Source organism: Coregonus lavaretus (genome assembly GCF_964263955.1).
Source record: "Coregonus lavaretus genome assembly, chromosome: 13".
In the NCBI taxonomy this organism is placed as follows: domain Eukaryota; kingdom Metazoa; phylum Chordata; class Actinopteri; order Salmoniformes; family Salmonidae; genus Coregonus; species Coregonus lavaretus.
Genome location: NC_140000.1, coordinates 26,780,148 through 26,852,236, shown reverse-complemented (window position 1 = coordinate 26,852,236; position 72,089 = coordinate 26,780,148). Strand labels below are relative to the sequence as shown.

At 45.0% G+C, this 72,089-nt stretch overlaps 2 protein-coding genes across 2 annotated transcripts; one reads left to right on the top strand and one right to left on the bottom strand.

The window, feature by feature from the left end:
* Positions 1–39,232: 39,232 nt before the first annotated feature.
* LOC311139917 (protein FAM110D-like) lies at positions 39,233–40,621 on the top strand (the record flags this gene model as incomplete). The annotated part of the gene is made up of 1 exon (XM_084174917.1): positions 39,233–40,621. One exon carries the CDS (start codon positions 39,233–39,235, stop codon positions 40,619–40,621), a length of 1,389 nt encoding a protein of 462 aa, XP_084031043.1.
* A 25,533-nt stretch (positions 40,622–66,154) lies between these two features.
* LOC311140752 (uncharacterized protein C1orf232-like) lies at positions 66,155–70,447 on the bottom strand (the record flags this gene model as incomplete). The annotated part of the gene is made up of 4 exons (XM_084175967.1): positions 66,155–66,527; positions 66,724–66,830; positions 66,953–67,030; positions 70,367–70,447. 4 exons carry the CDS (start codon positions 70,445–70,447, stop codon positions 66,155–66,157), a joined length of 639 nt encoding a protein of 212 aa, XP_084032093.1.
* Between the last annotated feature and the right edge of the window lie 1,642 nt (positions 70,448–72,089).

Sequence of the window (72,089 nt, the reverse complement as noted above, 5' to 3'; positions counted from 1 at the left end):
GACAGGCTGAGCAGGACTCGTGAAACAATACCAAGATGTGTACTCATCGGACACGTACAGTAGATTGGCCTTCACCGATAATAAACTGAACCCAGTGAGTTCTTGGTAGCTAAACCCAGACACATTCTGTTTAGCTACCAAAGGAACAATGCAAGAGGGGATTGTTTCACCACTATAAGCCTCTCCAGTGCAAAACATGCAAATCTCTGTGGTAGACTGCAATCGTCATAGAATATAGAGATAATAATGTTTGAAATAGGCTGCTTCAAGATTACTATTGAGTTCTACTATAAGAGGGACTATAGAGTGAATTATGATGAGGTTATGGTATGGTTGGATATACAGTACCAGTCAAAAGTTTGGACACACCTACTCATTCAAGGGTGTTTCTTTATTTTTACTATTTTCTACATTGTAGAATAATAGTGAAGACATCAAAACTATGAAATAACACATATGGAATAATGTAGTAACCAAAAAAGTGTTAAACAAATCAAAATATATTTGAGATTTGAGATTCTTCAAAGTAGCCACCCTTTGCCTTGATGACAGCTTTGCACACTCTTCGCATTTTCTCAACTAGCTTCACTTGGAATGCTTTTCCAACAGTCTTGAAGGAGTTCCCACATATGCTGAACACTTGTTGGCTGCTTTTCCTTCACTCTGCCGTCCGACTCATCCCAAACCATCTCAATTGGGTTGAGGTCGGGGGATTGTGGACGCCAGGTCATCTGATGCAGCACTCCATCACTCTCCTTCTTGGTAAAATAGCCCTTACACAGCGTGGAGGTGTGTTGGGTCATTGTCCTGTTGAAAAACAAATGATAGTCCCACTAAGCCCAAACCAGATGGGATGGCGTATCGCTGCAGAATGCTGTGGTAGCCATTCTGGTTAAGTGTGCTTTGAATTCTAAATAAATCACAGACAGTGTCACCAGCAAAGCATTCCCACACCATAACACCTCCTCCTCCATGCTTTACAGTGGGAACAACACATGTGGAGATCATCCGTTCACCCACACCGCGTCTCACAAAGACACAAAAAATCTCAAATTTGGACTCCAGACCAAAGTACAAATTTCCACCGGTCTAATGTCCATTGCTCGTGTTTCTTGCCCCAAGCAGGTCTCTTCTTATTATTGGTGTCCTTTAGTAGTGGTTTCTTTGCAGCAATTCGACCATGAAGGCCTGATTCACTCAGTCCCCTCTGAACAGTTGATGTGTCTGTGACTTGAACTCTGTGACGCATTTATTTGGGCTGCAATTTCTGAGGCTGGGAACTCTAATGAACTTATCCTCTGCAGCAGAGGTAACTCTCGGTCTTCCATTCCTGTGGTGGTTCTCATGAGAGCCAGTTTCATCATAGCGCTTGATGGTTTTTGCGACTGCAATTGAATAAACTTTCAAAGTTCTTGACATTTTCCATATTGACTGACCTTCATGTCTTAAAGTAATGATAGACTGTCATTTCTCTTTGCTTATTTGAGCTGTTCTTGCCATAATATGGACTTGGTCTTTTACCAAATAGGGCTATCTTCTGTATACCCCCCTACATTGTCACAACACAACTGATTGTCTCAAACGCATTAAGAAGGAAAGAAATTCCACAAATTAACTTTTAAGAAGGCTCACCTGTTAATTGAAATGCATCCAGGTGACTACCTCATGAAGCTGGTTGAGAGAATGTCAAGAGTGTGCAAAGCTGTCATCAAGGCAAAGGGTGGCTATTTTAAGAATCTCAAATATAAAATGTGTTTTGATTTGTTTAACACTTTTTTGGTTACTACATGATTCCATATGTGTTATTTCATAGTTTTGATGGCTTCACTATTATTCTACTATGTCAAAAATAGTAAAAATAAAGAAAAACCCTTGAATGAGTAGGTGTGTCCAAACTTTTGACTGGTAGTGTAGAAATGAACCCAAAGGGTAATTTAGGGTCAAGCTCCGCACCAGACTGACTCTCTGTTGGGCGTGCACACAACAAAGACCATTCCTCCTCTATGGGTGGTTGTGGACATTGGCATTTGTAACAGACATCTTCCAAGATAGTACAAAAGAATGCACTCATAAGGCCTCATCTCAATAAGCCTTTGTCTGACTCTGAACTGCACAATAACATAGCATCACTAGGAAAGATGAGCGAAACAAATAACAATTGTACTTGTTTTGGGGGATGGAAGGAAGAAGTGGGCGATTTGTGAAGTTTCTCCACGTCAGAGATCATAAGGAGAGGAGTGGGATGGGGAGAAACAAAGAGACTTGTGATGATGCTTGTTTTTAGGAGAGCGGGTTGGACCGCCTCCCCTCATATCTGAGAGAGGAGTGGGCCTGTGCATGTGTATGTGTGCAAGTGTGTGTGTGCGAAGTGTGTGTATCTGTGTGCGTTTGTGTAGCTCTAAATACACAGTATCCCTTTGAAGTGAAGGTCCAGAACAATTCCAGGTTCTAATTAATCTCAATTTGCATTATGTATCTAATTGGACATTGATATCAATCTTTAGACAACTAAAGCAATCCTAATACAGTGTGTTTCTTCTAATGATTGTATTTCCATTTCCTTTTTACCCATTGTGTTAATGTAGGAATCTGATAGTCTCAACGCAGTGGCTAGGTGCTCAGGACCTCTGTGCACCAGTTTGTCTGACGTAATCAGAAAGAGAGAGAAGGAGGACGTAGAGACAGAGAGGGAGCGAGAGCGAGAGAAAGAGTGTGTACCAGTTTGTGTAACGTAATCAGAAGAAAGAGGTAGAGAGAGAGAGAGAGAGTATTTGCACATTGTTACAACACTGTATATAAACATAATATGACATTTGAAATGTCTTTATTCTTTTGAAACTTCTGAGTAATGTTTACTGTTAATATTTATTGTTTATTTCACTTTTGTTTACTATCTACTTCACTTGCTTTGGCAATGTTAACACACGTTTCCCATGCCAATAAAGCCCTTAAATTGAAATTGAAATTGAATTGAGAGAGAGAGAGAGAGAGAGAGAGAGAGAGAGAGAGAGAGAGAGAGAGAGAGAGAGAGAGAGAGAGAGAGAGAGAGAGAGAGAGAGAGAGAGAGAGAGAGAGAGAGAGAGAGAGAGAGAGAGAGAGAGAGAGAGAGAGAGAGAGAGAGAGAGAGAGAGAGAGAGAGAGAGAGAGAGAGAGAGAGAGAGAGAGAGAGAGAGAGAGAGAGAGAGAGAGAGAGAGAGAGAGAGAGAGAGAAGGCTTAGCCAGCAGACTACATCATGGGAACGTTGCATGTTAGTTTGGAGTCAAGGCCATCCAAGATTAGAGCTCTCTTCATGATGATTTATTTAAATGTACCACATTTACGGGTCCTTTGGCAACCAGAAGTCTGTATATACTTGGACAGTAGCCTACACTACAGAGTACATTAAAAGCTGGCAAGGTTGTACAGTAGCTGAATATCACATGTACAGAACCATTCATGTACAGTATAGTATGACACATATGGTAGAACGTTTAGCTGTGCACTAGTCTGTATCTGTGTAGTATTTCACATGTCCTAGGCATAAGGCAAACATATACCGTAGATAGTTGCTATCAACTATCATGACTCATTGTATATTTGTATGTATATTGTTACTTATTAATAACCATAACTTATGAGTCATGATAGTGAGGCTAACACAGTCTACTGTGCTAAACAGTAACTTTCCTAGCCTGTTCCCAGATTTGTTTGTGCTATATAGCCAACTCCTATAGGCCCCGTGTAGCTCAGTTGGTAGAGCATGGCGCTTGCAATGCCAGGGTTGTGGGTTCGATTCCCACGGGGGGCCAGTATGAAAATGTATGCACTCACTAACTGTAAGTCGCTCTGGATAAGAGCGTCTGCTAAATGACTAAAATGTAAATGTAAATGTAAAAATGTCATTGTCATGCATTACGACCATAGGAGTTGGCAATACAACACACACAGATTTGGGACCAGGCTATAAAATGTTAGATAAAGTTCTGGGTAGTTTCCATGGTGACAGGTGTCATCAGTCCAACAGTGATGGGGACACTCACTCTGGTGGATGTACAATACAGTGAAATCAGAAACAATCTCAACCAGTCAGACAGATCAAAATGATTGATGAGCCTGTCTACATGTAGAAATGTTAAAGAACTTGTCTTAGTGCCAGCTCTGTCTCGTATTAATGACTGATGTAATTCCAACCACTTATTCGATATTAACTTAGTCCTCCACCATGGCTTTTGAAATATTCCGTGCAGTTTAATCTAGAGTGTGGGTAATACTTTTATTTTGACATTAATTAAGTATTTAAGTATTTTGGGATTAGATTCCACACGAGACTGTCGATTACTGTTGACTTGGTGTGATACTGCCACAAGTGTGAGTTGATAGCACATACTAACATACTTATGACTGCTTTAAATAATAATAATACATGTTTTTAAACTTCTATAGTGCTTTTCATAGAATCTCAAAGCGCTTCAAGAGCAAAAAACAAACAAGCAATATATCATGACGGGTCAACCAATACCATACTGTAATATACTATATCTGCCAGTTTTGACTGCATTATTTGCACTGGCAATTCAAAGATGGCCGCCAATGCCATTTCTGGTGCTCGTCCATTTAAGGTTTTACATTATGCTTAATTGTTGACAATATGACCGAGTGGCGCAAATTAGCGTTCGATTTGAGCATGGCACGACTCCCTCACCGGCTTCACCCGGTCACGTGACGTGCCATTACCCCGGTTCAACCTGGGGCAGTTTAATCAATTCGCCTCATTGGTTACAATATGTACTTATTTTGCTCACATAATATCACTTTGCCAGTCTTGCTTTCGTTGCTCTCATATTGACACATTATGTCCTTGAACTTTTAAATTGTAACTTAATTTGAGATCTAAGCTGATTGTTACACTGGCTACTACTGTAGTGTTCTTCTGAGGTGTAAGTAAGGTAAACAAACAGGAACACACACACACACACACATTTTCATGCCAGCTCAGGTCCAGCTTTAGAGAGAGGTTGTGAACTGTGTTGGTTTCATGTGCCAGACTTGCTGACTTTTTATTATTAAAGATAGACTATCTGTCCGGCTATATTTCACCTTGACTCCATGCCAAAGCTTCTAAACTAACCCTACTGGTGTGCCTGTGCCAGTCATTCACAGTGGAGGAGTTTGGGGAGTGACGCAACAGGCTTAAATGGCTGAAGGGCATCGAACTTAGGTCATGCAGGCCAAACACCTGGCCACCTTCATTAGGATAAAGCCTGGTCCCAGATCTGTTTGCACTATCTTGCCTGTTCCTATGGTCATTGTCATGTGACCAGTGTACACAGAGGCATGTAAGAGTGGAGTTTGGAAGAAATGCTAACATTAATAGTGGATGGGGAGGAATTACAATGAACTTGTCCTGAAATCGACAGCATTCTTATCTCAATAATACCTGTATATCCAGGCTTATGATATGGGGCATACACAAGCACCTCTTCTAAATACCCTGGCTTATTGTACTCATCACCATAGCTGAATGCCAGGATAAAGTCAGTGAGAGAGAGAGCACAGTAAAAGCCTATCTGAAGAGGTGAGCCCGGCTCCCTTCACTCCACAGCTCTTTGATGCCTACATGGCTCTCTTTTCCTGCTAATATCATAGGCCCTCGGGGAACTGCCAGAGCAGCACAATCCATCAGTCATCCTACTCATCAACACACACATCTATGATCATACACCAGTAGCGTAGCCGGAAATGTGTTGGTGGTTGGGCCCATAGAAATATAATTAATAGAATGTGATTGGAACCTCTAACCCTGGCAATTTGACCGGTAAAGTAATCACTCGCAATGGCTGCCTGGTGCAATAATTTCCATGGTAATGTAGAATGTTCATTCAAATGATGTTAACTGATGTGGCTCATGCAATGGAATATACACTACATGACCAAAAGTATGTGGACACCTGCTCGTCGGACATCTCATTCCAAAATCATAAGCATTAATATGGAGTTGGTCCCCCCTTTGCTGCTATAACAGCCTCCACTCTTATGGGAAGGCTTTCCAGTAGTTGTTGGAACATTGCTTCCATTCAGCCACAGGAGCATTAGTGAGGTCGGGCACTGATTTTGGGCAATTAGGCTTGTCTCGCAGTCGGCGTTCCAATTCATCCCAAAGGTGTTCGATGGGGTTGAGGTCAGGGCTCTGTGCAGGTCAGTCAATTTCTTCCACACCGATCTCGACAAACCATTTCTGTATGGACCTTGCTTTGTGCACGGAAGCATTGTCATGCTGAAACAGGAAAGGGCCTTCCCCAAACTGATGACACAAAGTTGGAAACACAGAATCATCTAGAATGTCATCGTATGCTGTAGCATTAAGATTTCCCTTCACTGGAACTAAGGGGCCTAGCTCGAACCATGAAAAACAGCCCCAGACCATTATTCCTCCTCCACCTAACTTTACAGTTGGCACTATGCATTGGGGCAGATAGCATTGTCTTGGCATCAGCCAAACCCAGATTTGTCTGTCGGACTGCCAGATGGTGAAGCGTGATTCATCACTCCAGAGAACACGTTTCCAATGCTCCAGAGTACAATGGCGGTTCTTGTGCTGACGTTGCTTCCAGAGACAGTTTGGAACTCAGTAGTGAGTGTTGCAACCGAGGACAGACGATTTTTACGCACTACGCGCTTCAGCACTCGGTGGTCCCATTCTGTGAGCTTGTGTGGCCTACCTCTTCGCGGCTGAGCCGTTGTTGCTCCTAGACGTTTCCACTTCACAATAACAGCACTTAGTTGACCAGGGCAGCTCTAACAGGGCAGAAATGTATCGAACTGACTTGTTGGAAAGGTGGCATCCTATGACGGTGCCACGTTGAAAGTCACTGAGCTCTTCAGTAAGGCCATTCTACTGCCAATGTTTGTCTATGGAGATTGCATTGCACCTGTCAGCAACGGGTGTGGTTGAAATAGCCGAATCCACTAATTTGAAGGGGTGTCCACATACTTTTGTATATATAGTGTATTATTTTGTAACGTCAGTTGAGTTGAATCAACAAATCACAGCACAAATTGATGGGTACACTTCCTGCTTGAACTTCCTGCTTTGCTCCTATGGGTACACTTGCAATGGCCTACAGTCCACCCATTATGCAATAATTTACTTGAATGGGGACGCCCGTTCTATTCTATCTATTTTTATGGGTGGGAAAAATTTGGTGGGCCAAAAAATAAATATATGTAGGAAGTATTTTTTTTGGGGGGGGGCAGCTAACTTCCTGCAATGCTACAGATTTTCCCATGGGGCAAAGAGAAAAAATTGCAGTTTTATAGCTAATCTCTTGCTATTCTACACATTTTGCCATGAGGCTGAGAGAAAAAGTTTTCTTGTTAAAGCTAAAATATGGGTGTGGACAGTGAAAAAGGCACTGGATTATGAGTTGTCTTGTTTGCTAAACAAATAAATTAAGTAGGCAGTGGCATGGTGCATATAGCCTCAATGCACAGTGACATATGCCTCAATGCGGTCATATTCATGCCTTATTGGGGGTGTGGCTTTCAGTTAATTATTTTGGGCCACCCATCCCTTGAGAGTACATTTTATTCCAGTTCATCTGAATGTCATTCCAGTAAACTGCTTTCTATGAATTCTATCTGATGGTGTTTGCATGTTTAGGTAAAAAAACAAATAATGTCCCGTTTGGAACACTGACAAGTAAAGAGCATTAAAATAATATCTCTCTATATTTAATTTTTGCTCAATCTGATTGGGTGGAACTGGCTACCCACTGGGTGGGCCCGGCCTATGCACCTGTCACACACACATGATCACACTCCTGCACCAGCCAGGTCGCTCAAGATCCACTGCAAAATTCGACATCTGTCCAGGTAAGCAGGACGTCGGGAGATGACTTCAAAACCGGCCACTAGGGGCAACGGTGATCGCTATTACCGTCTAGGGTGTTGTGGACGGGGATGGCGAATGGGTGTAAGATGCGAGCTTTGGCTCAGAGGATTGCATGTTCAATCCCATTGCTAGGCACTCGTTTTTTTTAACCCTATCCCAAACCCTAACCCTTAACTTAACCATTCGGAATTAATGGCTAAACTTAACCTTCGAAATTTGACGTTTACGCGCACACACACAGGATCACATGCAGGTACAGCCACACACACTTAAAAATGTCACAAAGACACACAAATAATCACATGCACACACACACACGTATACACACACACACACACACACACAAACACAGAAACGCAGTCTCACACATACAAACACATACTTCAAAACTGGCCTATAAAGCCCCAGGGGAGCAGGGTGTGGAGGATGGGGTAATAGGGGGAGGAAGAGAAGAGACAGTCCAACACACGACCCCCTCGTGAACCTGGCATTTCCTCTTCCCTCCATCTCTTATCTCTTTTCATCCCTCTCTCATTTTCTCCCGGATTTTTTCACCTCGCATGCTGACACAGCTGCAAGTCTGTGAGACTCGGCCCCCTCTCTGACAAAGAGAGGTGGGTTTGTGTTTCTGTGTGTATGCAAGAGATTGGTGAGGAGTGAGGAATGCAACATTCTTACAGATAGTGAACAACTGAACACCGATACTCAATGACTCAAATCCACGTCAATGAAAAGTGCTCTGTCAATATGCCAGTTCAAACAGTCAGTATCAATGGAGGCAAAACGCATCAGTGAGGTCAAATTAACTTCCCCAACACTACTGTAGGAGTTACAGTGGAACCCCATCATATCCTTCCTCAGAGAGAATGTTGTCTGGTGATTCACATGCTTTGTTCACTTGTCGGTTGTCAAATTCATTCAGTGAATTTGCCGTTATTGTTTGGCAACTCACTCTGTTGATACCAGATTCAGGGAATTGAATCAAAGTGTGATTCCAGTAACGGATAAATTGGGAATGGAAGGGAGGAAGTGAGCTCACCAAGGGGTGGGATCTGTCTGTATTAGTGTTATTTTCCTCCATTCATGAATCAATAGACTGGATTTCCACATGGTCTGTTTTCAAGGCCAGTTTTGGCATCAGAATCAGAACTGTTTTCCTATACAATTTTGAGCATTAAACAAATACAATCTTATAGAGTGTCCCACTCCCAACTCCTTACACAGTGAAGAGTGGGCAATACAGGTTAAAAAGAAAATCCTGATACTAAATAAGAATGAGAGGAAACTGTAGAAGGCCTCTTCTTCCTGTTTATAGCATCTGCCTTGTTAACACTTCGTCCCCCAAAAAACACAGAAAGCATGGAGAGATAAGGATGGAAAGGGGTTAAGGACGAATAGATAGGCAGAGATAAAACAGAATTTAGGCTTGGGTGGCATAATTAGACAAGAGGTAATCTGTTACTAGTGGTATCTGAACACTAGGCCTGTTCTGATATCTAAAGACATGGGGATACTTATAAACCAGATGTCTCTGATTGCCTATTTTAGGAGAGTTTGGGTAATTGCTTATCTGGATCTCTCAGAGTGATACAACAAAATCTTCATATAAATAAAATGGCGACCACCTGTTGCCATTGGTATACATTGGTATACATTGCCACTGGATTTCTGAGCTCTATTGGTTATATCAAAGTATTTCCAAAAAAGTATTGCAATGACAAAAAATACAAACAGTATGGGGTAAAATGTTAAGATTTGCTATTTGCAACATCGGACAATTCATCTTGTAAACATCATTGGTCATTGGGAATGTATCTGATAAGAAAACAGAGGCACTAACGGAGGAAAACAACACCTACAGGCTGCCAAACTCAATGGCTGACATGGGTGAAGCTTGACCAACTATCTCCCATCAAATGACAGCAGACACTGACCATTGCATTAGCGTGGCGGCACCTCTACCCTGGACAACAACATGTTCCTGGGAGATCTGTGGCAAAGGTCAAGACAGGGTCAAGCCTATTTGACATTGTTTTAAGGTCATAAAGAGACCAACAGTTCTTTACCAATGCTTAACTTAAACCTGTCTCTAAAAATCCATGCTCGGGGCTCACTAGATGATCAATCCAGGCTGTTCAGAAATGGAAGGGCTATGAGGAAAAGTCCACATAAAATGGTGGCATGGTCTGGTACCATTAACCCCAGTGGTCAGACTGTGGTCAGACCAAGTGGACCAGGGAGGTCTGTACATTTTAGCACTTTAAAGGGTATCTTTATGTCAACAGCCCTATTCTGGCCAACGGTGCCTGTAATGGTCACATAAAAGATGTCAGTGTTTTGGACTGCAGCATCGAAAGCAAGCAAGATGGAGGCTCCTTCTTTTAATGACCGTGTGACATTATACTTTAGAGTAGCCTGGGGTTATACAAGAGTGGAGCCAGTGAGACTGTGTGTCTGGCTGCCTACGTGTCCCCTATTTACCTCAGCCTATACCTCCCCCTCTGTGTTTCACGATGTGGGTCATTCCGCACCACGCACCCCTCAGGGAAGCTCTGGACCGGTCCACATACTGCTGATTACGGGGGATTAAAGTTTCCAATGGGAGCACAGTCAGATCAAAGAGCACTGCGGTGTATGGGCAACTCAATCTAAAAAGAGCCTGACTAATCAACATTTAATTCAGGGTAAAGCCTCCAGGTATCGCCGTGGGCGAGGAGCTACAGACAATGTGATTTTAAATTAGGTTGAGCAGTCAGGGACCAGGGAGAGTTTGTGCTCTTTGAAACTACACAAGGCTCCAAACTAAGGCCACCTCTGTGACTGACAGGCTAGCCAGGGAACAAGGTTATTTTTGAACAGCTACCCATAAGTGCAGCATTTGCTCAAGCACAGAATAGACAAGACTCATTGCCCTCTCTCCCTATCCACACATTTGGGCCTTAGGAAGTACACAGGATTTTCAGGGTGGGGACACTTCTCGCAAGCATCCGTGAATTAGTTTCCCCACAGGGACAATCTCATTAGAAACAATCAAGCACTTCTCGATTAAATTACGATCAGGTAATACAGTATATAATAATATTATATAATACAGTAAATATAGTGTTGTGAATTAAAAGGCTGCGTAGATCAAACATGGCCTAATAGAATAACATATTTGAATGAAGAAGCCAACATCTTTTCCCCTGGCATTATGGCATGTCTTTTGTGGTTTCATGGTCGTTTAAACACCGGTCAGGTTGTCACTGGTGTTTTGGCACTGATGTTGGTTACCCGATCTGGTGCTTTGAGTGCTGTTGTAAAAAAACAGGGAGTAATTTGGCACCTGGGTGTCATCTGTGATCAACATCTGGCCTAACAGTTCTGTGCTATTACTCTAATTAATAAAGGCTAAAGATAACGTTTCCCTTGCACATGTTGACCAGACGCCTGCAGACCTCCACTGAGAGATCTACATGTACAGTAAGTGTTTGCTCTGAGCCTAAGGAAATATGCCAGAGTTATAATAGTTGCATAATGTTAAAGATGAATGCTAAAGATTAAGAACTTTGGCCTCTGCACTAAATTAATCACTGCACATCTTTAAAGCATACTGCAACTCTTAAATCTGTACTATTTAACATCTCAATACGCAGTGGTTCCACAAAGCTACCCATGTTAGAATGAAAGAAAGGTTGAGTCGAGCTGCAAACACATATCTCCACATCTCCTGTTCCTACAAGCCATATCCACTTAGTCCCATGTTGTGGGACAAGGTAAGTGCTGACAAGGCCTCTGTGTAGCCACATCCGACCAGCCCACTGTCCAAGAAATAACAACAGAGCAAAACACCACAGAAAGGAAGCGTAGACCCAAGCATGTTACTGCAGGTAGGGACTGGTGGAGGGTAATGGAGAATTAGAGGCCCATGTCTCCAGGTGGAGGACTCAGACAAATGGTAGCCAGACCGCCCAGGCCGCGTTGGGACAATAGGGCCTGTCAGAGAGCCACTCACTGTCCTCAACGCCTCTGTCACGGGACAGGTGGTAAGTGACGCCCCATCGCACGTTCGCCTTCCGGCGTCTTCCTCTAGGAGATGAGGATGAGGGTGGGGCTGGGTTGGAGGGGGAACTGGTGCACCACGGACAGACAAGCAGTGTCCTCTCTTTGTCGACTTCATTGTAGGTAGAGAGTGAATTCAAACAGGAAAAGCTAGGAGTATTGATGCATGTCATTGAGACTCCTAAAGCAAGGTGGTTGTTGCCTTGTTTGGGTTGTCAGATAGTGTGGGCTGGGTATGCAAGGGATCTTACCCAAATTACTTCAATGCTTAGTTGGAGTCATTACCATAGAAATATAATGAATAGAAAGGGCATGGAACCTCTAACCCTAGCAATTTGACTGGCAAATTTATGGGTACACTTGCAATGGCTGCCTGGTATTGTGATGCAATAATTTCCATGGTAATGTAGAACGTTCATTCAAATGATGTTAACTGATGTGGCTCATGCAATGGAATATAATTTTTGTAATGTCAGTTGAGTTGAATCAACAAATCACAGCACATATTGATGGGTACACTTCCTGCTTTTACTTCCTGCTTTGCTCCTATAGGTATACTTGCAATGGCCGCCAGTCCATCCATTATGCCATTGACTTGAATGGGGACGCCCGTTTTTTTCATTCTATTTCTGTGGTCATTACATTGTATACAGAGGTCATACATCATCTGTAAACCTATTTAGGCTACATATGGAAGCTATTTTGGCTAAGCATGTTGCCAAAGGATAGATACAGTAGAAGTGGCTTGTCTGGGCCACGGAAACCTCCACCATATGGACTAATTGATAGTGAAGATTAGAAGAACCTAGGTGAAATGGGAGAATTTTATGGACTTGCGAAGGGAAAGCAGCAGACTTAATATAGGCCTAGATGAGGCTTCCCTCCCCTGTGTGAGGGAATTCGCCTGGATCTTTCTCCACATCCGTCCAGAGCCAGGTATTTGACAGATCCCTCCTGCTGTCCATGGGCAGTATTCTTGGATGCCTTCCCCTTTGTGATCAAGACACCTTTGATGTCTGCCGCTTCCCATAAGCTCCGTCCAGTTTCATCCTCCATTGTTTAGCTCCCCAGACCCTCTGTTGGCAAAGGTAGCTAAAGCAGGAAGAAAAACACGCCCACAGGCCTTCAAGATTCCCTGCACAATTCTATAAATACAGCCTGAATAAAGTGAAGATATGGAAAGTGATGTTATTTCCAAAAATAGTATATTGAACACTCTTCAGTGAATACACTGAATAAGCTATGCCAGGGTACTAAGTTGAAGTTTGGGGTTATTGTGTTCCCACTGAGGGAGAAGTCGGTCACATTGTACTGTATAATCTACAGGTACTAACCTCCAACCATAAGTCAACAACGCTTCCCTTGGCAGAGAAAGGCATCTTTCACAAAAGCTATCATAACCATGGAATATTTGCAGTAGGTAGCAGCTGGCTATGTTGGTTATGAAAAACGTGAGGGTTAAATCCACTTTCATTATGATAATGTGAACTATTGAGGGAGGGGCCGTCAACGCAAACGCACAGGGACCTAATTCTCATGCCTGTTCCAACAAACATTCCCACTTTAACGGTTCTCAATATTATTGTAGTTGGCCGTATTGACACCTAGCTTTGACTTGCTATTCAGCTATCACATTGACCTACATACGGACACTTATCCTGAAGTTTCCACTGTTTGTTTTCGCAGAACGCCTGAATGTGTTGCTTCCAGTTGTTTGTGTATTGAGCTGTAGGCCGAATGACATCTGCTGCTTGACTCCAACACACTTTTCATTACGATGGCATGTCCTCTGGCTCAGCCCAGCCATGTCTGGCATTGTTTCAAGGGGACAAAGACATTCAGTTGTTCAACCAGAGGCTACGACTCCCTGAGCCAACTGGAAATACCCAGGCCTCCAGAGAATGTTATCCTCCATCCTCCATCATGCTTTGACTCCTTTTTTCTTAACTTCTTCCAATCATATTGTTCTTTAATAAGATAAAATATTACACATGGCACATTCCTGTCTTTCTCATCGCACGCTTCGGATTCCCAGCACCTTGTGACTGTTTTCCTCAGCGAGCAATGGGGCTGAAACAGTGCGCTGTCTAGAGATGAGTCAGTTTGAGGATGGCTCTGACCCACAACACAGAGCTTAGCACCTCGCTAGGCCTCGGCCCCAAACCTCAATCAGATCTCCACTGAGCCAGGGCTTGAACCAAAACAACACCTCCCCCAGTCGATATCCAGGTGAGCCAAAACAACCTTGCCACTAGCGTCAACAATTCCCGACATCTTTAGGGCTCTGGGAACTCTCACCCTCTTCTCCCTCCTTTTTTGTCTCTTTTTCTCTCCCTCGCTCTTTGTCTTGGTGAGATTACGTGTGTTTAACAAAACAACGTGGAGGCATGGTGTTCCTCAGCAGATTTTTTTTAAATTAGGTGTTGTGACTGGGAGGAGAGGGCAGGGGACAGGAGTAAAGGTCAGAGTAGAAGTACAGAGTGGAGGTATCTGGGGCATGCTAGGGTCGCACAGAATGCCACCAAGTCTGGGCTCTGGAGCCTGGCTGCCTGGACTATGTACACATGCTGAGAGAGGAATTAATAGGCAGGTCATGCTGATGGAACCAAACGATTCAAAGTTCTGGACTGTTTTGTGGAAAATAGAGGGCTCAGAGGGAATGGTGGTGGGTTAGATGTGCTGTTATGACCATTAGGCCTAGATGTATACAGTGGGAAAAGTTCCCATACATAAAACAATGGGTCGGATACGATGTATACTCTCTGCTTAGTGTTATGGGTTTGCAGATCAGAGTTGTGTTTCAAGAGGGAGGATATACTGTACAGTAGGGTGGAGATTTTCAGTTGGAGACAGACCATGACAGATGCATATCAGGAAAGCCCAATGCCAAGCCATATATCCTTTCAGATCATATCTGTACAGCAACCTTCATTCAAGTAATTTGCATCTAACCAGCAAACCAACCACTTGGTTTGCTGGTTAGATTGATAGATTCTGGACAACAACTGGACAAGAACTGCCACAAAAGACAGATACATGGGCCATGGCGCCTCTTCTCTGTTGATTAGTGTGCAATCTCACTTCTTACGGAAGACAAACCAACTAAACATCAATGGGCCTCATGCCATTACATGATTACCTTTGTGCCTCCAAATAGCAACCATATGGCTAACAAGCAGGGGGAGATGATGGCTGTAAATGGTTGGAGTATCTGAGAGAACCCAGGCCAAGAGGCTGGCGATTTTTACATGACTTCGTCCTTTGAAGGTGTCATTCATTTTAAATGTTGATTGTGTGTTTGCGCTTGAGTTCATTGAGTTTGTAGCTGTGTGTGTGTGTGTGTGTGTTGTGAGCAGCGGTAAAGACAATTTCCGGTAGGTTTAAAATAAAAATGCTGACAACCCGACATACAGTATAAGTAATTGTTCTTTACTTCTTTCCTGTGTATCCGGTGTCTTAGTGAAATAAAACCTGTGCAAAGAGACAGGCAGAGCCATCTCTAATAGGCACTTCTTAAAGACACTATAGACTCTATACTGAATATACTGTAGGTTCCTTTTAGGAACATTCAGAATCAAGTGGCAACACTGACAGCTGAGAAAGTGCATAGACATGTAGTATTCGTTCCTCTCCCAAACTGTGTCACAGTAAAAGTTCAGGCAAACACTGTTAATTGCCATTGTGTCATATATCCTTCCTCAGGCACGGATTGGGGAAGTCACACTGGGTGAGCCCTGCGCTTAGGTTGGTAAAGGTAGGGCAGACACGTCTGAGGTGGGGCACTCACATCCTGTCTGTGTGAGCCAATCACTGTCAGACAGTGGCCTCCACAGTCCAGATCCAGGCTGGATTACTTTACATTTGGGCGTCTTTGGTGGCAACCCTGTTGTCTCCCCGGCGCCCCCGCCCCTCGATACGTGATTGTTCACAGCTTTCCAGGGATTATCGCCATACGTTAATAGGAGCTCAAACAGCTGACTGTCTCCAGGAATCGTGTTAGGATTTAGCCACCTGCTATGATGGCGTCTCACAACTGAGGTGGCGAGCATAGTGAGGAACAATGAGGGGTGATTTGCGTTTTGCAGGATGTGCACTCCCTCCCTCGTGGGGGAAAATATGGTGACAAACAAGGTTGGGGTCTTTTGCTACCTCACAAACAGTGCCCACAGCAGGAAGTGGGGCTTCCTTGAGCCGGGGTTTGGGGCCAGAGGTCAGCCAATGGGATCAGCAGATCATGTTACAGAACACAGATGTGAGAGAGCAAGAGAGGAGCAGTGGCACCGGTCCGGAGGTACCCAAAATGCAGTGTGACTGAAAGGTCAGCCTCTGATTCGAGAAAACCGGAAAGGGAATCTCTTTTACTGAATTAGATTCTTCACACACTGGAGATGAACGAGTGAAGATAAGTGTGAAATTGAGCATGTCAGTGAGTTTGTGTTTCTTTTTTCTGTATGTGTGTGAGTGCATGTGTGTATCCCCCAAAATCTAAGGGGGCACAAAGTACATGAGGATGGCTGGGGGGTGGTCCGGAGGGGGGCTAGGGCCCCCGTCCTTAAGTTGGAAAATGTTGAATTTTTAAAACACCTGAAACACCTTTTTCCTGCAATCTAGAACCATCATTATTTTTGCTTCATTCTATGTCTAAAGTATGTTTATTTTTCTGCACATCTAAGCATATCTTGAGCTGTCTGTATCCTCCTGACTGGAGGCATGTCAGCTAAAATTGTTAGACAAGCTAGCTACTCTAACTTAATTGATAGCCTGAAATGGCTTCTTGGTAGCTAGTTATGAGGTTGGGAAGTCAACTTCATAAAATTGTTAGGTGGCTAGTAGTATTACAGAGAAACAACAACAACAAAATGTAACAAATATTTTTGTACAGTGACGGAAAAAAATATTTGATCCCCTACTGATTTTGTACATTTGCCCACTGACAAAGACATGATCAGTCTATAATTTTAATGGTAGGTTTATTTGAACAGTGAGAGACAGAATAACAACAAAAAAATCCAGAAAAACGCATGTCAAAAATGTTATAAATTGATTTGCATTTTAATGAGGGAAATAAGTATTTGACCCCCTCTCAATCAGAAAGATTTCTGGCTCCCAGGTGTCTTTTATACAGGTAACGAGCTGAGATTAGGAGCACACTCTTAAAGGGAGTGCTCCTAATCTCAGCTTGTTACCTGTATTAAAGACACCTGTCCACAGAAGCAATCAATCAATCAGATTCCAAACTCTCCACCATGGCCAAGACCAAAGAGCTCTCCAAGGATGTCAGGGACAAGATTGTAGACCTACACAAGGCTGGAATGGGCTACAAGACCATCGCCAAGCAGCTTGGTGAGAAGGTGACAACAGTTGGTGCGATTATTCGCAAATGGAAGAAACACAAAAGAACTGTCAATCTCCCTTGGCCTGGGGCTCCATGCAAGAACTCACCTCGTGTAGTTGCAATGATCATGAGAACGGTGAGGAATCAGCCCAGAACTACACGGGAGGATCTTGTCAATGATCTCAAGGCAGCTGGGACCATAGTCACCAAGAAAAAAATTGGTAACACACTACGCCGTGAAGGACTGAAATCCTGCAGCGCCCGCAAGGTCCCCCTGCTCAAGAAAGCACATATACAGGGCCGTCTGAAGTTTGCCAATGAACATCTGAATGATTCAGAGGAGAACTGGGTGAAAGTGTTGTGGTCAGATGAGACCAAAATCAAGCTCTTTGGCATCAACTCAACTCGCCGTGTTTGGAGGAGGAGGAATGCTTCCTATGACCCCAAGAACACCATCCCCACTGTCAAACATGGAGGTGGAAACATTATGCTTTGGGGGTGTTTTTCTGCTAAGGGGACAGGACAACTTCACCGCATTAAAGGGACGATGGACGGGGCCATGTATCGTCAAATCTTGGGTGAGAACCTCCTTCCCTCAGCCAGGGCATTGAAAATGGGTCGTGGATGGGTATTCCAGCACGACAATGACCCAAAACACACGGCCAAGGCAACAAAGGAGTGGCTCAAGAAGAAGCACATTAAGGTCCTGGAGTGGCCTAGCCAGTCTCCAGACCTTAATCCCATATAAAATCTGTGGAGGGAGCTGAAGGTTTGAGTTGCCAAACATCAGCCTCGAAACCTTAATGACTTGGAGAAAATCTGCAAAGAGGAGTGGAACAAAATCCCTCCTGAGATGTGTGCAAACCTGGTGGCCAACTACAAGAAAAGTCTGACCTCTGTGATTGCCAACAAGGGTTTTGCCACCAAGTACTAAGTCATGTTTTGCAGAGGGGTCAAACACTTCTTTCCCTCATTAAAATGCAAATCAATTTATAACATTTTTGACATGCGTTTTTCTGGATTTTGTTGTTGTTATTCTGTCTCTCACTGTTCAAATAAACCTACCATTAAAATTATAGACTGATCATGTCTTTGTCAGTGGGCAAAAGTACAAAATCAGCAGGGGATCAAATACTTTTTTCCCTCACTGTATATATATATATATATATATATACACATACATACAGTACCAGTCAAAAGTCTGGACACATCTAATCATTCAAGGGTTTTTCTTTATTTTTACTATTTTCTACATTGTAAAATAATAGTGAAGACATCAAAACTATGAAATAACACATATGGAATCATGTAGTAACCAAAAAAGTGTTAAACAAATCAAAATATATTTTATATTTTTGCCACCCTTTGCCTTGACAGATTTGCACACTCTTAACATTCTCTCAACCAGCATCATGAGGTAGTCACCTGCAATGCATTTCAATTAACAGGTATGCCTTGTTAAAAGTTAATTTGTGGAATTTCTTTCCATCTTAATGCGTTTGAGCCAATCAGTTGTGTTGTGACAAGGTAGGGGTGGTATACAGAAGATAGCCCTATTTGGTAAAAGACCAAGTCCATATTATGGCGAGAACAGCTCAAATAAGCAAAGAGAAACGACAGTCCATCATTACTTGAAGACATGAAGGTCAGTCAATCTGGAAAATTTCAAGAAATTCATTGATAACTGCAGTCATACAATTTAGGGCGGTGGCTTCAGAAGATTATATTAAATGAACAAAATTCACTTGGCTAAGCAAACAAACAATAAAGATATCAAGGGATGTCCTGAATCTCTTGCGTCACTATTGTTAATTTTATTGAAACAGGACAAACCTTAGGGGGCACGTGCCCCTGTGGCCCCTATGGGCATGACGCCTCTGCGTGCAGAGTATTTCCAGTTACAGTGTGCTGTGCTTCCTCACTCGCCCTGTCAAGAGTGATGAGAGCACGGGAATGAGAAACAGGTGTGTGTGAAATGTGTGGATCCCTTCTTTATCTCTCTCCTTTCCTCCCCCCGTCACCCGACCTTTTGGAGTCTGGCACTTTTGGCTGTTTTTTAAGAGAGGAAGGGAGGAGGGGGGGGGGGGGGGGACAGGCACAGAAGGAGAGAAAAAATAACATTGATGATTGCAGATTGTGGAAAACTTCACCTCTTATCCCACACCCTGGATTAACTCTTAACTGTCCCCTACAGACAAATCTGACAGACAAGTCCCAGCAAGCCTTTTGTTATACAACAATTAATCACATTATAAGCTAATAAGCCAATCATCATCAGATTTAGACTAAAAACAGGAAATAGTAGCAAGTATAGGGATGAAATTGAGACAAATCATGTTTTATGAGGATTATAGATATTAGGCTATGCCCCACCAATCCCCACTCACCCCCATAATCCACCACAGGGGTCCTTTGAGGAGATTTCCATCAAACTCCAAATTAATTAACGATTGTGAGGCAAGGGATTCAGGACATCCCTTGATATGTTTATTGTTTGTTTGCTTAGTAAGTGTCCCAGTCCCAAGTTACTTTTGTTCATTTAATATAATCTTCTGAAGCCATCTAGATAGTCTGCTACTAAATTGTATGACTGCAGTTATCAATGAACACAAACCCAATGATGTGTCTTTGATCAAATAACTATTGAGTGAAACATGTAAAGTGCCAAATTGTGAATCATTTAGATTTCTGAATAATATAACACTAAATGTATAATGAGTAGCCCATCCATACATAAATCTATTTTTGCCATTTAAAAAAAGAATGTCTGATACCAAGTTCTGTTTTGTCTTCAATATTGTTCTGAAGTACATTAGGTAAGGTATACCTATCATCATCCTCCTGTCCATCATCAGTGATGATGTATTTACAGTACTGTAACTAATCATCTGGATTCTGATTAAAACTTACCTGGCCTTGGGAAAAAAACAAGGTCCATCTCCTCCCCTCCAATCATCCACCCCCACATAAAGGCTGAACAGGAATCAGTTTACACAGATGCCCTACCTGCCCACTCCCCATTGTGGCACGGAGTCGCACGGCTGCTACAACGTAAACTACCCAGTGCTCTGGCAGTCTGCGCAGGAAGCAGACGCAGCACGGCAGACAAGAAGCGTGGAGCACTAGCGGTCTGTCAGTCCGACTATCCGGCGAATAAACTAGGCTACACAAGAAGCGGAGCAGATAGGCACTAGGACAGATCCATGTCCAGTCCCAGCGGTTGAAAGACCAGAAAGAAACGAGAGGACACCTTCACATGCATGAAGCGCAACACAACACAAGGTGAGCATGAAATGTCTTTTTCAATTGATTGAGTAGCACAAAGTTATAATGCCCGTTTTATTAGCCTACTGTAGATCTTATTCCTAGGTAAATTATATACAAAATAGGCTATCGTTTTGAAGAGTGCTTTCCTTCAGTGTCGTGAATCAATCGTGAAAATAATAGCCTTCAGCATTGAGCATTGACAATAATTACTTCCATATTATTTACGCTTTAATCAACTATGATCTGCGCTGTAAATAATGCAATAAATTATGCCTGATCATATGTACATAAATGGGAGAATAGATTCGAACTGAGCTTGTTTATAACTCTGTTGTAGGCTACTATTTATGTTACTGAATATTAAGGGTAATTGCGGAGAACAGGTTTGGTGAATGGTGCTGGAGCGCACGCTGGACACGTGTGAAAGGGTTAAAAAGTCCACCACAAATAAACTCTAGGCAATGTGACAAGGTGCATTCAGTGAGTCGTGGCGGTGCGTTATTCGGATGAGAGGTTATTTTGCTAACAGGTCAGCAATGCCTCACCGAGAGGAACATTTTATTTATGCCTGTTTCATCATGTTGGAAACGGGAGTATACAAAATGATGCATGCATGCCAGGGATGTCCTCACCATAAGTAAACTCAAAGTAGGCTACTTTCAAACCGGGTGCACTGCCTGTTGGTATTCTTGGATACGCATAATTGTGCATCTATTTTAGGCAGTGTGCCAGTCCAAGTTTGTCATTCCAGACGGATAGGCTATACCCTCACATGTAACATGCCCTATATAAACTGCAAGCACCAGTAATGTATTTTTTTGCATAAAGTGGATTGTGTAGTGCTGTTGAAGTGCTACATGGCATTTTAAAGGTTAACTGTCAGCCTCGAAGGCCAGCGCTGTTGGAGAAGTTGACGTGCTATAATTCATCATATGACATGTAACCTATACACGAAGGCCGCTCGTCTGACTCACCGTGAAGTGTTCTAGTCGTTAATAGCAGAATGGGTTGATAAGACTGCCGTTTCACGACTACTTGTGACTACGTTCGAGATAAAAGGGAGCGACTTCCTGATAAGATTGAACATCCGCGCGCTGATTGGACAAGAGGCTTACTATCTGGGCCCATTAGGTTATACCGTAATTAGTCTATATTTACGTAAATATTTACATCTGAATAAAAACTTGGGCATGATAAGAAATGATGGATGAGCTTTAAACAATCTGATCTCGTTGTAACATCCTGTAATTTTCCATGAGTGAGTGCAATGTATTTTGCCTCTTCATGCAAATAATTGAATAATCTATACTGAACAAAAATATAAACGCAACATGCAACAATTTCAACGATTTAACTGAGTTACAGTTCATATGAGGAAATCAGTCATTTGAAATCAATTCATTAGGCCCTAATCTATGGATTTCACATGACTGGGAATACAGATATGCATCTGTTGGTCACAGATACCTTTAAAAAACAATGGGCCTCACAATGGGCCTCAGGAACTCCTCATGGTATTGTTGTGCATTCAAATTGCCATCGATAAAATGCAATTGTGTCCGTTATCCGTAGGGACATATAGTTTATGCCTGCCCATACCATAACCTCACTGCCACCATGGGGTAGTCTGTGCACAACTTTGACATCAGCAAACCGCTTTCCCACACAACGCCATACACGTGGTCTGCGACTGTGAGGCTGGTTGGACATGCTGACAAATTCTCTAAAATGGTAGAGAAATGAACATTCAATTATCTGGCAAAAGCTCTGGTGGACACTCCTGCAGTCAGCATGCCAATTGCAACCCCCTCAAAACTTGAGACATCTGTGGCATTGTGTTGTGTGACAAAACTGCACATTTTAGTGGCCTTTTATTGTCCCAAGCACAAGGTGGACCTGTGTAATGATCATGCTGTCTAATCAGCTTCTTGATATGCCACACCTGTCAGGTGGATGGATTATCTTGGCAAATGAGAAATGCTCACTAACAGGGATGTAAACAAATTTGTGCACAAAATTTGAGAGAAAAAAGCTTTTTGTGCATATGGAACATTTCTGGAATCTTTTATTTCAGCTCATGAAACATGACACCATTTTAAATGTTGCGTTTATATTTTTGTTCAGTGTATGTTGCCTTGAAGCCATTGTGTTGCAATCTGTTGATCTGCAATGGCAACATTTTATGTGGCCTCATGCAGGTTGGTTTAGACATTAGGCCAATGGCAATGGGCCTATAGGGAAGATATTAGACGCTGATGAGCCAAGTAAGTGCCTTAAAAAGCGATACATGGGGCGGAAGACAGCGCTACCCGAGATCTCACAATAAGGCATAGCCAGCAGGTATAGGACCTCAAACCAGTGGTTTTTCAATAAGGTTCTTATGCAATCCTACCACACGAAAGACAAGTCAAAACCTATTGTATCTCACAGTCAGTCTGCAGTTCCCTTAGACTAAGGTTGGGCCAGAGCATTGTGTGGCCTATGTTCTACTCATCCCCCACCAACTCTTCCTGATATTAGGAGATAGTAGATGCAGATTTACAGAGTGGGGATTATTAGTGTGGAGTCACTAGCATAAACCACTGAAGGCCAGTCTAAACAACCTGGAGTACTAGACCAAACGAAGGGCACTCCTTTGTCTTGCAACCACAAACAAACTTGCTGTGGTGTGTGTGTGTGTCCATAGAGCAGTCTGTTTCCCCCTCCGATTATAAAGAAGCGCAACCGTGGTATTTTTGAATCATGCACTGTGGGAACTTTGTTTGTGTTGTTCCATTTTGACAGGCTGTTGCATGTTTTAAGATGTGGACATGGACAGCTGTGCTAGCATATCATGCAATCGTGATGATGCTGATTTGCTCTTACTTCCTAGCCAATGAACCGACATGATCTCCCCCACCACAATGCAATTAGTTTGATTTTGTATGACATTATGGAGAGATAAAGCTCATTGTGATTCTTCAGCATTTGTGTGCGCAGTCATGGCAGTAGTCTCTCACATTCAGTGGCATTTTCTATTCCTCGTCGCTCTTTGGAGATGAGAAGAGGTGATGTTTGGCTATGAGGACAGGAGCCTGGCAGATTTAGGACATTCACCAGTGTTTTAACTCATATGCTGTAGATTCTTGTTGTCGTTTTGTGGAAGGTTATAACCCATAGACAACCTCGCCCCATCATACAGATAATTGTGTACTTCCTTGATGTATTTGGCCTTTAAAGTTCATCCTTATGAAACAAGCTTTGAGATCTGTCATATACAGTGAGGGGAAAAAATTATTTGATCCCCTGCTCATTTTGTACGTTTGCCCACTGACAAAGAAATGATCAGTCTATAATTTTAATGGTAGGTTTATTTGAACAGTGAGAGACAGAATAACAACAAAAAAATCCAGAAAAACGCATGTCAAAAATGTTATAAATTGATTTGCATTTTAATGAGGGATATAAGTATTTGACCCCCTCTCAATCAGAAAGATTTCTGGCTCCCAGGTGTTTTTTATACAGGTAACGAGCTGAGATTAGGCGCACACTCTTAAAGGGAGTGCTCCTAATCTCAGTTTGTTACCTGTATAAAAGACACCTGTCCACAGAAGCAATCAATCAATCAGATTCCATACTCTCCACCATGGCCAAGACCAAAGAGCTCTCCAAGGATGTCAGGGACAAGATTGTAGACCTACACAAGGCTGGAATGGGCTACAAGACCATCGCCAAGCAGCTTGGTGAGAAGGTGACAACAGTTGGTGCGATTATTCGCAAATGGAAGAAACACAAAAGAACTGTCAATCTCCCTCGGCCTGGGGCTCCATGCAAGATCTCACCTCGTGGAGTTGCAATGATCATGAGAACGGTGAGGAATCAGCCCAGAACTACACGGGAGGATCTTGTCAATGATCTCAAGGCAGCTGGGACCATAGTCACCAAGAAAAAAATTGGTAACACACTACACCGTGAAGGACTGAAATCCTGCAGCGCCCGCAAGGTCCCCCTGCTCAAGAAAGCACATATACAGGGCCGTCTGAAGTTTGCCAATGAACATCTGAATGATTCAGGGGAGAACTGGGTGAAAGTGTTGTGGTCAGATGAGACCAAAATCGAGCTCTTTGGCATCAACTCAACTCGCCGTGTTTGGAGGAGGAGGAATGCTGCCTATGACCCCAAGAACACCATCCCCACTGTCAAACATGGAGGTGGAAACATTATGCTTTGGGGTGTTTTTCTGCTAAGGGGACAGGACAACTTCACCGCATCAAAGGGACGATGGACGGGGCCATGTATCGTCAAATCTTGGGTGAGAACCTCCTTCCCTCAGCCAGGGCATTGAAAATGGGTCGTGGATGGGTATTCCAGCATGACAATGACCCAAAACACATGGCCAAGGCAACAAAGGAGTGGCTCAAGAAGAAGCACATTAAGGTCCTGGAGTGGCCTAGCCAGTCTCCAGACCTTAATCCCATAGAAAATCTGTGGAGGGAGCTGAAGGTTTGAGTTGCCAAACGTCAGCCTCGAAACCTTAATGACTTGGAGAAGATCTGCAAAGAGGAGAGGGACAAAATCCCTCCTGAGATGTGTGCAAACCTGGTGGCAAACTACAAGAAACGTCTGACCTCTGTGATTGCCAACAAGGGTTTTGCCACCAAGTACTAAGTCATGTTTTGCAGAGGGGTCAAATACTTCTTTCCCTCATTAAAATGCAAATCAATTTATAACATTTTTGACATGCGTCTTTCTGGATTTTTTGTTGTTGTTATTCTGTCTCTCACTGTTCAAATAAACCTACCATTAAAATTATAGACTGATCATGTCTTTGTCAGTGGGCAAACGTACAAAATCAGCAGGGGATCAAATACTTTTTTCCCTCACTGTATGAGAACACCATCTCTTCCTATGCTAATTGCTCCCAGTGTGCGGGAACCAGCAGTGATCTGACCTACACAACCTGCAAATTAACAGTCTGGCATCATGGAACAGTTGTAAACATCTGTAGTGTATTTTTCACATATGGCAGTGGGTTCACACACTGCTAATTTAGCTGCTGTAATAAGTCTGTTGTCTTTCTTTGAAGCTGATCCCACCAGAGCAGACAGGCAGGAAAATGTCCTCTACACAAACAGAGCAGAGAGCAGGCAAAGCCAACCTCCAACAGCAGCCTGGTCTGGAGTGATGACAGGAGCCCTGATATCATTAGAATGACTAAGATTAAATGTAACGTGGCCGGGCCTCCGCGGTTAAACGGCTCAGATCACCGGTGGTGTTGGTGGCAGTGGTGGGATCCAGGTCTCTGACTGACCAAGCGAGGACTCACAGCGGTGGTCGAGTCAGGGCCGAGAATGTCACGTTGCCCACAGTGACCTTTTCTGGAGGTTTGTGTGTGAATGCATAGCCACATGTTCATCCAGCAACACACACACATTGTATAGACATACACACATCGCATACTAGACTGACAAATAGCAGTTTAAACTTACCAGCAGTATGCCATTGACTGGTGTAGGACCGGGCTGAGCCGCTTATGGAACACATCCTCTTATTTATGCATTCTTTCAGTCTCATTCTTAATTTCTCTCTGTCATTTCTGTTTACACTCTCTTCATTGAGACTCTACATGTATAATCTCATTGGGTTGATGCACATCAATTTGAACTGCTGAAATATAGTGGAAGCCACAGGACCTTTCATGGTTTTAGTTCACAATAGGCCCCTCGTGTTTCTTATCACTTAAAGTTCAGGAAACCCACAGTTGATTTTCACTGAACTCTTATGTTTTCTCTCACAGACCAGTCTTGTAATCAGTCATTTCCCCAAAAATCATTGGTTTGTGTGTGTCACATTGTATTCTCCAAAATGAAAATCAAACATTTGTTTTGCCTAATCCCTTTCCTGTTGCATGGTTGCAACAGGAAAGTCCCCTGTAGCTCAGTTGGTAGAGCATGGCGCTTGCAACGCCAGGGTTGTGGGTTCGTTTCCCACGGGGGGCCAGTATGAAAAGAAAACACACAAAAAACAAAATGTATGCACTAAGTCGCTCTGGATAAGAGTGTCTGCTAAATGACTAAAATGTTTTTAAAAATAAATAATTTACAGCCCCCTGGTTACAGAAGGTGAAGCCCCCTAGTTATGGAGGGAAGCTCAGGTTCCTAATTAGAGGGTAAAGGGTCCTATAAGTGACATCACCTTCCCCCTGGCACTATGAGTGTGTGTGTGTGTGTGTGAGAGAGAGAGAGAGAGAGTGTGAATGAGAGGAAGCTGGTGTGAGACATTTGGTAATCACTGCTTTGTGAGACTTCAAACACCCTCAGTCTTCACACAAACTGTCAGAACCTGAGCTTATAATTTGACTTTATTGTTCCTGTTGCCTGGTTTGGCCAATTGTGACCACCGTCTGTGGGAACTTCCTCACCAGTGGTTCGGAGGATTTTTTTTTCAAAAAGAGGAACTTGTCAAGAGATGGCCTTTAAATGTTGTGCCAGTAACCGAAAGGTCGCTGGTTCTAATCCCCGAGCCAACTAGGTGAAAAATCTGTCGATGTGCCCTTGAGCAAGGCACTTAACCCTAATTGCTCCTGTAAGTCGCTCTGGATAAGAGCGTCTGCTAAATAATGTAAATGTAAATGTAAATGTGATGAGTTTGAGAAGGTGCTTTTGAGATACCTAGCCTCATCCAAAGCTAAACAGGAAATGCACCTAACAGAGAACATTGTCTACAGTCGTTGTCAAATGTTTTGAGAATGACACAAGTATTGGTCTTCACAAAGTTTGCTGCTTCAGTGTTTTTAGATATTTTTGTCAGATGTTACTATGGTATACTGAAGTATAATTACAAGCATCCCATAAGTGTCAAGGGCTTTTATTGACAATTACATTACGTTTATGCAAAGAGTCAATATTTGCAGTGTTGACCCTTCTTTTTCAAGACCTCTGCAATCCGCCCAGGCATGCTGTCAATTAACTTCTGGGCCACATCCTGACTGATGGCAGCCCATTCTTGCTTAATCAATGCTTGGAGTTTGTCAGAATTTGTGGGTTTTTGTTTGTCCACCCGCCTCTTGAGGATTGACCACAAGTTCCCAATGAGATTAAGGTCTGGGGAGTTTCCTGGCCATGGACCCAAAATGTCGATGTTTTGTTCCCCGAGCCACTTAGTTATCACTTTTGCCTTATGGCAAGGTGCTCCATCATGCTGGAAAAGGCATTGTTCATCACCAAACTGTTCTTGGATGGTTAGGAGAAGTTGCTCTCGGAGGATGTGTTGGTACCATTCTTTATTCATGGCTGTGTTCTTAGTTACAATTGTGAGTGAGCCCACTCCCTTGGCTGAGAAGCAACCCCACACATGAATGGTCTCAGGATGCTTTACTGTTGGCATGACACAGGACTGATGGTAGCGCTCACCTTGTCTTCTCCGGACAAGCTTTTTTCCGGATGCCCCAAACTATCGGAATGGGGATTCATCAGAGAAAATTACTTTACCCCAGTCCTCAGCAGTCCAATCCCTGTACCTTTTGCAGAATATCTGTCTGTCCCTGATGTTTTTCCTGGAGAGAAGTGGCTTCCTCACTTCCGTTTTTTGACACCAGGCCAGCCTCCAAAAGTCTTCGCCTCACTGTGCCTGCAGATGCACTCACACCTGCCTGCTGTCATTCCTGAGCAAGCTCTGCACTGGTGGTGCCCCGATCCCGCAGCTGAATCAACTTTAGGAGACGGTCCTGGCGCTTGCTGGGCTTTCTTGGGCGCCCTGAAGCCTTCTTCACAACAATTGAACCTCTCTCCTTGAAGTTCTTGATGATCCGATAAATGGTTGATTTAGGTGCAATCTTACTAGCAGCAATATCCTTGCCTGTGAAGCCCTTTTTGTGCAAAGCAATGATGACGGCACGTGTTTCCTTGCAGGTAACTATGGTTAACAGAGGAAGAACAATGATTTCAAGCACCACCCTCCTTTTAAAGCTTCCAGTCTGTTATTCTAACTCAATCAGCATGACAGAGTGATCTCCAGCCTTTTCCTCGTCAACACTCTCACTTGTGTTAACGAGAGAATCACTGACATGATGTCAGCTGGTCCTTTTGTGGCAGGGCTGAAATGCAGTGGAAATGTTTTTTAAGTTCATTTTCATGGCAAAGAGGGACTTTGCAATTCATTTCAATTCATCTGATCATTCTTCATTACATTCTGGAGTATATGCAAATAGCCATCATAAAAACTGAGGCAGCAGACTTTGTGAAAATTTAATATTTGTGTCATTCTCAAAACGTTTGACCACGACTGTACAAGGTTTCATCAGGGGCTTCATCTTTCCCTGAGGATACTTATTTATTGTAGTTTATTTCAGTAAGAATCAAGTAATTTTCACAACATGTACAAATCTATTATTCAAAGACCACATTGGTGTTTCGGATGTTCAGTTTGTGTGTGTGTGTGTGTGTGTGGGGGGGGGGGTCGCTACAGTTACATATTGTGATATAATTTTTATCGTATTCTGTTTCACAATATTGCAATATTATTTTTGTGCTAGTTGGCTTTACCTGCACCAAATCTCCTGTATTTTTCCTTCATAGCTTGTTCTCCATCTTCTTTTTAAAAAGTGAGCAAATTTGTTTTCAGCAATTTTATTTCCATGACTGATCAAAACTTTTTCTCATGGCTCTCTCTTGTCCCCCTACAGCAGACATATGATGAGCAATATGTTTGGATCATCGAATCGCAATAAAATCGCAGTATCAAATTGCAATACATATAGAATCTTGAGAATCGCAATATCGGCACCTAAGTATCGTGATAATATCGTATCCCTGGCAATTCCCAGCCCTACACTCTAAGAATTAAAGGTGCTATCTAGAACCTAAAATGGTTATTCGGCTGTCCCCATAGGATAACTCTTTGAAGAACCCTTTTTGGTTCCAGGTAAAACCCTTTCCACAGAGGTTTCTACCTGGAACCAAAAAGGGTTCTCCTATGGGGACAGCCGAATAACCCTTTTTTCTAAGAGTGCATTAGCTAGAAGTGCCCCTCCAGAAACTTCATCGGAGGCACAACAAATCAGATCATCATCCCTATCAATCTAGTCATTTTCACGATTCTCAACCATCCTCCCACTGTAGCATCCATAGACCCATCTCTACCAGCCCCTATCCCAATAAAGAATTCATAATTGAAAACTAAATCATGAAAGGTGGTCCGCCCCTCCATCTCCTACTGGTCCCCTGTGTTGTGGTGACAGCTGTGGGAGCTCCTCTCCCTCTCACTCTCACATCCCTGTAATTGTTAACAGCCCTGCTGGGTACCTTGGTGGCTCTGCCACATCCAATCAGAATCACCCATAGAGCCGTAATATCCACTCAGTCGCTGACGCATGACAGTCTGGACCCTTCAAGTAAGAGGACACGGCTGTGCTGGTTCCGGTAGCCTCAGAGACTGCCGTCCATTCCATCCGTCCTCTCCATCCGACTCACTATGGTGAGTCTTGGTGACTCTGACAGGGCAAGGAGGAGGAACGGGGGTCTATTTCTGTGGCATTTGGGGCCTGTTTGTGGAGATGTGGGCCGACGACTGGGTAATGAGTGAAGACAGCTGGCAGGTTCAGTGGAGGTGACACACTAAGAGTACATATGGCAGGAAGGAAAACACTGGGCCTTGTTCTGGGTCTGTGTTTGAGAGGTTTTACCATAATCTAGTTTTCCCCATGGTTGACTCCTTTAGTCGGTTCGGAAATACATTTTTTAAAAGTAGGGCAAGTTGTGAGTGGTCGGTGCTTGGTGGGCCTCTGTAAATGTGGCATGTTTTCGCAGGAAAATTTGAAAAACACATTAGCTGACATTCTCTCTTTTCCTCAGGGTAAGTTGAAAGGTAAGCTAATAGAGTCATATTGGTTTTTCTGTTCAGTTGATAACTGTGTCCGTCACATTGGTGGTGGGTTGGTGATAAGTGACTGGTAGCCTACGTTGTAGGTCGGTACATCGTATTCAGGCCATGGTTCATCCATAGCAGGACAGATAGCTAATCAATGGAAAGTGTGAGACTGTGAGTGGTGGTAGTGGGTGTCCTCTGGCACAGTGGTTGGCTAGGATGTATCAGTGTTGAGAGATGACATGATGTTTGGTCAGAGGACACTAGGGAGGCACAGCTGGAGGAACCCCATTGGGGAGGGCTTAGCCTCACCCCACCACCCACAAGTAAATGATAACCCTTTACTGCCCCTCCAGCACTTGTATGATGCTATAACAGACAAAACATCTGGTTGGAACATCCCAGCAACATTGTAAGACTTCTGTGAGAATGTTTTGTGGTCCCCATTATTTTCTATTTAGAATGCCAAGAGGTTATAAATGCAGACACCCTCATGTTTAGACAGATCTAACAGACAAGTTGCCTAGCTGTGCTAAACTTTGTTGTTTATTATATAATGTAGCATCTAAATAGTCAGCCTTTTATTAAGTAGATACATGGTTACATGAAAAACTGCAGCACTGACTAAATCTATTTTGTCTACTGACACAAAGTACAAAGCGAAAAGACATGAAACCTCTTTTCTTGTTGAACATTCCCTTACAGGTTCTGCAAATGGGCCGCATGCCTCAAACTCTCTTTAAACACTATGAAACCACTAGAAACCGGCATATGCTGCTTCAGAGAGGGCGAGTTGTTCCGACTTATTGAAATCAAACATCTGGCTCGTCTCCAGCAAGAGCTCTAGTTAGAGCTTTCACACCAGCTGAGAGCGTAATGAGGGCTCACTCTGAGAGCGTAATGAGGGCTCACTCTGAGAGCGTAATGAGGGCTCACTCTGAGAGCGTAATGAGGGCTCACTCTGAGAGCGTAATGAGGGCTCACTCTGAGAGCGTAATGAGGGCTCACTCTGAGAGCGTAATGAGGGCTCACTCTGAGAGCGTAATGAGGGCTCACTCTGAGAGCGTAATGAGGGCTCACTCCGAGAGCGTAATGAGGGCTCACTCCGAGAGCGTAATGAGGGCTCACTCCGAGAGCGTAATGAGGGCTCACTCTGAGAGCGTAATGAGGGCTCACTCTGAGAGCGTAATGAGGGCTCACTCTGAGAGCGTAATGAGGGCTCACTCTGAGAGCGTAATGAGGGCTCACTCTGAGAGCGTAATGAGGGCTCACTCTGAGAGCGTAATGAGGGCTCACTCCGGGAGAACAGGCCTTCATAATTTAACACTCCAGGGGATTTAGGGATGTGCCCAGATTTATGTGTGTGTACAGTACTGTGTATACAAACCCAGCATGGTGTATTTGGGAGGTTCGGGGGGATCTCTGGTACCCAACAGGGTTCATTCTCACACACACAGCATTCAGCAGTATATTTGACAGAGGGTTCGTTTTGTTTTGTCACCCTAAAGACATGTTGGCATTTAGAGGTGTAACAGTGGTATTCACTGCTCAGAATATGTACACAAAGCTTTCCAGACCTGGGATGGAGGCACCACATACCTGCAGAGAAGCCTACTGCCCCCCAAGAAAGCATGCACACACACACACTCCCCCCAATCCACCACCAACCTCTCCCATCTCCCTTTTGACCCCAGCTGCATTCCCCAAATTCCTGACCAGAAGGACCATAGGTCTTTATATAGGCTTTATGTAATACATTTTTGTACCATTTTCTTGATAGGTTCCCAGCATACATGATGTTCTCCTTCCAAGTGTATGAGCTATCCCTTCATTAGTTCACTCGTTGACAGTGAGACATCATAGCAGAGGCTTAACATTCCACCACTGAGCTGTAGACAGAGAGTGGATCAGGTGTCACTATATTGTGGCACAGATTACCAGGGAGTCAGGGGCTTGGGCTGGTTCCAGAGGTCCAGAGTGGAAGACAGGTTGCATTCATGGCAGTAACTTCCACTCGGGACAAGGGGGACATGTCCCCCATGACAAATCAAAGTTACGCCCCTGGTTGTATCTTATGCCAGGGCATATTACGTTTAACTTTCACCTGAATGACATCATTGAAAACATTGTCTTTAACATTGTCTTTAACAGTATAGGATAATGTAACTGTAGACTACTGTGTAACCCAACTGAGGTGAAAGAGTTCAGTTGCACCTTGACGACAGTGATTAGGTGTATTGCTCCAGTGGAAAGATATCTGAACTAATATAATACTGAAAGGCCAATGAAGAGAGCTATGTTTTTTCTGCATCTGTAGAATTGACTATGTGGGCAAAACACATGCTTCATTATATTATTCCATGCATGAGGCCTAAAATGTGTAGCACACAAACAGTCAGTATTGAGTCATTGTGTTACATACTGTAGGTCAACTGTGCTGTGGTTATCAGCTCAACCAGGAGGTTGCCTGGTCCTGCTGTCGGAAAAAAGGGAGTCGGTCTGATCTGTTGATAAAAGTTTGAATAGTCTAGGAAGTCTGGCCATCTTATCTCAACCGTTTCAATCTTTATTAGCTTTGCAGGGGTGTGAGAGCTGATAAGGGGTTGACCATGGCTGGCTGTCTTGCACCTCCAGTGCTAATCAAGGCTGATTATGTGCTTTGTTTTTTAAGTGACATTGTGTACTTCAGGTTTTTGGTGATTGTGAATGGAACATTCTACCTTTGGCCGCGGACTTGTAGGACTTTTCCAACCTTGAATGAGCTTGGACTAGGCTAATATAAATATTTGACTTATATACTGTAAAGGGGTAATGATACAGAGCAGAACAGATTACTTTCATCTCCACGTCTGTACAGGCTGTCTCTTTGGCACTTATAGGCTCCGACGCTCCACTCACTGTCTTCCAGTGATTAGCTTTGAATGACAAAAGAGCCACATTCAGTGAGATAAGTGGCCATCTCGTCTAGTTTATGGTTGGGAGGAGGTCTTTTGAGCTGGCGGTCCCTTAAGTTGTCCCCCTTGTGACCTGATGCCCCCCTGCATGACAGTGGGGGGGACTGAGGTACCCCCTGACCCCACCCCACCCCCCAGCTTCCCCCACCTCCTGCCCCCCAACCATACATCAAGTAGCTAATGGCCTGATGGCACTCGGTGTGTCCCTGGCTTTGTCTGTTGGGCCAGTGGAGGGGTGTTTGTGTCCCTGGCTCCGTCTTTGTTATTATTTTATTGTCATGTTGTTGTTTTTTGTCCTCCTTCAGCTAATGAGATGGAGTGGTCCAGGTCTTTCTCCTCTTATCTAGCAGACCCAGAGAAGGCCATTGTTTAGAGCCAATAATAATGCTATGTCTGTGGCCCTAGAGGGGCCAATTCTCTGTCCATCCTCAGAAACACTAGAGATGTTTCTGTAGTGCTGGTTAATGACCGAACAGGATTGAACCATTAATTTGGATCGTTAATGTTCATAGTCTTTATGTTCACACATGGCACTGTCGACCTGGGCGTGTTGTGCATCTATATAATCTACAGATGCTGCAAGAGAATCCTGAGTAGGTCCTGGTTAAAATGTTACCATTTTATAAAGTTGGAGTCCAATGGTGATGGTCTTCAAGCTTCTGCCTGTTTTATCCTATAGAGAGGAGCCAGATGTTTCAAACATCAGAAAGAAGAAGGGAAGACAGGAGAAAGAGAAAGGAGAAAAGAAAGGGGTGAAAATTGAGAGATAGTTCACAGCAGATGCCCCTCATCAGTGGAGGATTTATTTGACAGGTAAAAAGAGGGTCAACACATTTTAAAGCGCTTCAAAGGTGGTCCCCGAGAATTGATGTACCTCTTATCTTGTGTTTATCACTCTGAATACATATTTCAAAGTGGAACGTGTTTTAACCTTCTAAGCTGAGGACAGCCGGTTTCCTTTGGATATGCTATGTTAGCTCTGGACTCTAGCCATTTCATTGGTTGGTAGATGATGAAGTCCTCTTGAACTAAACAAACACTTCCTGGGTTTGAGCCCTCTCTTCCTCACCAGAGTAATCAACAGAAATCTACTGGCACTCTTTAACCCTTCCTAGTCAAATGTCTTTGCTTACTCATATAGCCTACCTCTAGACCCCTTTTTTATTTTAAACAGTAGCTAAATTAACAATAAATTGAATTAGTTGTTTTTGAATTAGGCCTGTCCTCTGAGCTCTGGAGTGGGAAACATATAGGCGTGACCTTTGCTTTTGGGTTTTCAAACCTGGGTCATACTCATTAACCAAGTAGCCCAAATAATACCATTTGATTAAAAGCTAAATTGACTGAGCCGAATCCATTTGTTGTGCACACAACCTCAATGCGACCCTGGTGATCACGCAACATCGGACCCTTTTCACGCTCGCTACTCTCTCTATCGAGGGCCCCAGTTGTCTGTCCGGCCCAGAGGTCCTGATGAAGCATGACACAAACCATCTGGTTCCTCTTATGGGCTGCATGGGGCGCCTGGTTAAGCCTTCCCTGCAGGCGGGCTAGCAGTTTCACAGAGAGAGAGGGATAGAGAGAGAGGGGACAGGCAGAGGGGGGAAATGACAGGGTGGGAGGGAAAAACAGAGAGAAAGAAAGTGAGAGAGGGAGAGGGGGGGGAAGAGAGACAGACAAATACAGCGAGAGCGCGAGTGGGGTAGGAAAAGATGGGAGATGGACAGAGACGTATGAGAGCCAGGGAGATGAGAGGGGAACAGAAAAGGTTAATAACTACCCACTGTGAGAGAAGGGGGTAGTCAGGGCAGGAGCAGGGGTGACCCAGTGTAATAGGAGACATGTTCTGCTGCAGCCGTCACATGGTTTTCAAAAGAGAGAGGATCACAGTAAAAAGTGCTGGGTACTAATTATTCTCATTAGAGCCAATGGAGTTAATGGAGGCTATTGTCTGTGTGTAAATACAGGTTGGGCCACCCCTCAATCTGGTCTACTGACCTCACCCTGTGTTTTCAGATCCAACCTGTTTTTATACATTGTGGCTTAAAACCTGTCTATTTTAGTTATCAATCACCATGTGTGTCGAGAAGAAATATGAGCAAACATACATTTGGGCCACTGTCTGGTTTCCTGCTCGATGTAAGATATAAATAGTGTCCCAAACAACCAACGGCTAGCATTGTGATTCACATTGATCTATGCATTGTTCTAAGTGATAGTGCTTAGAGCAAGAGATAACCTCTAAACAGAGACTGGCTGGCTCTCTTCAAACGGCTGATGTCACATCCAATGAACACAATGCCTTCAGAGGACATTTACATTTCAAACAACAAAAGGCATTCTTATGAACACAGTCAATCTCAGAGGGGAACATGGTTTTTGAACTTGGTCTTAGTGAAAAGGCAGTGGATTTCAAAAGATGTATGGTCTATGGAGTTATACTTTCATATTCTAAACAGTCTCCCTTGTTTTGTCATATAACATGTTTCTATGAATATTTGCTTAACTCTTGACTCCAACATCCTGTGGTCACCCGTTTTGTCTTCCATTGGTCATTACTAAAACCAGGATCTACTCCATGCCACAAACTCTATAGATTTTACATTGTAGTCATTTAGCAGACGCTCTTATCCAGAGTTATCACAGTTAGTGCATACATTATTATTTTTATTTTTTTCATACTAGCCCCCCGTGGGAATCGAACCCACAACCCTGGCGTTGCAAGCGCCATGCTCTACCAACTGAGCTACACGGGCCCTATAGAACTCCTATTCAGATTGGATTGAAAAACTCACACTTCCATGGAGGGGTAGAGGCTGCCTGTCATCAGTACCCCAGATTTGAGTTCATATTTGGGTTAGGCCAGGCACTAATCCTGCTTTACACTCCAGTGGCATAATCCTGCCACTTGAAACGGCAATCCTACTGTCTGATGGAGCACATATGCTCCGGAAGAACGTTGTGAAGTAAATGTGATGCCCCACCACCTCCACCACCGCTACCCTTAGTTCCGCTACATTTTTCTTTCCCTCTTTCTTTCTGTAGTCACACTTTATTGGATAGTCTGGATAGTCCATCTGTAGATACAGATGGTCATACTATCAACAAACTATCTGTTGACAAGCAACAGCTTGTTAGGGTTAGGATTAGGTTTAGAATAATGGTTATGGATAGGGCTAGGGTTAGGTTTAGTAGATACAGTAGTTGGTTGAAATGTTACTGATAGTCTGTAGAGCATCTACAGATGGACCATCCAAATAAAGTGTTACCCTTTCTGTTTTTATCCTGTTTTTATCCCTGTCTAGGCTCTTTCCTCTGGCACCTGTTGAGTTTTTTCCCAGAACTTATTCCAAACAATGGGTGCCTTTCCCGGCATTGCCTGCTTGACATCTGGAAAGTGTAGCAGTCCCCCATCCTCTCTAGACTGAATTTATAGTAGTAGGCCTTCCAGGCCTTTTGACAGCAGGGCAGAGGGGGGTTGACGTGAGAGAGGTGTGGAGGTTGAACGGTAGAGAGACAACTTAAACAACGGAGGTAGGGAAGTAAGTCCCCTTTTTATGTCATGCTGCCAGTAATTAACTTTCTCACAAATTCATAGGACTTTGTGTAAGTCTTGGGGGTTTTGTTTGTTACAGAGTGATCATTAGGGCTAGGATCCTTGTGGAAAGTACTTGCTATTTGCAAAGTGCCTCTGTTTCTTTGCTATTGAACCGTACCAACATACTAACCTTATACTATTATGTAATGTGTACATAAAACCCTTTAAAACACCACAGATACAGATCCTTTTCCTGCCAGAAGGAGGTCACTCATTGTTTTGCCTCATAAAAACAAAGAGCCAAAATAGACTTATTTGTATCACACCTCAGGCCACTTTGGGAACAATACCGCTCTGACTCTCCAGCTGTCACACAGCAGAAGGAGCACGTTTGTTTTTTTTGGCCAGTTTCTTAAAACTTTTTGAAGGAAATGAAATGAAAAGCAGCCACCACCTGTGCCCCCAGGTTTTTGTAGCAGTTTTGGGGTTTACAGACGAGGTCTGTAAACCCCATTTCTGCTATACTACACATGGCAGCCTATGTTCACCTTCTGTTTTTACACATGAAAAAGAAGAGAATGTGGGCTCTCCAAAAGGCCTGATAATCTGCAAACCAACTCTGCTGACAAACAATTTAATTTACTGGGCAGGGCCTTATTGCCACGTGCTGACACATTCACACATGCATGCAAGTGCACACATGCGCACACACACACACAATAATCATGTTGGGATGCTCTCCAGCTATAAATACTTTCCCTGCACCTCCTTGGTTTAGGCTCCCTATCCCATTATAGACACACAACCTCACCCCCTCCCTTCCTTACTCCCACGTCGTTGCGATGCATGCCCTAAAAATAACGGTCTTCTCTTTCTATGCAACATGTAATTGAGATATGTACCATTTAAAAACAATCTCCAGTTACTTTGGGATTAAAGTTTAATTTATCTTTCATTGGGGCTTGTTAATTTGGAGAACAAGCTGTCTCGCTGCAACTGTGAGAGTTATTGCGTTGGAAGTGTATTGGTTTACTTAGCAGTTTTATATTGCAGGGTGTTTAAATATTGATGGTCTCGTGTTAGTGAAATATTCAGTGCAGCTGTTTAGGAATGGAAATGTGGTGTGCAGAAACTTTGTTCAACTCATCACAGCTGATTATGCAATTTATATTAGGAACGATGCCTCTTTTCTGTCAACCTTGCATGTTGAGGAGAAATCGTTTAGGGAGATGTGTTGAGCTCCTTCCCCTTGTGCACGTAGACACACAGACACATTCTCTCACAGCTACAGGGTGTTATGAATATCAATGCAGAAGTAAAATTCCTATAATTAATGTAGCCTCCAAGATATTGAATTCCTGGTAAAACTTGGATTGGCATGTTTTGTGTATTCCCAATAGCGGTCAGCTCAGTGCATGCGTGGGAGCTTGGCCCAGCTCTTTCCTGCCAGACACAGGACTCATTCCAGCTCTAAAGAGTGTGACATGAGCTCAGTGTGAGCTTTAGGGACCACTGTCACTCTCTGCCATATGGTCTCTCTCTGTCTCTGCTGCCCTGGAGAAAAGCAGCCCATGCTAACACCTCTCTTTTTTTTATTATCTTTTTCTCCCAGGGACTGTGAGTGCAGGTGAAGACAAGGACAAGTCCTTCGTCCGTTCATCCGTCCGTCAACATCCGAAGTGTCCCGGTGCCGCCCACCCTCAGGTCACCTCAACCGCGACGGCGGCCGAACAAATAGGAGTCTCTCGCCCCAGCATCCATCAGACTGCCTCCCTTCACAAAGCAAATATTTGAGGCCATTATATCTCATTTCCCAGGGCTAACCTTCAGTGAAAAGATCAACGGAAAAGGAGTGATCGCTCAGAGAGAGACAGACAGAGACAGAAGGAAAAGGGGAGGGTGAAAAATAGTAACCCTTTCAAAGTGAACTCTGCCTGCTATTTCTGCTGCGCTGTGGGCAGGAGAACGTCTCATTTGGGAGTGCTCTTGGCCGGCGGCAAAAGGATTTCCTTGCACCCTGCCCATTTATCCAAATGCCTGTGTAAATACTGGATAGAGATATCAATTTGTCTGGGCTCCAACAGTGCCCAAAAAGAGACTATAAGCTATCTATACCAAGCTCCACAACAAACTTGGCCTCTGTGGTCACAGAATTGCTACCTAGTTATTTCCTCAGTAGAGAGATTCAGGAACTGTGAGTGAGAATGGGAGCTGCTATGCTATAGTTCTGAAGCAGAAAGCTTACTGAAGAGCTCACACCAGACTAGATCTTGAAAGGGACAACAATAGATCCAGGGAGAACACCTTTCGCCACTAGCTGCAGGAGAAGGCAGCCATTTTGAGGCTGCTGTTTTGATGTCTTTACCCAGAAGGGTGGAGCACCATGAAGCCGCTAACACCAATAGGATCCCCCTCACCTCTGAGGCTCCTCAACAAGGGCCCGGACTACCTGCGTAGGCAGATGGATGGTGGGGGCCAGGGCCGTTCCATCAGTGCTGTAGAGAGACTAGAGGCAGACAAGGCCAAATACGTTAAGAGCCAGCAGGTCATCAACACCAAACAGGAGCCCGTCCTGGTGCCCTGCACACCACCTCCTCCACACCGTCGTCCACTCACCGTGCCTGGGAGTCTCACCCCACGACTGCCACCCCGCCGATCCTCTGCCCCTTTCACCACCCTGACCGGCCCCCTCACCGTACGAGACGAGAATGAGAATGATGACTCGAGGAAGGAGAATCGGAGGACGTCGGTGGATGTGGAAGCACGGAACAGGAGTAATGCCAACGAGGTGACCCCACCCAGCCCCAGGACCCCACCCTCCGTACTCCTGGTAGCCCCTCACAGTGCCCCCATCCTGAGGCGGAGCACCGGTAAGCGCATGCTGCGGCCTGACTCCCTGGTCATCTACCGGCAGAAGAAAGAGTGCAAAAGCCTGGCTAGTGGTGGCGTCATATTGGGGAACTCCAACATGGAGATAAAGGGTTACAACTTTGTCCGCCGCCTCTTCCAGGGCTCCATGCGGGAGAAGAGTGGCGGGGGTGAAGGGGGCACCCAGAAGATGGTGATCAGCGAGGAGAAAGCTCCGTCTCGGGATGGTGACTCACGCATGTCCTGGACCAATGACAAGGACACCGTGGATGGGGGACAGGGAGGGCCGGGTAGCCGGAGATCCAGTAAGACGGACCACGAGCGCTCACCGCTGCCCAGCCCTGGCCTCAGCCCTGGCTTCAGCTATACACTGGAGCGGACTAAGAATGGTGTTAGCTGTGTTAGCAATGGCACCACCAATGGTACCAGAAACAGCAATGGCATCACCAAGGGCAACGACATGAGTGACCACACTGACAACGAGGCAGACATCTGGAAGCGGGTGCCGCCACCACCACCACCGCGGCGGCGTTCAGGACTACAACGCTCCAAGTCAGACCTGCTTCTGCGATGCTCGGTGGCGTTGTCTGACCAGGAGCATTTCTTTGACTACTGTGGGCTGGACCTGGACATGGTGGACCGGCTGGGGCCCGAGAACTTCCTGGGTGGGGCCAGCGACGTAGACACGCTCTCACTGGTGCTGAGGAGCATAGGGGGAGGGGGCGGTGGCTCGGAGCCCAGCGAGTTCTCCCGCCACTCGGGAGAGGCGGGTCTTTTCCAGGAGGAGGTGGCCGAGAAGCTGACCACGGGGGTGTCAATCATCGAGAGGAACGCCCGTGTCATCAAGTGGCTCTACAGCTGCAAGAACGCAGCGCAGGAGGGGCCCAAAGAGTCCACAGTTTAGACACCACTTATGCTCTAAAAAAAAATACATGTTCCCCTATGACTGAAGGACAGAGACTTTGTTATTGTACTGTAATCCTTAGTCTTCTCACAGGTTGATATGCTGTATTTATATGTCCTATGGAAAGTGTGAGGGGTGTGGATGGCCTACACCATATTTTCGAGTGGAATCATTTACCCCTGCAGATGTTAGTTTCAGTGAGTGTGTGGTTGTGTTGGATATGGCTGTCCCGCCCACTCCCTATCCTAACCAATAGGTATTGTCAGATCTATAGTGATTGACAGCCTCACCTAAGCCCCGCTCTGACTACAACCAACAATAAGGCACATAAATTAGAAAATAACAGGCACAGATGAGGCTGTATTTAGTGTTGTGGACGCACAACAACACAACCCTACACTCTTCTCTCGAACAAATGAATAATTTAGAATGGAAAACCACAACGTTTTTTTCTAAACTGGAGTGAACCGTGAGTACCTCATTCCGAACTGTCCCAGTTTAGTTTGTGTGTTTTCTTCTTAAACGCAGGCGTTGGAACAAACATGCAAGGGACCCCTGTGGGGTTGTTAATGCACTGAACTGGACGAAAAGTGAGAGAGAGTAAACGAGAGAGAGAGAGAGAAACAGCTTTGACTTTTTACAGAGTATTATTATTATTATTATTATTATTAAACACTGAGCATAATACTCTAGAGACAGTACTACCCGGACAGTAGTATTAGACAAGGAGGCACGCAGGGTTGGTTATTTTGATCCTACATCACCTCTGATTCTTACCCCAAAGAGAGCTAACTCTTGCACAGCAACTACTGACCACTGATACGTTAGTTGTGACACATTTGTTATTGATTTTGACATCTACAGCTATGTAACTGGCTGGCAGCGAACTCTGCATTGCCTTTTATATCTGTTGCTACTTTGTAAGCTACCTTGTTGCCATTGCAGGATATAAATTAAAGTGTGATATGTTGTTTTACTGGATAACTGGTCAATTCCTTGTGGAAAAAAGTGACTTTTTACTCCGCTACCACAAAATATTCACTTAAAGGGCATTTTAAATTCCTCACCAAACAAATACTATTTTGTTGCTGTTTTCATGTAACAGATTTCACCATAGTAAGTGTTCAAAGTGCAAGGGACCATGAGCTATTAGGTTGCCAAATATTTAAGGGTGTCACCTTCACAGAGCTGATGTTTACAGAGTCCCCCAGATTCCCTCAGGGGTGGGGGTTGGGGTTCCTCTCCCTCCTGCGGCCAATGGTCATCCCTAGGCCTGAGGGAGGATGGTAAGAGGGTGAGAACTCCCTCTCTCCCCCTCTACCTCTAATAGCTATAGATCCTACCTCACTTCATCAATCAGTCAGTGATGCCCCTTTTATGTAAAGGAAAACATCACCTTGATCAGAGGTCTCCCAGGGGTACCTCTGAAAAATTTACTGAAGGTCCACGGGTGGTATGAACAGGTTAGAATGTGACCCAGAGAGGCATTGGGTGGAGTAATATTGGACCTGAGGAAGGTCACATGATAGGCCATGTAATAAATCAACAACAGATCCCTGTTTGGAGACGTGGTATTTTCTCTCTGTCCGTAGCACTGCGCCCAAACCAACTGGACCACCCCTTTAAACTTGATTTGTGTTGGAAACTCCTGAGAAAACTGTTGTCTTGCATGTTTACAAAATGGCTCTGTACATTTTTCTATCCATGTTTTTATTTTCCATATATGAGAGGTTTTGTTTTTATTCCAAAGAGAAATGTGTATGATGATGAACACAGAAAATTAAAAGAATAAAGTCATATTTGTGTGAAAGAAAATGTTACTTTTTTGTTGTTTTTGGCTCCAGCTACAATAGACATAAACAAGTATACAAAAACCATTAAGCAGCACACATTTCTGTATACCACATCAACACCATAGTGAAGCATGACAAAGTCTGTCTGACAGAAACAGTATATGATGACATCATCCACTCTTTAACATTACAATCATAATTGCAGTTTTAAGTCTTACAAACTTAGCTAACCATTTCATGGATACAGGCAACCTGTTGTTTACAGTAGGCTAATAACTACTTTTGAGAAGAAAGAAACTCCTCTGTAAATGGCATAAGTTGTTTTAGGACAGTCTGATGGAAAAGAGTGAATGAGTCACTGTTTTGATGTTGTCTGGCCCTTGAGTCTTTGTTGTCTCTTTCCACCACCTCACATCTAATTTTTCACATTAGCTCAAGAGGCTGCCTGTGGTAATCCCTTTAGCATTCTGAGCATACAGAACCCCTGAGTGAGTTGCAACAGGTCCTGTTTACAGACAACACAAATGAGACAATGGCCTGATGCTATGACTGGGTGGTCAGGTTGAGACGTCCATGGACGATCGCTTCATTTTCTCAATTTCTCTCTCTCTCTCTCTGCCTGTATACCTATCTCTTTCGCTCTCTCCCTAAATTTTTCTCTCTCTCTACCTTTCTTCCCCCTCTCTCGGTCTTTCTCTCTGTCTTTCTGTCTTAGTTTGGAGGAGAGAGCCAGACAGTCTCTTTCTTCCAAACCCTTCTCCCATCCAACACACACACACACTCTCTCGCGCTCTCTCTCTCTCTCTCTCTCTCTCTCTCTCTCTCTCTGAGGAGAACAATAGGTCTCCTGTCTGTCTGTGGGTGTCAGTCAGGGCTGACTACAGAGCCTGCTGTTACATCCTGTTATTGGTTCGTAGTACCAGGTTTTTAACACATGTTCACGTTTTTTCGGTTGCTCCTCTCCTTTCCGGAATAAACAGACCAAACACCCCCTAGTTGCAGCAGCCCGTTTGAATTTGATGATATCAAGTTACATTGATGGAAAGACATTGTCACCAAATGTTGCTTTCCAAACGTACAATACTAAAAATTAAAAGGTTTCTACCTGTTAGACATCAAAGGGTTTCTAAATAATGTGGCTTGCCTTTGGAAATTAGGCGATAACCTGGCAGGGATCTACCATCCACGGCTTTGATGCTGATGTGGGTTTTTCCTAACATTAAACTTCAGGGGGCCTTGCAGAGAGCCAGACCAGACCTCCAACACCATGTGTTTACCCAGCACCACCATATCCTTAAGAGTCCCCAAATTCTGTTCGCTGCCCTGATTTTTATATGAGGACTGGTTCAGAGGTAGCCTGGTCCTAGATCTGTTTGTGCTGTCTTGCCAACTTCTTTGGTCATTGTCACGCCAATGACCATAGGAATTGGGAAGATGGCACAAGCAGATCTGGAACTAGGCTAGATCTGAGATCACTGAGAATAACAAACACTGAACTCTTGAACCCGCCAAAAACCTTATGAATGTGAAAGCCTTATGCACATTAGCAATTTTATGAATATTAGAGTTGTCTTAAGGCAGTCAGTGGCAGACAAGCATAATTGACCTGTTTATAGAACGGGACAGAAAACATCTTAGGGAATTAGCAGACGGAAACCAGACTTCCTTTTGCCTCGAGATGGGAGACCTCTAAAAATCTAGTCTCCAGCACCCGTCTCTATCTATCTGCAGAAGGCCTGCTGAGACTGAGGCTGTCCTAATATGGACACCGTACTATAAGGCATTGTCACATGTTGCTCGGACAGGTTTACATCATACAGTATTTCCCCCTCAAAAAGACATACTGTATGTTACTGCTGGCGATATTATTAGTGTGCGTTCTTGCCCTGTTGGATAGTGATTCGTGCTCTGTGTTTTCCCTCCCTGGGCTCTGAATAGCAATGTGTGTCAGGGTTAGCAGGGGTTGTGAAGTGTGTCAAATCTGGCCTAGTTCTTCTGGGCCAGCAGCTCCAGCATGCTGCAACCGTCCACGCTTGAGAGAAGCCCGATTCATGACTCATAGAGAGATATAGAGAGAGAGGGATGAATACACACCGGAGCACACACACTTGCACCACACACACACTTACACCAGAGCATGCAAACACAAACACACCGCAGCACAGGATCCCCATGACAGAGCTAGCACATGGCACAGAGATGAGAGGCATTCCTGAGGCACGTTTTCATAAGGGATGTCTTAGTCAGTAACAACAACAAACTAATGGGGGAAGTTAGTCAGAGATCTCAAATGGTTGTGTGTGTGTGTGGGGGGGGGGGGGGGGGGGGGGGTTGGGCGTGTGTGTGTGTGTGTGTCCTTGTGGTCAGAGAGCTTGGGAACAGAGGGGTCGACACATGACCACACAGTCTGGTATAGCTCAGGCCCAAGTACCCAGTGACACAAACCTGAGACAAACCTCCGACTGACTGAAAACTACAACTCCATAACAGGGGGGAGAAACGACTCAAACAGATGATGACTTCATGCAATGATTTATGCTGGCATGTGAACAGACAGGGGTCTACCTGTACCCCAGCACCTGCCCCTTTGCCCTCCCACTCACTAAGTGCCCTTTTGGGTGGTGGTATAGGAAAGAAAAAATGTGTATACAGTTTTTGTCGTTGTTGTTCTGAACCCACCGCCCCCAAGTCGTTGTGACGTCGTCAAGTTCACCACCCCCTACCCCTACCCTGTCTGTTTGTCTGCAATGTACGGAGCTCACGTGTGCCCGGTTGTGCCTTTTTTCCCAGTCTGCCCTGTATGGAGATTTTGCATGCCCGGTATCCAAACATGCATGGCTTGTGATGCCTATAATTTAGCCACGGAGGATCAATATTTTCTTTTTTTAAATTGCCAAGTTGTGGATTGTGTGTAGCTCAATAATAAGGCATAGCCTACAGTCGGGAACGCACGACAAAACAGGCTTTTCGCAATATTTTAAAAAAAATTGCGGAAAAACACAGGTTGGAAAGTAAATGGATCCTGCTGAAAAGGAAGGACTGTAATCTGTCTGCTGTAAAAAAATATATAGATATTTTATAAACTTCTAAATAGGCCTATTGAGCGAACATTGTTTACAAGAGAGTGATAGCCTACTGGGCACACACTGGTTGAATCAACGTTGTTTCCATGAAATGACGTTAAACCAACGTGGAATAGACGTTGAATTGACGTCTGTGCCCAGTGGGAGGCTTTTGGCACAAGCGCATCGGCCAAGCCAGCAAATGAGCTGTGCATCATTGGGTGAGTCAGCTTTTTTAATTTTGAGCACCTGCCCCCTGAAAGGTCTGTGCACGGCCCTGGATTTATATCATTTATGACTCATGCTGTGATGTAGGCTACAGTATATTTCAAGGGTTATGTATTGGAGTTATGTAATGTAGTTCCCAAAACCTGATCAGTGTCACGCCCTGGCTCTGGGGACTCTTATATGTTGAGCCAGGGTGTGTAGGGTCTATGTTTTGTGTTCTATGTTCAGTTTCTAGTTCATGTGTTTTCTAGGTTGGCCGGTGTGTTTCTCAATCAGAGGCAACGAGAATCAGCTGTTGCTTGTTGTCTCTGATTGGGAACCATACTTAGGCAGCCTTTTGTGCACTTGTCATTTGTGGGATCTTGTTCCGTGTTGGTTTGTGTTCATGACCGAGGACTTCACGTTTCATTTAGTTGTTTTGTATTTTGTATCGTGTTGCTAGTACACTATTAAAGAGATGTACGCATATCACGCTGCGCCTTGGTCCGCTCATTATGACGATCTCTGTTCACCCATGACTGCATGGCCAGGCACGACTCCAACACCATCATTAAGTTTGCCGACGACACAACAGTGGTAGGCCTGATCACCAACAACAGTGAAACAGCCTATAGGGAGGAGGTCAGAGACCTGGCCGTGTGGTGCCAGGACAACAACCTCTCCCTCAACGTGACCAAGACAAAGGAGATGATTGTGGACTACAGGAAAAAAAAGAGGACTGAGCACGCCCCCATTCTCATCGACGGGGATGTAGTGGAACAGGTTGAGAGCTTCAAGTTCTGTCAGAAGGAACCGATGTGGATGTGGTGGAGGAGTCAGGCGCAGGACACAGAGGTTTAGTCCAACAAACTTTACTAGTCCAAAGTGAAAAAATACAAGACACGACCTCGAAAAAACAGAGGCGAGGGAAATACGCAAACATGCGTAAATACTAAACAAAACAAACAGAGCGCAAAACACGCAGCTCCTAAACACGCAGACAACAACACACAATCTAACTAACACAAAACAAGGAACTTATAGGACACGTAATCAGGACACAAACAGACACAGGTGTACAAGACAGAACAAAGCAATCAACACACGAAACATACAACGGTGGCAGCTAGTATTCCGGGGACGGCGAACGCCGAAGCCTGCCCGAACCAGGAGGAGGAGCAGTCTCGGCCGAAACCATGACAGTACCCCCCCCTTGACGCGCGGCTCCAGCCGTGCGCCGACCCCGGCCTCGGGGACGGCCAGGAGGACGCGGACCCGGGCGCGTGGGATGCCCACGGTGGAACTCTGTCAGGAGGGATGGATCGAGGATGTCCCTCCTAGGCACCCAGCACCGTTCCTCCGGACCGTACCCCTCCCACTCCACGAGATACTGGAGACCACTCCTCCGGCGCCTCGAGTCCAAGATGGTCCGGACCCTGTACGCCGGTGCCCCCTCGATGTCCAAAGGGGGTGGTGGGGTCTCTCCTATCTCATCCTCTTGGAGTGGACCAGCTACCACCGGCCTGAGAAGAGACACATGGAACGAGGGGTTAATATTTTTGTACTCAATAGGCAATTGTAACCTGTAACACACCTCGTTCAATCTTCTCAGGACTTTGAAGGGCCCCACAAACCGCCGACCCAGCTTCCGGCAGGGCAGGCAGAGGGGCAGGTTTCGAGTCGAGAGCCAGACTCGATCTCCCGGTGCGTACACCGGTCCCTCACTGCGGTGGCGATCGGCGCTCGCCTTTTGTTGACGGATGGCCCGCTGCAGATGGACATGGGCAGCGTCCCACGTCTCCTCCGAGCGCCGGATCCACTCGTCCACCGCAGGAGCCTCGATCTGGCTCTCGTGCCACGGTGCCAGGACCGGCTGATACCCTAAAATACACTGGAAAGGTGTTAAACCGGTGGAGGAGTGGCGGAGAGAGTTCTGGGCCATCTCTGCCCAGGGGATATACCTCGACCACTCCTCCGGCCGGTCCCGGCAATAGGACCTCAAAAACCTACCCACATCCTGGTTGACACGTTCAACCTGCCCATTGCTCTCTGGGTGGTACCCCGAGGTAAGGCTCACCGAGACCCCCAGGCATTCCATGAATGCCCCCCAGACTCTGGAGGTGAACTGGGGACCTCGGTCGGACACAATATCCTCGGGGACCCCATAGTGCCGGAACACGTGGGTAAATAGGGCCTCAGCGGTCTGTAGGGCAGTAGGGAGACCCGGCAGTGGGAGGAGACGACAGGCCTTGGAAAACCGATCCACAACGACCAAAATGGTGGTATTCCCCTGGGAAGGGGGTAGGTCGGTCACAAAATCCACCGAGAGGTGGGACCATGGTCGTTGTGGAACGGGCAGGGGATGTAACTTACCCCTGGGCAAATGTCTAGGCGCCTTACACTGGGCGCACACCGAGCAGGAGGAGACATAAACCCTCACATCCTTAGCTAACGTTGGCCACCAGTATTTCACGCTAAGGCAGTGCACTGTCCGGCCAATACCTGGATGTCCAGAGGAGGGTGATGTATGAGCCCAATAAATAAGCCGATCACGAACCTCGAGCGGAACGTACGTCCGCCCCACAGGACACTCGGGGGGAGTAGGGTCGGTACGCAGTGCCCGCTCGATTTCCGCATTGACTTCCCATACCACCGGAGCCACCAGACAAGACTCCGGCAGTATGGAAGTAGGCTCAATGGACCTCTCCTCTGTGTCATACCGCCGGGACAGGGCGTCTGCCTTACCGTTCTGGGACCCTGGGATGTATGTGATCTTAAAAACAAACCGGGTCAGGAACATGTTCCACCTAGCCTGACGAGGGTTCAATCTCCTAGCTGCCCGGATGTACTCCAGGTTACGGTGATCAGTCAGAATGAGGAAAGGGTGTTGAGCCCCCTCAAGCCAATGCCTCCACACCTTTAGGGCCTGGACTACAGCTAACAGCTCCCTGTCCCCAACGTCATAATTGCGCTCCGCCGAGCTGAGCTTCTTGGAGTAGAACGCACAGGGGCGGAGCTTAGGTGGCGTGCCGGACCGTTGTGACAGGACTGCCCCAATACCGGTCTCGGACGCGTCTACCTCTACTTGGAATGGCAAAGAGGGATCCGGATGCGCCAGCACCGGGGCCGAGGTGAACAGGTTATTTAGCTTGACAAATGCCCTGTCCGCCTCAGCTGACCACTGCAAGCGAACCGGACCCCCCTTTAGCAGGGACGTAATGGGAGCTGCAACCTGTCCAAAGCCCCGGATAAACCTCCGGTAGTAATTAGCAAAACCCAAGAACTGCTGCACCTCTTTTACAGTGGTTGGAGTTTGCCAATTACGCACGGCCGACACACGGTCTACCTCTATCTCCACACCAGACGCGGACAACCGATAACCCAAAAAGGAGACGGACTCCTGGAAGAACAGGCATTTCTCTGCCTTGACATACAAGTCATGCTCCAACAGTCTTCTCAACACTCGGCGCACCAGGGCTACATGCTCGGCTCGTGTAGAAGAGTACACTAGGATGTCGTCGATGTACACTACCACACCCTGCCGATGCATGTCCCGGAAAATCTCGTCCACAAAGGATTGGAAGACTGAAGGAGCATTCATTAGCCCGTATGGCATGACGAGATACTCGTAATGACCCGAGGTGGTGCTAAACGCTGTTTTCCATTCATCCCCCTCCCTAATGCGCACCAGATTATACGCGCTCCTGAGATCCAACTTTGTGAAGAACCGCGCTCCGCGTAATGATTCCGTCATAGTCGCAATCAGTGGAAGAGGGTAACTGTACTTAACCGTGATCTGATTGAGACTACGGTAATCAATACACGGGCGCAAACCCCCGTCCTTCTTCTTCACAAAGAAGAAACTCAAGGAAACCGGGGAAGTGGAGGACCGTATGTATCCCTGTGCCAAGGACTCGGCTATGTAAGACTCCATAGCCGCTGTCTCCTCTTGAGACAGGGGATACACACGGCTCCGCGGAAGAGCCGCTCCTGTTTGGAGATTTATCGCACAGTCCCCCTGTCTATGAGGTGGTAGCCGTGCTGCCCTCGTTTTGCTGAACACAAGTGCTAAGTCCTCATACTCAGGGGGAATGCGCATTGCGGGTACTTGGTTCGGACTCTCTACCGAGGTCGCCCCTAAGGAAACACCTAGACATCTCCCTACACACTGGGCAGACCACTCCATAAGAGCCCTCTGTTGCCACGCAATGGTAGGATCATGGGCGCTTAACCAGGGAAGCCCCAGCACCACAGGGTACGCAGGAGAGTCAATCAGATAAAACTGAATGATCTCCTCATGACCCCCCTGCGTCGTCATCTTAAGTGGCGCTGTGACTTCTCTGATCAGCCCCGACCCCAACGGCCGGCTGTCTAAGGCGTGGACAGGAAAAGGGGCTTCTACCGGCCGAAGGGGAATTCCTAACCTATAACAAAATGCCCGATCAATAAAATTCCCAGCTGCGCCTGAATCTACTAGCGCCTTATGCTGGGAATGAGGTGCCACCTGTGGAAATCTCACAGGAATACTCATGTGACCAACAGAGAGCTCTGGGTAAGTGGGGCGCCTACTCACCTGAAATGACTCCCCAGTGCGTGACCTGTTGTCCCCTCTCCCAGGAGACCCTCCCCAGCACCTGGCCGCGGTGTGTCCTCCACGGCCACAGTTGGTGCAGGGGGTGGCCCCCCTCGGGTTCTCTCTCCTCCTCTCTCTAGCGCCAGCACCCCCGAGCTCCATGGGAATCGGCTCGGAGGTGCTGGCGGGTGGAATGGACGACCCCCACTCGGGACGTCCGTGGGTGGCCAGCAGGGTGTCGAGCCGGATGGAGATGTCCACCAACTGGTCGAAGAATAGGTTGGTGTCCCTGCAGGCCAGCTCATGACGAACGTCCTCTCGTAGGCTACACCGGTACTGGTCGATGAGGGCCCTCTCATTCCACCCCGCATCCGCGGCTAACGTCCGGAACTCCAGTGCGAACTCCTGTGCGCTCCTCTTCCCCTATCGGAGGTGGAACAGATGCTCCCCCGCCGCCTTCCCTTCAGGTGGGTGATCGAAGACAGCCCTGAAGCGGCGGGAGAACTCCGCGTAGGTGATGGTAGCGGCGTCTATTCCCCTCCATTCGGCGTTGGCCCACTCCAACGCCTTGCCGGATAGACAGGAGATGAGGGCGGAGACGCTCTCGTATCCCGAGGGCGCTGGGTGTATGGTAGCCAGGTATAGTTCTACCTGCAGGAGGAACCCCTGACACCCGGCTGCAGAACCGTCATATGCCCTCGGGAGCGAGAGCCGAATGCCACTGGGTTCCGGCGCTGAGAGAGGAGGACTGGCCGGTGGTGATGGGATGGTGTAAGAGGGCGTGGGCACCTCTCCAGTAGCCAACCGGCGCAGAGTGTTGGACACCTCGCCCAGGGCGGCCTCAAGTTGCCGGATCATGGTGTCCTGATTGCTGACCCGTTCTTCCAGCAACCTGGGTGCCGCCGCTGATCCTGCTGACTCCATAGATGGTGTGTTGTTCTGTCAGAAGGAACCGATGTGGATGTGGTGGAGGAGTCAGGCGCAGGACACAGAGGTTTAGTCCAACAAACTTTACTAGTCCAAAGTGAAAAAATACAAGACACGACCTCGAAAAAACAGAGGCGAGGGAAATACGCAAACATGCGTAAATACTAAACAAAACAAACAGAGCGCAAAACACGCAGCTCCTAAACACGCAGACAACAACACACAATCTAACTAACACAAAACAAGGAACTTATAGGACACGTAATCAGGACACAAACAGACACAGGTGTACAAGACAGACCAAAGCAATCAACACACGAAACATACAACGGTGGCAGCTAGTATTCCGGGGACGGCGAACGCCGAAGCCTGCCCGAACCAGGAGGAGGAGCAGTCTCGGCCGAAACCGTGACAAGTTCCTTGGTGTCCATATCACCAACGAACTATCATGGTCCAAACACACCAAGACAGTCGTGAAGAGGGCACGACAAAGCCTATTCCCCCTCAGGAGACTGAAAAGATTTGGCATGGGTCCTCAGATCCTCAAAAAATTCTACAGCTGCACCATCGAGAGCATCCTGACTGGTTGCATCACCGCCTGGTATGGCAACTGCTTGGCCTCCGACCGCAAGGCACTACAGAGGGTAGTGCGTACGGCCCAGTACATCACTGGGGCCAAGCTTCCTGCCATCCAGGACCTCTATACCAGGCGGTGTCAGAGGAAGGCCCTCAAAATTGTCAAAGACTCCAGCCACCCTAGTCATAGACTGTTCTCTCTGCTACCGCACGGCAAGCGGTACCGGAGTGCCAAGTCTAGGTCCAGAAGACTTCTCAACAGCTTCTACCCCCAAGCCATAAGACTCCTGAACAGCTAATCATGGCTACCCGGACTATTTGCACTGCCCCCCCACCCCATCCTTTTTACGCTGCTGCTACTCTGTTAATTATTTATGCATAGTCACTTTAACTCTACCCACATGTACATATTACCTCAACTACCTCAACTAGCCGGTGCCCCCGCACATTGACTCTGCAACGGTACCCCCCTGTTTATATAGCCTCCCTACTGTCACTTTATTTTACTTCTGCTCTTTTTTTTCTCAACACTTTTTTTGTTGTTGTTTTATTTTTACTTTTTTTGTTAAAAATAAATGCACTGTTGGTTAAGGGCTGTAAGTAAGCATTTCACTGTAATGTCTGCACCTGTTGTATTCGGCGCATGTGACCAATAAAATTTGATTTGATTTTATTTGATTCCAACACCCAAAACTACTTACACTATATACCTACAGAGAAAGTAAGGAACGCACCTACCTCTTTCACCCATCCACCCACCCACCCACCCACCCAGTCCCCATACCCAACCCTGTCCCTGTGAAGGTTTGAAACCTTAGACCCTCAACCTGTAGATGGGTTGGGGGGTGGTTCAGCTTCAGTGTGCCCCCTCTCCTAACAAAAACCATGGGATGCAGGGGGATCCAATGGCTCCACTGGGCCATAAATCAGAAGACAGCCCTTTTCACTCCCCTCTCTCATGCGACCTTCGCTCCCTGGGGTCAGGGAGAGGAGGTATAGTGCGCCCCTGTGGGAAACCTGACCAGGAGACACCAGCACACACAGCTAGCTCCTCTTCACAAGAAGGTTTGACGTCAGCAAAGACAACAACGAAGGGGGATGGAGGGGGGTTGGGTTGGCTCGGGTGGAAACTTACAGGAAGAGCAGACAAGAGTTTTATGTGTTTTATTTTCTGTATGTGGTGGCGAGGTCAATGGAGCCCATTGTGGGGCAAGGGTTGACTAGTTCTTGTTGAACCGAAACCTAAACCAACGTTTATTGAGATGCTGGTGGCTTGGGTGTTTTGGAATGCTATAGACTTCCTTAGTCAAAATGTCTCACTCAGACACAGTAACACCCCCTCACACTCTCGACTTTGCGTCAGCTGTGAAAATGTGATAATGTCATTAGCGACAGCAGCAAAGCCTCAAGAGTCTAAGTGGCAAATTACAACACAAACAGTTTACTTAGTCATCCAACACATGTCATATAAAAGCGGACTGATATTGACTAATTTAATCTAATTACATGTTGTTTCAGTGATGTTTTTACTGTGACTGAGAAGACCAAGGATCATGGTAGATTAAAGCATTGGTGGTGACCAGCTAATGCCTTAGTACTGTGTCATACCCTTAGCCACATCATAATACACTAGCTAGCTACCACAATACGCTAATTGAATTACCAGATACCGGAGGATAGATTGCCAGAGGAGAGAGGTGAGAAAGTAATGAACAGCACTGTGCCAGTTAATCCTTGTGTTTTGGCTGGGTGGTGCAGAGAGGACAGAGAGACTCTGTGGTCAGGAGTTGAGTGGTTCAGGCTGCGTTGATGACAGGGCAGGGAGAGGGTCAGGGGAAACACAATGCTGGAACCAAACATGGAACTAACCTGGGGTAGCCTGGGTGTGTTGGGTTTATCGGCTCTGTGAATGTACAGTGAACTCAAAATGGATCTGTTAAGACGTGAACCCTATATGACACCTCTTATGAAACATGAACAATTGCATTTTCTGAAGAAAAAAAAAATATATATATATGTAAATGTGCCAATTCTTGCTATGTTTAGCTTATATCACTCATAAATTGTCAGTAATAATATTAATGTTCTTTATGAGACATAAAAAACAATTAATATTCATTGCAACTTGGGTTTACTATACAGTATATTGCTAAAATGTACAGCAGCGTTCTTAAATCGAATAGTTGGTAAAAGAGGATCTGTGGTGAGGAGAGTTGGCTAATCATATGTTCCGATCTATTCCTAGTCATGTGGGAACTAACGTGGAGCAAACATCAGGCAGACAGCTGCTCCATGTTCAGTAGACGTGTTAGTAAAAACCTTCAACTAGACCTTTCATGCTTTGACATTCGACTCCCAGGGAGTTTAAAGTTCATACTAAAACCCGCACAATGTAATCTTACTTATTGCCCCTTTTATTGTATCCCCGCTGTTTTCGTTTACTCGATTTCACTTTCAGTTCTTGATGTTTTTTCAGAGCCGGGTAAAACTGTCTCATATCCCCACATGTTCACAATATGGGCCAGCTTTAACTAGTGAGTGACTTGCTCCTTTCCTTGGTTTGAGCTTTGATGTGTTACCCAAGCCGTTAAATTTGTTTGTGCAATGTACAAAGATATAACAGGTCTGATTGAGAAACTGAAATATGTCTCCTTATAAAAAAAGGGGGAAAACAACCATATTTCTGCTCATAAGAGGAGAATCCGTCACAGCTTTAAGGGATACTTTGGGATTTTGGCAAATTAACTTGTGGATACCATTTTTATGACTCCAGTATGAAGGAAGTTAGAAGTAGTTTCACGAGCCAATGCATGCTAGCAGATACCATAGAATTCCAGTCATTCCGCTAACGCTAGTTAGCAATTGCACTAGCGCTAGTTAGCAACTTCCTTCAAACTGCAGGCAGAGACATAAAAATGGTATCCACAAGTTAATCTGACTCTGGGGAAGTAGATAAAGGGACTCATTGCCAAAATCCCAAAGTATCCCTTTAAGACTGTGACCTTGGGGCAGTGTGAGAGAGAAAGGAGGCCAACCACTCTGAAACCTCCTGATTAGAAAGCAGCCAGACTCAGGGGACTGGCCGGCAGGGAGGATTTGGTAGTAATTTACCATCTACTGTCTCTCTCCCTCTAATTGCTGGCTGTTTATCTGCACGGGACGAGTTGACACATATTCCCACGGAGCAGGAAGCTAAACCAAGTTAGGTCCCAGGATATGGGGTAGAGAGTGGGACTAAAAACACACAACTCCCAGGCTTTTTACAGGGAAGTAGGTCTGTTGTTCACTGTCCAATTTAAATGAATTACTCCGTTTCTGGAGCAAACGAACGTTATTAAGCCTCGAAATCTAGGCTATGTGTTAAAGGGATACTAGCGCGCCAATGCTAACTAGTGTTAGCACAATGACAGGAAGTCTATGTGTATCTGCTAGCATGGCTCACGAAACTACCTCTAACTTCCTTCATTACTGGACATAGACATAAAAATGTATCCATGAGTTCATCCGACTCATGGGAAGTAGATAAAGGGCCTCATTGCCAAAATCCCGAAGTATCTCTTTAATAAGATTTCTAAGCTAAACTTAGAAACAGGTAGTGTAAGTGGGTCTGTGTGAAAGTATAGACGGAGAGCAGAGTGTAGTGTCACTCCTCCCTATGGGGTTTCTCCTTAGGCTCCTGTGGGATTGCCTGCTGTGCTCCATCCCCGACTGACCAACATCAAAGCAGACCAGAGTGTGTGTGTGTGTGACCTCGCCCACAGTCGCCCACTGCTCTGGGGTTTCGCCGTTCCTTATTTAACCCCCGCCTGGTTGGCATGGAGAGGAATGGCCCTCCACCACGGCGCCATGCTGCTCAGGACCTCCCCTGAGATAGCAGCCAAATATGGCCGCCATAATATTAGAGGATATCTGCTCACCACATTGTCCACTGTCGAAACTAGCTAGAGTTACTATATGGCATCCATATCAGGAAGTCATCAGTTCTCAGTCAAAACTCTGACTGTCCATCATAAGTCATTGATGACCAAGAGATATGTGTAAATGAGTGATATATAGGGATGCACAGAATCTGAACATCTGCAGGCACTAACAGGGAGGAGTAGGACCCTGATATAGAGCAGAGTCAAATCTTCTCTCTAATTACTGTATATCTGTGATTATACGTTAAAAAATATATACTTTTTAATTTCCTGGTGTCATATAGAGGGGTGGCTCTATATGTTTCACGTTTTTCAGGGTAACCACATAAGATTATTTGTATTTCTACATTTAGGCACAGTACTTATGCAATGATCATCAGGAGTACATGTACTGTAGGCTAACTGTATATATACTGAATCTCCAGTTAATGAAAGGAAACCAGCTCAGAGAGAGGATGAGAAGAAGAGATGCATAATGTTTTACAGGGAAGTCTATTTATATGTAACCCTCTGAGCAATTTAGTTTGCTTGGCTGAGAAATATCCTTAATTAACGTGGAAATCACAACAAACATTCCTCTTGCAGGAGAATCGCTAATTTGAATTGGAGAGTGAATGTTTATTCAATCAAAAGTAATGTATTGCCTGTGATATTCATGCATTAATGCAAACCCAAATGAGCAAACAACAACTGTGCAAAGTGGCACGAAGATAACTATTTCCTCGAAAATGAATAGAGGACATTTAATTCTTCAAATTACAGACAGCAGATGGCTTTGTCTATGTCTTAATATAGGCCTTCCTGCAAATGACCCTCAGGCACAGTACGGATGGGCTGGGCTCTGTGTGGTCCTGTGGGGTCTTCAAATGACATGGAGGGCCAGAAACCGCCCTGAGGGGCCAGAGCTTAACCCAGGTGTCTAATTGGTTAATTCACCTGTCACTCAGACAGGTGTAAAGTTCTTGAGTGACTCAATTAGGCCTTCCTCAAAGCAAATCACCTGCATGATGTCACCTAAGGATGTTGACTGAAGGGTTTTGCGCAGCACTAATCCAGGCCTTTTAACTCTGAGAGCAGTCACTCTATCCAATGTTTGGCCCAGTCAAACCAATATACACTGAGAATACCAAACATTAGGAACACCTTCCTAATATTGAGTTGCACCCCCTATTTGCCTTCAGAACAGCCTCAATTCGTCGGGGCATGGACTCTACAAGGTGTTGAAATCGTTCCACAGGGAACTTGACAGTTGTGTCAAGTTGGCTGGATGTCCTTTGGGTAGTGGACCATTCTTGATACACACTGGAAACTGTTGAGCGTGAAAAGCCCAGCAGCGTTGCAGTTCTTGACACAAACCGGTGTGCCTGGTACCTACTACCATACCCCGTTCAAAGGCACTTCAATATTTTATGTTGCCCATTCACCCTCTGAATGGCACACATACACAATCCATGTCTCAATTGTCTCAAGGCTTAAAAATCCTTATTTAACCTGGAGGACCCTTAATCTACACTAATTGAAGTGGATTTAACAAGTGACATCAATAAGGGATCATTGCTTTCACCTGGATTCACCTGGTCAGTCTATGTCATGGAAAGAGCAGGTGTTCCCCTTAGAGTCGATTGACACACCGGTGCGTTAATCTAAGTAACATAATACAAAAATCCTCATCAAAATCTGTCAGTTTAGACTCGTCTGAAGGTAACCGGTACCGGTTTTAAAAATTGAATGAAAGGATGAAGGTAGTTTTGTGCCTACACAAAAAAGGTGTTAAATATGTGTAAAAAAATATGGCCAATGGGGTCCATCCGATATACTAATAAACCACAAATAGGATTCAATAGCTCTTGCGACATCCAAAGAGGATTGTCATATCTGAGTTATCCCTTTGTATTGTGTATTATCCCGTTTGTGGGGGAGGCACATCTTACATTTTCTGTTTTTTTGGCCAGTTAAGTCCACACGGGTCAAGATTATAGCCCAATCCCCACTTCCCTACCCCCCAATCCTCTCTATCCCACAATAGCGCTGCCTCCTGACAACCTCTATCAACTCCCCATCAACCCCCCCAGTACCCAGCAACACACCAGATTCTCAGGTCAGTCCGAAATAGAGACGGAGGAGCTAGGCGGCATGAGGAGGAATTTCTGTCAGGGCCCACGGAGGAACGACTAGCAGACACGCAGGCTAGGGCTTTTAATGACACCTTGATGACAGCCGGGACGGATGGGGGCATGCATGTCTACTGCAGGAGTAAGGGGGAGTGTGAGGTGTGGAAGGGGTGGAAGACGAGCTCATGGGTCCAGAATGGATATATAGGCCTATCTGCCCCCGCCATCCATTGGCTGTTCTAAGGCACTGATCTCAGACAAGATATGAAGTATTGAAGTATGGATATTGTCTTCTGGTTTTATCATTCGGCAGACCAATATGACATTTCCTACTTGGCTTGTTATGTTGAAGATTATGACTTAGCTATTTGTTTGATATTGCCATATCTTATGCCAGGACTGAGCCTATTTCGACTAGCTGTAGTGGTTCCTTCCCCCTGTGGGGTTTAGGAAGGGGAGAGGGCTGGGTTTGAAAGGGAGCGGGGGGGGGGGGGGGAGCGGGGGGGGAGCGGGGGGGAGGGGGGGGGGGGGCTCTAGCTGCAACACAGGAGCAGAGCAAAGAACAACATCCCAAACAGCTGTAGAAACAGAAACGTGACACTGACAGGGATTTTGTGAGGGGTTGCTGAACTCATCCTGCATTCTAGAGCCACCATGTTCCAAATATACAAAGCAAAGACAAAACTCATAACACCACATTATGAGGGTGACTTTGACTGTCCAACAACAACCATGACACTGTTTTGGATTGAATTGAATGATTGAATTGAATGAAATGAAAGAAAATAAAAGTATACAACGTGTCCTTATTCATCAGTATTAACTGTCAGAGAAAGATGTCAGTTGCAGTTCAAAGATTGTTTCACTGTGATTTGTATAAAGTTTGCGATAATCCTTACATTCTTTTACTTATTGGATAGCAGTTCTCTGCTCTAACTCTTTATGCAAAACATCATGGCTGAGGGAAAATCAATATAACCATGTTAAGCAGGCAGCAGGCTTCAAGACAGCACAGATGAATGTGTACATAATTGACTGAGAACTTATTGACTCCCTGGACATTTAATAGTCAGTCCCTCAACCCCTCAACCCTTGTTACAGATAATAATAATCACCATAGACAAATCAATCTACTGTATTTACAGAGGACTGAGGCGACAGTCCCAAGTTTGGGAGGTGGGATAAACTGTCCTGCAGTGAAAGAGTGGAGGAAGAAAGAGAGAGGTAGCTGATTGGGGATGGGGTGGTCGGAGGGGTGGAGAGGCTGGGGGGATTCTAAAGGCTTGTGTGTGTTGTGGGAGTTTTAGGGGAGGTTGGGGGGTATAAGATGATGGTGGAAGGGGAGCTTAATGGCGAGATTACCCCTCTGATGGAGATAGTGGGGGAGATAGCGAAAAGGGGAGGGGTGTAGGGAGTGTCCCAAATCCACCCCTAAAGACCCAGGAGATTACAGAGGCTGAGATTGAGTTGGCAGATTACGAACTGAGAGCTGGAAACTCGGCCACTCCTGTTCCTGTGAGAATCCCAAGGCAACGTGAATGGGTTAGAAGGAACAGAAGAGGGTGTGTGAATAATTGAACCGCTTTCCATCTTCTTTTCCTCTTCCTGCGAAAAACCTTGGAGACTTCCTCAATCCTCACACTCAGCCAGGCCACAGATTTCAGATCAGCTCTCTGGGTTTAAAAGGAAGACAGGAAAAGCAATAGATACCCAGCTAGCTGTCAACTCTATGTTTTCTCAAATGACTGCACTGTGAGCATGTCCAATGATTTAACACACACACAAAGTCACACATACACACACACAGACTGGATCATCAACACATTATCACTTCTGGATTATGGATGCGTGACAGAGTTCCTCTGAGTGAGACAGAGGCCAGAACTCAAATGAAAAGGGAAGATATATCTCGGCAGAACACTTTGATTGGGAGTGTGAGTGTTCTGGCTCACTCTATTTTGGATATCTGCTGGTTCTGCCCATCTGTCAGGTCATTTACCCCGTAGCTGAAATAACTATGACATCAATAATATTTTATAACTATAAACTGTCAAATAGGAAAACCTGTGAATCCAAGAGTGAATCCAATGATTAGCCTGTGCATTCTGACACTTCTGTTTGTTTTTCCATTGGAGATGGAAATGTTTAACAAAAGTTCACTCAAAAAGAAAAAGCAGAGTTATTCAAAGGTGACCTCTTGTGAACTGAAGTGCTTTGTCCTCTCCAGCCTGTTAATATATTGTTCCCCTGGTTGGCCCTGAGAGTGAACAGCAGGCCAGGTAGACATCCACATGGGAAACCCAGGTGAACAGGTCAATAACATACCCCGTCCTCCTCACATCTGTTTCCCTAAGTGCTTTGTGTGTGTGTGTGTGTGTGTGTGTGTGTGTGTGTGTGTGTGTGTGTGTGTGTGTGTGTGTGTGTGTGTGTGTGTGTGTGTGTGTGTGTGTGTGCCTGTGTGTGTGCCTGTGTGTTGTTTCACACACCTTGTTCACACAGGTAGGTTTCCAGATGGGACTGCTGCCTGTGTGTGTGAGTCATCAGGTGACTGGCTTTACTGTTTGTTTTACTATGCTTGTAAAAGGAGAGACATTAGAGCCAAATTAAAAAATGTGGCATAGTGTGAGCAATATCATTTCAATATTTTTCCATGTGAGACGAAGACATGAAAGCTTTGGTCATTTTCAAGGTCTGTTTCATACTTAGGGTAGCCTAGTTGGAACTTGTCGGGGCTAAAACAGACATCCCAGTTGGCTATGTTTGTGGTGTAACTTCAACTGACCAGGACAACATACAGACTGGACAAGATGTTCAGTGGTCAGAGTTGGAAATGCATCATCAACTTACAGCTATAATCGCATAGCAATTTGATTCAAAGCAATTCTTTTGAAATATGTTCTAAAAATGACCCCAGATGGAATAGTCTCCTGCTGAGCTCATCCTGTTTGTATGATGGATTTAAATAGCTGACCAATAAAGGGCTTATGGGTAATATCCTCTTCACTTGTCTGTCATTGTGTTTGAGGAGATCAGTTCGAGCAAGGTGAGGCACAGAATTGCTAATCTTCATCATATAATGAGCAGTTATTTGGGATGCAAGGTGATTTGTGGACCAGTGATTATGCACAGTCTGACTGCAATTTTGTTGATCTCAAACATGCACTGTGTCTAATACATTGGTCTATGTGCCAGTAGCATTACAAAATGTACTTCGTTAAATGCTTCTAAGGTTAGTAGCATTAGATTCATAGTTAAAGGCACATGTTGTTTCTCATTATATTGATGCTATAATTAACTAGGTGTAATTTTTCACATCACGATAATTACAAAGGTATCCTCACCACAATAGGGCATTTTGGGTGAGAAAGAATCCCTTACAAACTCTGCTCATTAAACTTCAAAACTACCTGCTACCTTCTTCTCCTGATCCAGGAAAGAGTGGTCAAATAGTGTGGGCTAAGTGCAACAATTAACACATGCTCACACAGCATTTGTGGCCTGCTTTTGTTGGCAGTTCTTACTTTATGGAAGCACTCAGCCGCCAGGCAGTGTTGTGCACAGGAGTGTTACTGTTTAGTCGTCATTGTTCAGTCATTCAGCGGTTCAAAAAGAAAAAAAGACCCAGCCTCTGACAATCTGGGATCATGTCTTGGAATGTAGTAGGGAGGGAGGTAGCAGTAGAGACACACCTGCAGACATGGGAGGCCCAGAGGAAACAGAGCAGGAAACATAAGGGGACAGAACATACATTGGCCATATGGCACAGGACACAGGGTAGGGTCAGGTTTCCAGAGAGAAAGAGTGAGACAGACAGAGCGACAGAGGGAGAAAGAGAGTGAAGAGAGATACAGAGAGTTTTCAAGTGTCTCCATACACCCCTATGAAAAGGCCTTGTGGTTTGGGTTACATATTTAAACAGGGATGTACTGCTCTCAACAGGACAGGGCGCCAAACGAGACAACCTGTATGCCTAGGCATCTGTGAGTCATGTAATGTCAAGATAAGATTGAGTACTTCAACCTAAACACCCTAATCTAGGGGTTGGGGTTGTTGTGGCTCACTCTGTTACAACCTTCAACACCCTTCTGATTCTGCTTGCACTCTTTTTTTTATCTCTCTCTTTCTGTTACTTTCTCTCACTCTATCTCTCGCTGTTGCTGTTGCTCTATCTCTCTCTCTCTCTTTTTCTCTCTCTTTTGTTTTCTCTCTCTCTCTCTCTCTCTCTCTCTCTCTCTCTCTCTCTCTCTCTCTCTCTCTCTCTCTCTCTCTCTCTCTCTTCTCTCGCTCTCTTTCTCTCTCTCTCTCTCTCCCTCTCCCTCTCTCTCTCTTTCTTTCTCTCTCTCTCTCTCTCTCTCTCTCTCTCTCTCTCTCTCTCTCTCTCTCTCTCTCTCTCTCTCTCTCTCTCTCTCTCTCTCTCTCTCTCTCTCTCTCTCTCTCTCTCTCTCTCTCTCTCTCTCTCTCTCTCTCTCACTCTCTCTGTCTTTACAGTTTCTCAAATAAGTTAATAAATAACCCTCCACTTAAACATATACACACATTCAGGGAACACTATACTTGTGTACATTGTGTATTATATAAAATCACTGTTGCACATTATACATACATCCCATTGATGGAATAAACATGCTTATGTGACCCAATGCTCACTGACACATATTTGAAGGGGAGGGAAGGGGGCATGAGGGGAGGGAAGGGAAGGGGGCATGAGGGGTGGGAAGGGGGCAAGAGGGAAGGGAAGGGGGCATGAGGGTTGGGAAGGAGGCATGAGGGGAGGGAAGGTGGCATGAGGGGATGGAAGGGGGCATGAGTGGATGGAAGTGGGCATGAGGGGTGGGAAGGGGACATGAGGGGTGGGAAGGGGACATGCCTTGTTGGGATTCAAATAGAGGCTGACAGCTGTGGCATCACCCTTTCTGTGTCAACTGTCACACTGCCACACGCTACAGAGGGATTGTCGTATAGCCCAGTGATGAAAGGGGATCAATATAAATGGATTCTCTTTTCACTGTCGAGTAATAGAGTAAAGTCCATAGGGGAAACAAATAGGGGTTGATTGAGGATGTGGCAGTCCCTATTTAGTGTACTATTTTTGACCAGGGCCCATCACACTGGGCACAGACGTCAATTCAACGACTATTCCACGTTGGTTCAATTTCATCGAAATGATGTGGAAACAACGTTGATTCAACCAGTGTGTGCTCAGTGGGATAGGTCTCTGGTAGAAAATAATGCACAATATAGGGAATAGGATGCCATTTGGGACGTAACTCCACCAACTCACTGATGGTTCCAAATCAATTCTCCATTTGGAAGTTACCATTACTTCTACTTTGCTAGTGGATTTACATTTTTTCAACATAATTGACTAACATTTTGAGACAGGAAGCGTATCGGTTAGACAGGAAATTGGATTGAGAGCAGACAGAGAGGATATGGAGCAAACAGAATGGTGAGAGAGGAAATAAAAGGGGAAAGGAACTGACAGAGAGAGGAAGGGAGAGGTACTGTAGTCTGTCTGTCTGTCTGCTGTAAATGACAATAAAGCTGTCCATCTGGGAGGAAGTTACCGATAGGAAGCATGGGCAGGCCTGTATGTATTCTGGCTATATGTAAATATTAGGGGTTAGGGTTAGGAGCTAGCGTTAGGTTTAGGGTTAAGGTTAGGTTTTCGGGTTAAGGTTAGGGTTAGGGTTAAGGTGAGGTTTAGGGTTAGGGTTAGGGGTTAGCGAAAATAGGAATTTGAATGGGACTAAATTGTGTGTCCCACAAGGTTAGTTATACAAGACAGTGTGTGCGTATGTGTGATAGAGAGAGAGAACTTATATGACATTAAATAAAGAGTAATTTGAATGGGACTGAATTGTGTGTTGTATGCTGCAATTGTCTATGTGCCGGGGGGCTAGGGTCAGTCTGTTATATCTGGTGTTATTCTCCTGACTTATCCGGTGTCCTGTGTGAATTTAAGTATGCTCCCTCTAATTCTCTCCCTCTCTCCCTCCCATCCCGGAGGACCTGAGCCCTAGAACCATGCCTCAGGACTACCTGGCCTGATGACTCCTTGCTGTCCCCAGTCCACCTGGTCGTGCTGCTACTCCTGTTTCCACTCTTCTGCCTGCGGCTATGGAACCCTGAGCTGTTCACTGGGCGTGCTACCTTGTCCCAGATCTGCTGTTTTCAACTCTCTCTCTCTACCACACCTGCTATTTCAACCTCTAAATGCCCGGCTATGAAAAGCCAAGTGTAATTTACTCCTGATGTACTGACCTGTTGCAACCTCTACAACCACTGTGATTATTATTTGTCCCTGCTGGTCATCTATGAATGTTTGAACATCTTGGAGAAAAATCTGGCCTTAATGGCCATGTACTGTTATAATCTCCACCCGGCACAGCCGGAAGGGGACTGGCCACCCGTCAGAGCCTGGTTCCTATCTAGGTTTCTTCCTAGGTTTCTGCCTTTCTAGGGAGTTTTTCCTAGCCACCGTGCTTCTACATCTGCATTGCTTGCTGTTTGGGGTTTTAGGCTGGGTTTCTGTATAGCACTTTGTGACATCTGCTGGTGTAAAAAGGGCTTTATAAATAAAATGTGATTGATTGATTGATAATTGAGAGCTATACTGTTATATAACAGATGACTGCAAGTGAGAGCCATCCAGAGTACTTTCCAGTAGTACCATACTCACTGTGAAGTTGACCCATGACTTGGCAAATATCACCCCCTGCTGTTGACTGTAGAAGACTTCCCTCTAAAGCACAACCTTGTAAACTCTTCAAACTAACCCCTGCTCTCCTCTCATATCCCCACTTATCTTCTGTCCAAAAACAAGAAAGGTTGTGACTTCACTGACCCTGAGGGTGAGAGGTATGAGACAACAGTTGGACCCATGCCATAGTAACCAGGCCATGATCACAGACAGACAGATGCACAGCATGACCAGGCTCACACAGACATGTACACATGACAACAAGGCTCAAGGGGTGTCTTAGATCTTCCCACACTACTCCCATAGACCTCATGTGGTCTCAGCACGTATAGGAGTTCACATGTAAGTTAATGACTCCCCCAGCTGTATATCCCCTCCTCCTGTAGTGAGCTATTGTGAGAAAGGCCTGGCTGTCATTTGTCTATGTCCTCTGTCATGTTCTCACGTGTCTATTGGCTCTTATGTGCTTTGGGCTCACATGCAAGCATGTATCTTACAAGGTCAATATTAAAAAAGAGGCGATATTGTCCCACCCCAATGTTGAAGTCAGACGTACGCCCTTACATGTGCTTTGCCTCATTGACCTGTCATTCTTGATGGTGAATTACTAGTGCAATAGTCTTTATTGGTGCACAAGAGGTAGCAACACATCAGAACAAAACATTTGAAAAGCGTATTGGAAACAGACTAGACAGACAGGAAATAACAATATGGACACATTACTTTCTTACAGACAAGTGTCACAAAAGGGATGCAGTAGAGTTACACTGCAATTATGCTTTGTAACAAGTTACCAGTCTCATGCCAAAATAAGTTAAACCCAAGACACTCAAACCATCACCTCCACGCAACAGTCACCCAGAACAGTTAGCCAAATATTATGTCCTGAAAGGCCATGTAATCACAAACATTCAAATTTTGTACATCCTATTTCCCCCATTCTTAATTTCACAAGAAAATATTAGATATTTCCTATATACATTGCAAAATGGTGAAAGCAAAATCTTATCATCTCATCAGCTATGAAATCCCTTTCCAAATGTGTGCCATAATCCAACACCTAATCTCACTATCCCTCTCTGTGTGTAATCTGTAATCTCTTAATCTGGTATTGTTGGTTGACTGATCTAATCCAGCCTGTTTGTTGGTGTCATTTTCAGGTACGAGTCCTATGACATGAACTAAATGCCATCTATGGGTGCCACTGTGCTTCAAATGCTGTACAGTTCAACACTATGGAGAAGGTATGGAAAGGGAGATGAGTGCTAAATTCCAAATCGACCCCTAGTCCCTACTCTGAAAAGTCGATTTTGGGATTAGGAATCATCTGATGTTGTGGCTCAGGTTAGCCTGAATGCCAGTCTGTTTCTGCTTAAACCAACTGCTTTATCACCAACTTGCAAAGCGACAACAAGTTGGCTACAGCAGCAACAGACTGCCATCCTTGCTACTGGTGTTGATGTGGAGGTTACAATCTACACCAGAGCAAGTAGAATGAAGATGATAGTGGGTTACGAGTAGCCTGTTCCCAGATCTGTTTGCGCTGTCTTGCCAACTCCTATGGTCACTGCTATGCAATGTTGGCAAGACAGCATAAAACGATCTGGGACCAGGCTCAACCCCTGTCCCAGACCCCATCCCACCCCCATACAACTGGCTTGTTAGTCTTGTTGGCCAGCCATGCTCTTGGTCTTCAACTCAGCCAGCTTGCCTGTGACAAAGTTCCACTTGAAGGGCGTGTTCTCGCTCCCTCCTCCCAGCATGGCGTATTTGGAGAAGCTGGTGTTGCTCCCTCCTCCTCCGTCTTGAATCTGCTCTCCCTCCGCGCTCTCCCCCTGGTAACTCTCCCCCCCTCCTCCCTCGCCACCTCCCTCCCCCACCGCCTCCTGACCCTCCTCCATCGTGCCCGCCTCGTTTGCTGCGGCTTCAGCTTGTTTAGAGGCGGCCATTTGTTTCCAGTTGGTGGCGAAGCTACCCCAGAATCCTGAGGGTCTGGCCGGTCTCTGCGGCTCCTCAGGCATCACAGCTAGTGGACTGGGGATACAAGAGAGAGAGTGGGACCGTCATTTTGTGTATCATTATATGTTTAACTCAATGAATATAAATTACATGATTTATTAATTAAATTAAGAATTAGTTCATCAGACATGGCTAATATTTCCATGTTCAGGAGGAGGAGGAAGAGGAGGGGGGGATAGAGAGCTGTGTAGAAGAGTAGAGTCCCACTGACTGGTCAGGGACAGGCGGGCTCTCAGTCTCCTCCAATAGCTGGTGCTCATCCTCTTTGTCGAAGAGCGCTGACATCCTGTTCCAGCCTTTAGCCCCGGCACCCTGCATCTGAACACACACACACAGTGTCCAATGCCAATCCTTCGGAATTTGTAAGATTAATGTAAGATGAAGGTGTAAAGTCTGTATTAAGTTCCATGCCGTGTGTGTGTGTGTGTGTGTGTGCTTACTCTCTTGGCCAGCTGAGACACTGCATTGGGCCCCTCATCCTCCTGGACAGGACTCATGTCAATCTCTGCATTATTGACCTGGGAACACAAGCCCAGCAATGATCATCACACATTTATATTGTCAGCCACAGCAGTGTTGATAGTGAAGTACTGAGCGCTGAGTAAAAACACAGGCTGTAATCTGCTACCTTGCTTTACAGTGCGTTTAATTTATTGGTAGTGATTGCCCTCTAGTGGGTTAATACAGATGCTACAAGGACTTTCCAGAAAAAGAAATACACAGAAAATGTCAAGGAAAAGTCTGTCATTGAAAATGCTGAACAGTGCCCAAATGTAACACATAATCCACATCAACAGCAAAATCCTCATTTGTAGCAACATCATTTCCTGTATTGAAGAAGTAATATCTGAGTTATCCCTGTGGATTCATTTTAATCCATTATGCCAAAGATAATAAACTGAGGGAGAATATATATATATATATTTTTTTTTTTACAGCCTACTTTATTTCTGTATCCACTTGAAGAATAAAAAAAAGATACCACAGAGGTAATTTCCAAGAGGGTAAATATACTTTGCTTTTCTCAGACATACAGTAAGAACGATGACAGCTAAAGGCAGGGATGTAGCTCAGTTGATAGAGCATGGCGTTTGGAACGCCAGGGTTGTGGGTTCGATTCCCACGGGGGGCCAGTATAAAAAAATATGTATTCACTAACTGTAAGTCGCTCTGGATAAGAGCGTCTGCTAAATGACTAAAATGTAAATGTAAATGTAAAGTCCCCAAAGCTCAAAGAACTAAAAGAAAACTATGTATTCACACGTAATTCTAATGCAGTATCCTTCACATAGCCCCCCCCCCCCCCCCCCCCATTCATATAATATTAGTCATTATTATCTAATAGGCCAAACTGATCCTAGATCAGCACTCCTACTCTGAGACTTCAATACAGGGCTTGGCTATCTGTTTGTATCCGTCTCATCCCCTGTCACTGGAATGCCATCTAATCTGTGTATGCAGCTCCAGTTCGGGATCAGGTTTCCAGACGTTCCGAAGAACTGGGTCATCCTTGTTCCTACAGTCCGTATCAATCCTAGACACCCGATGGGTGTCAAGAGACAAGGAAAAATCCTGAGAACTCAATCATCGAAAGCCCTTTGGAATTTTTAAACCCTTCAATATCGGGTATCACTGATAGTATGTCTGATAGCACTGATAGCTTGTCCATCATATTAGCTAACATAGGTTACAGAATGAGGGTGGGGTGAAAGTTCATATGAATAAACCAGTAGCTACTGCAGACAGTAGCAGACAGTAGCTAGTGCATTTAGAAAGTATTCAGACCCCTTGACTTTTTCTACATTTGGTTATGTTACAGCCTTATTCTAAAATTGATTAAATAAATAAAAATCATCATCAATCTACACACAATGCCCCATAATCATGAAGCCAAAAAAGGTTTGTAGAAATTTTTGCAAATGTTTTTAAAATGAAAAACAGAAATACCTCATTTAAATAACTATTCAGACCCTTTGCTATGAGACTCGAAATTGAGCTCAGGTGCATCCTGTTTCCATTGATCATCCTTGAGATGTTTCTACAACTTGATTGGAGTCCACCTGTGGTAAATTCAATTGATTGGACATGATTTGGAAAGGCACACACTTGTCTATATAAGGTCCCACAGTTGACAGTGCATGTCAGAACAAAAACCAAGCCATGAGGTTGAAGGAATTGTCCGCAGAGCTCCGAGACAGGATTGTGTCGAAGCACATATCTGAGGAAGGGTACCAAAACATTTCTGCAGCATTGAAGGTCCCCAAGAACACAGTGGCCTCCATCATTCTTAAATGGAAAAAGTTTGGAACCATCAAGACTCTTCCTAGAGCTGGCCGCCCGGCCAAACTGAGCAATTGGGGGAGAAGGGCCTTGGTCAGGGAGGTGATCAAGAACCCGATGGTCACTCTGACAGAACTCCAGAGTTCCTCTGTGGAGATGGGAGAACATTCCAGAAGGACAACCATCTCTGCAGCACTCCACCAATCAGGCCTTTATGGTAGAGTGGCCAGACGGAAGCCACTCCTCAGTAAAAGGCACATTCTAGCCTGCTTGGAATTTGCCAAAAGGCACCTGAAGACTCTCAGACAATGAGAAACAAGATTCTCTGGTCTGATGAAACGAAGATTGAACCCTTTGGCCTGAATGCCAAGTGTCATGTCTGGAGGAAACCTGGCACCATCCCTACAGCGAAGCATGGTGGTGGCAGCATCATGCTGTGAGGATGTTTTTCAGTGGCAGGGACTGGGAGACTAGTCAGGATTGAGGGAAAGATGAACGGAGCAAAGTACAGAGAGATCCTTGATGAAAACCTGCTCCAGAGTGCTCAGGACCTCAAACTGGGACAAAGGTTCACTTTCCAACAAGACAACGACCCTAAGCTCACAGCCAAGACAACACAGGAGTGGCTTCGGGACTAGTCTTTGAATGTACTTGAGTGGCCCAGCCAGAGCCCAGACTTGAACCCGATCGAACATCCCTGGAGAGACCTGAAAATAGCTGTGCAGTGACGCTCCCCATCCAACCTGACAGAGCTTGAGAGGATCTGCAGAGAAGAATGGGAGAAACTCCCCAAATACAGGTGTGCCAAGCTTGTAGCGTCATACCCAAGAAGACTCTAGGCTGTAATCGCTGCCAAAGGTGCTTCAGCAAAGTACTGAGTAAAGGGTCTGAGTAAATGTTTCAGTTTTGTATTTTTTATAAATTGTTTAAAAATAATATTTTTTGCTTTGTCATTATGAGGTATTGTGTGTAGATTGATGAGGAAGGAAAACTTTTAAATCCATTTTAGAATAAGGCTGTAAAGTAACAAAATATGGAAAAGGTCTGAATACTTTCCGAATGCAGTGTAGCAATGATTTGGGTTTTCGATTTTGACATTGAAAGCCTATGACACAGTAATTAGCATGTTTTGGCCAAAACTATAACAAAGCACAAGAGGAACTGCTCTGCAGTTTCCTCAAAGTTCCAGCAGAAATAAGCCTTTGTGAGTGGAACAAAATGATATAAGTCAAACTTCAACAACAATGAAAAAGCAAACCAACAGATATGTCGCTGTGAGAACCCACCGCAATCCTAAATGAGCGGTCGTGTGTATCAAGCGTCTTAGAGTAGGAGTGCTGATTTAGGATCAGTTGTACCTTTTAGATCACAGTGAATAATATTACATTAGTGGGGGTGGGGACTTGATCCTAGATCAGCACACTTACTTGCTTGCTATCTCTTTACCTGATCTGACATCAGTGCACACACCTGGGAACACAAACTTGAATTTGAGGAACACAAACTCGAATCAGGGAGAGCAAGAAATCTGCAGGGGAAAGCTGCAGATGAAAGATAGGCTTTTTGTTCTCTACCTCTTCCTCCGTGTACTCCTCTAGGTCCGGGTTCAGGGTCTTCATCACTTTGCTCTTGTACACTTTCCATATGGGATTCATGCTTGTTCACCCTAGAGGACCTCTAGTACTGTTGAAACAACTCTCAGTAAGGCCTCACAGCTTCTTGAGGCAGGCCACCCTCCACCAAGTACCCTCTTCAGGTCTTCTCAGTTTCTCAGTACACTTCCAGCTCTTAGACAACGACTCAGCCTCGATGGAACTTTGACCTGACTCACTCTAGGTCTGTCTAGAGTGTTGTAGGCCTGTGCTGTTACATGTTGTATCCCAATTAGATTGGCAATGTCTCTTGTCAGGAACACAGGTTGCTGGTAACATCCCTATGAAGCATCTGATCAGTTAGAGGAATCAAGCGATTGCCGATGTGAGCACACACACACAACCCCATGCACGCAACCACATACACACACACTGTCACGGTTCAGGATTCAGGCTGTATCGGTTACCTGGAAACAGGTGTGGGTTTCCTCATGTATTTTTCAGCAGGGCTCTTTTCCAGAGGTAGTGGGCCATTGTCGTCTGGCTCCGCTAGACTGACCGCTGTAACCCTAACCCAGTGGGCGGTGGCTCCACACTGATGCCCGTTGCACTCTGATACTGTTTAGAGTGTATGTCAGGCCCTATGGTGCTTGTGTTCAGTAGATCAGCACACAGAGCTTAATGTTCCTCCTAATTGATTGTTGGTCATTTCTGTCACACATGTGGTAGACTACAAGATCAGCTCATTATAAAATGTGTCACAATTATGGCAGAAACTTCAGGGCAGACTACTGCTACCAAATGGAGTTGTACCACTGCAACATGTACGTCGATACAGTTATAGTTTTGTTTAGGGTGGGGTGACTAAAGAGTAGAGTATTTAATGGACTCCAGATACATTAGAAAAGTATTGAGTTTGTTTTATGTCTTTCTTTTTCTTTTGTATCATCTACCTAATTAACTTTTAGTGCATTTGTACACAAACTGCAAACTCCAATCCTTACCTGTTCACTTCCTTGGAGAGCTCCCATTGGTGCCTGCGTGCTGTCAGTCAAACAAGCCACCAATCAGACTCTACCATTCCTCCTCGCAGCACCTGGTTTCCAAGTACTGGTTTCTTGGCAACCTGAGGAGGGCTTGCCAGTGTAATGCAGATGGAGACAGACATCATAAAGCTTTGATGACCTATACGGTTTCATTGACTACTGAGCACAATATAACCAGATATCTAAAGAAAATATGTTTCTGCCAGGTTTTTATAAACTCTTCGAACAGTTTCATTATCTATTATCTGACTAAATGTTTTTCGAGTTTTCTTCCTACTTTATTTGTTACAAAAAAAAAGTGTTATATAGTTTTGCATAAACCACTCATAATCCTAGTAAACATTGCCTCAATCCTAAATGCAATGGTGTTGTTTTACCAATGTAATATTGGCAGCCTTGATGACAATCTTGATTATACTACACAGTGGTGTAATCTTAGCATACCTGTAGTTCTCATGTTGCTGGTTTTGATTACCATATAGAGTTCTGCTTTAATGAGGGGATTGCATACCTATAAGATAAACATACATAATGTATGGGCTTGTATGTGAGAGGCACGTACACACACACACACACACACACACACACACACACACACACACACACACACACACACACACACACACACACACACACATACACACACACACAGTATAGGC